The sequence below is a fragment of the Neolamprologus multifasciatus genome, chromosome 10 (assembly GCF_963576455.1).
Source record: "Neolamprologus multifasciatus chromosome 10, fNeoMul1.2, whole genome shotgun sequence".
Lineage (NCBI taxonomy): Eukaryota > Metazoa > Chordata > Actinopteri > Cichliformes > Cichlidae > Neolamprologus > Neolamprologus multifasciatus.
Genome location: NC_140448.1, coordinates 13,675,270 through 13,744,708, shown reverse-complemented (window position 1 = coordinate 13,744,708; position 69,439 = coordinate 13,675,270). Strand labels below are relative to the sequence as shown.

The following is a 69,439-nucleotide window of genomic DNA, read 5'->3' as shown; positions in this document are numbered from 1 at the left end:
ATTTTGTCTCATTTAAAACATATAAAAATGTCAAATAGAACAATCTAACAGCAGAAATAAAAATGTTTACATGCTGCTTGAAAACATTGTTCTGTGAATGATATCTACTGTAGTGATGGGTCGGTCGCGAACGAAATGGCTCTTAGAGCCGGGTCTTTGACGTGAACGACGCGAGCCGGCTCCTTATCGCGAGCCGTGGGCTTTTTTTTTTCTTTCTCTCACACTTTTTTTCCGCTTCACTCAGCATGTGAGCCTTGTGCTTTAAGCTGGGAAGAGGGGGGAAGGGCAGTAGTTACACTCAGTAGCACAGGAACAGAGCAGGAGGGAGAGACAGAGAAAGAGAGCCAGGGACAACAACGTCACATTAGAAAGATATAGTAATCATCCACAACTATTTTCAGTTGCAGATGATAAAGGATTCAGAAAATTTATTCATGCAAGCCCATATGACAGAGAATATGCATGTTCTTTTTGCTTTCATATTTTATATGAAATTTATTTAATTGTGTTGTGGTTTGCAGTGTTTTGTGTTGTTTCACTTTAAATTTGTAAAAGGAAAAATTTGAAAATTTAAATAGTTAAAAGTTGAAATGTGAATAGTTGATTTTTGTATTATATGATTTATTTATTACATTTTATGTGGAGTGAATAAATAAAAGTATATTTACGGTGGCCCCTACAGACAAAGCACATACGAACTTCAAATCACGTACAAACTCTGAAGCACGTACAAACTCCAAAGCACGTACAAACTCCAAAACACGTAAAAACTCAGAAGCACAGAAGTGTGTGGTAATAACGTGTAAATGAACATTTTTTTTAATTATTTGACTATATATGAATGCTTGTGTATAAATACATAAACAATACACATATGCTTTCATGCTTTCAATTGTGTAATTTAAGTGATCTAGGTAGCTCTGTTTTGGAAGTTCAGTTCATGCTAGAAATGTGTTTTGGAGTTTGTACGTGTTTTGTCTCTAGGGGCCACCGCATATATTTATATATAAACATATATAAATAAAACCACTTTTTTTTTGTACATTAGTAATTCCTTTTGTGCATAATTTTATATTATTGTTAATAATAAATTAATTAAAGCAACAAAACAACCTGAAGAGCCGGTTCGGAACCGAAAGAGCCGGTTCTCTAAAAAGAGCCGGAAATCCCATCACTAATCTACTGTATCTCTGCTGTTGATGCCTTTTGAAAGCATTCCTAATAGCATCTATCAAGTAATATGCCTTGCTCAATGGTCCATGGAAGTATTAACAGTTTTGGTAACTGACTTTGTAAATTAAAATTCTACAGCCTTACACTAGTAAACGCTTGTGCTACACGCGTAAGACAGGTGTAGTCAGCTCAGTAGCCAGTCGAAAGTTTTCTCTTTGGCATCCACAGATGCAACAGTTCATAACTAAATGGTGAAAACAGAGGTGAATCCACCTAAGCAGCACTTGTACGATTGCCCCCCCCCCCCCCAAGTTGTCAGCAGAGTGCACGGTCTCTGCGCACAGAAAACCTGCACTGCGCAAAAAAAAAAAAAAAAAGAACCTGGCTGCTCCAGCCAGTGATGCCACTCACATTCATATAAACACTTATCAGCATCATTGATGGATTATGATAGTGTCCTTATGTGCCAACACCGGTGTTTTTTCATTTGTGGATATGGCTGTTTTTCATTGGCCTCAGCCCACTCAGTAAGTTCACTAACAAGACAGGCTACAGATACTGACTACCATTGATAGGAATAATGGTGTTTTGACAAACCTTCCTACTTTGGCAAAACGTCCTACCGTAGGTATTTTATGCATCTTTCTGCTGTCACAGAGTAATTCCAGCACAAATTTAAGTAGGTATGACGGTTTGCCACTTAACGTTGCCCATCAGAGTATGCTTGTAGGTTATATTCTTAAAGCCAGGATGGTTTGCCACTTCATTTTACCCGTTAAAGTATGCTTATAGGTAAGATTCACAAAGGTAGCATGGTTTGGCACTAAATTTCACCTGTCAGAGTATGTTTCTAGCTCTTATTAACAAAGGTAGGATGATTTGCCACTTAATTTTAGCCGTTAAAGTATGCTTCTAGCTCATATTCACAAAGGGAGGATGGTTAGCCACTGATTTTTTATCTGTGAAAGTATGCTTCTAGCTCAGCTTAACAAAGGGATAACTCAGTAGGTAGAGTGGTGGCCCCATGATCGGAAGGTCGGGGGTTCGATTCCCCTGAACAGCTACCCTGAGGTACCCCTGAGCAAGGTATCGTCCCTACACACTGCTCCCCGGGCGATATGGCCTAAAATTCATATCGCGATATAATTTGAAGCATGTGCGGTAGCGATATATATCACGATATATTCTTTTCTTAATGTTATTAAGAAAAGAATATATTCTTTTCTGTGCTTAATTCTGTGCTTAATGACCTCGAACCGATTTGGGCGTGCAGAAATCTGTTAAAAAATGTTTTAGTACAACTTCGGTAAGCCACATTGCTTGATGGATTGTCAGAGCATTACGGCTGCCGTAGTGAGTAGTGATGGGATTTCCGGCTCTTTTTAGAGAACCGGCTCTACAGGTTGTTTTGTTGCTTTAATTAATTTATTATTAACAATAATATAAAATTATGCACAAAAGGAATTACTAATGCAAAAAAGTGGTTTTATTTATATATGTTTATATATAAATATATGTGGTGGTCCCTAGAGACAAAGCATGTACAAATTCCAAAGCACGTACAAACTCCAAAACACATTTCTAGCTTTAACTGAACTTCCAAAACAGAGCTACCTAGATCACTTAAATTACACAATTGAAAGCATATGTGTATTGTTTGTGTATTTATACACAAGCACTCATATATATTCAAATAATTTTTTAAAAACAAAGTTCATTTACCTGTTACTACCACACACCAAATCCAGTCGTTGGTACTTGCTGGCTTGTGTAGCCACTACGTAACAAAAGCTCAACACTGCGCCTAGCGTCCTGGAGCACTTCTGTTGTGTTTTGTACATGTTTTGGAGTTTTTACGTGTTTTGGAGTTTGTACGTGCTTTGTCTCTATGGGCCACCGTAAATATACTTTTATTTATTCACTCCACATAAAATGTAATAAATAAATCATATAATACAAAAACCAACTAGTCAAAGTTCAACTTTTAACTATTTAAATTTTCAGCTTTTTCCTTTTAAACAAATTTAAAGTGAAACAACACAAAACACTGCAAACCACAACACAATTAAATATAAATTACAATATGAAAACAAAAAGAACATGCATATTCTCTGTCATATGGGCCTGCATGAATAAACTTTCTGAATCCCTTATCATCCGCAACTGAAAATAGTTGTGGATGATTACTATAGAGATTGACAGACCACGTGACTTTCGCGCATTGCATGCCAGTAACTCGTGGCAAAACAATCCAAGTACCGCATCAAATGCAAGCATTTGCAGCACCGCAAAACGTTCATTCTCCGGTTCCAATACCTTCTTGCTTTTTCTTTGCCCCCCAAAAAAGTTATGTACAAAACGAAGGAGAACAATGCCGGACCGTACAAAGACAGACTTGATGAAAAGGCAAAGAAAAGATACGAGGAAAAAATCAAAGGAGTGAAAGGGTTAGACCCTTACGAGCACACAGAGTGGACAAAATACGTTAGCGTGCTGCCCAACTTTCACCACGCTCATATTTATAATGATACGGTTCTTGGAGTGAGTGCATACACTCATGAAGTTCAGTAACTTCAGGTCACTGCATCAAGCCCAGGTACAGTTTACTGACGGATGGGTACAGGACCTTGAAATGCACCGTGTAGAACGAAAGACCATCGTACGTATCATAAGTTTACGAGTCTCACAAATCGTCTTCATAAATACACATTCATTAACCGTTTACTAATAGGACCTTTGAGCTCAACGGTAATTAATTAGTAGTGGAAATAATTTCTGGTTCGCATTACAGAAACGTAGCAGTGACAATAATATTGTACGCTGTAATCGTACTGGGCAATTAGTGATAGCATAGCGCCACAATTTCTGTTCAGCGCCAGACTTGCTTGTAACCTATATCACCAATTATGTTAAGAAAAATGACGTATTAACTACTACAAAACACTGACCTTTGTGGAAATGCTTGGAGCAGACTAACCTGTGAGCTGGATGTTCTGGGACGTTATATTTGGTCTTTGAATGGCTGCAATCCAGGCCATCTGTCGCCTCTTTTTACTTCAGAAACATGGCTCGAATAATTTCTCTTCAACAACGTAATCGATAAAAAAAAAAGATCTCTTTACCCGTCGGCTTCATGGCTGTCATGCGACCGGCTATTGCAGTTAATAATACAACCGCTTCTTGACAGTTTTTTGTGTTTCTTTTTATCGCTGTGTAACTGATTTCAATTGAAAGCCTGCGTGCGCTACTACCTCTTGCCACGAGTTCCCAGAATTCTTTGCGGTTTTACCCTTGAATGACGTCACATTTTCAATCTCTATACCTTTCTAATGTGACGTTGTTGTTCCTGGCTTCCTTTCTTTCTCTCTCCCTCCTGCTCTGTTCATGTGCTACTGTCAGTGTAACTACCGCCCCTCCCCCCTCTGCCCAGTGCAAAGCACAAGGCTCGCATGAAGCGGGGAAAAAGTGCGAGAGAGAGGGTGAGACAAAAAAAAACAAAAAACACGGCTTGCGATAAGGAGCCGGCTCACATCATTCACGTCAAAGATCTGGCTCTAAGAGCCATTTCGTTCGCGACCGACACATCACTAGTAGTGAGGAGCTTTGCGGAGTAATCTGGGTCCAAATCGCCGTCCCTTCAGGTCGCAAAGTCAAACGAACACTAAGAGTTAAAAACGGTCTAAATTCTTTCATCTTTAATTAAATCATCAGCATTGCTGCTTTATCGGGTGTAACAATTAAGTTTTGCATCCATGAAAATAGAATTTATTAAAATATAACGGAGTTAGAAGTTAACAGGAAGTTAGCTCGCTAGTTTACACCTAAACATTTCATACCATGTTCTGACTGAGAGATTTTTGAAACTAATTAAAACGTACAGCTCTGCTACCATTTCCAACATAAATGAAGACAGAAAACTAAACAGCAGTGGCGTTTGCAGGGTTACTGAAGTTGGACTACCTGGTATATAATATTGTGCTACGTGATTGCTAGCGACACAGCTATATAAGCATAACATTAGCACAGTGAAGCTGGAGGATGAACGCCAACTTAAATTCCACTCGATAAAAGTTAACATGAGGGATTCTGGTGGTCAGGGACAAATGTAATCGCATAGCAGGATGCTATACACGGGCCAAACTTCAGTCAGGAGAACAACTGAGGTTATTCATCCACAATACGAGGTTAGTTATTAATATACTGCAACAACATGGGAATAGAGCAGCTGCAAGAGAATTCAACATTAATGAATCAATGTTACGGAAGTGGAGGAAGCACAGTTTTTGGCTTTCCCCATATTTCAAAAGTGCTTCATCTATGCTATGACTGTCGCCCGCTATAATTTGCAGATGATAAGGGTTTTAGCCGCTGCGATGCTTTCGACCAAAACAGGCGCAGCTTGATGACATCATCAACATGCGCTATCGCGATAGAGCTATATAGTCAAAATCTCTATTGTTGGCCAAATTTATATAGTTTCTATCGTATATCGCTTATATCGCCTACCCTTAACAGTATGTCAAAATGAAAACATAACTGTAAATTCAGACACGTGAGGCTGTGCAGAAAAGAATGATACCAAACAAGGCAAAATAGTTTTTAAAGGTAAAATGTGGAGGGAAAATCAAAAGTAGTTAAAAAAAGGCCAATTATACCCTGGACCCCAGAGGGTTAAACGTTTTTTTAAAGTAACGCAATAGTTACTTTTCAAGTAATTAATTACTTTTAGAATATTGTAACTCAGTTACTAACTCAGTTACTTTTTTGAAGAAGTAACTAGTAACTATAATTAATTACTTTTTCAAAGTAACTTGCCCAACACTGCTGACTACGGAGTGGAGCAGTTGTCAGTCGCTTCCTCTACACTGATGACATCAAACTATATAGCATACAAACTCAGACATTGCCCGATTAGCAAGGTCTGCATCAGGTGTTGAGAATAGTGAATAGCTGGAACTTCGAGCTAGGTTAGTGGCTCCAACAGATATTAGAAATGACATCCAAGATCTCTATCCAGAAGAGTCAGTCCTAGACAAAGGAACTGTAAAAACACTCAAGCTCCCAGACCTGAGGCTGAAAGGTAAAGACTGCCTGCACTTGGTAATTTTATATATAAATATGTTTCTTTCTTCACCCATATCACTGGAAAAATGCTTACCTGTTGACAGTGTAACCAGCCCACAACACAGCATGTTATTTGGCTTATTTTACCCCGCTGTGCTTAGTTGGGAGCACCATTTTCTCCTGAAACTAAAAAGAAAATTACTAAGCTGCTCAGATATGTGTAGAAGGGCTTTCTAAACACTAAAATGATAAATCTGAGGCCAGATTTATTTAGAAAAAGTTTGTTACTTGGTTCAAAGAATTTTTATAAAAGGATTTTTAGACGGACAGGAAGTGGTAATTGGAAGTTGCATTTACTATGCATTACTTCCTTACTTATATCAGAACAGCTTGTATGGAGAGCTCCCTTATGTGCCTTATTTGGGAGCACTGAATATGATGATTAACGTTTTGAATTTTTCCAGAACATAAACTCTTCGTGATAAAGGAGTTAAGATTAACTGGGCCTCAGGTGAACTCACTTTAGCTTTGCTTTTTTTTCTTTTAAATATTATAGTTTATATATAAACTATAGTATAATTTTATATATAATTCAAGATTCAAAGTGTTTATTGACATGTGTAAGGAAGAAATAGCATTTTCCTGTGCAATGAAATTCTTCCTTTGCTGTCCATACACAAATGCCAAGTTAGGCTAAAGGAACAAGATAAATAAGAATAGAAATAAGACAAGATATTAAGACTAAGATGAAAATAAGGATAAAAATAATGAAAGATAAATAAGTACAAAAATAAGTAAGTGAAGACAAGTGAGGTATGCAGATGTCGCGTGTAGTTGGATGTACAAAGGAGTTTAATGTGCAAAATGAACATAGTGATGTGAAAATTGCAGTTGAGGTTGGTCAGCTGTTCAGGAGTAATGGTAGCTCTTTTGAAAATAAATGTATCGGCCAATTTATTATGTACAAATTGGTCCTGTGTACTCCATATATCCGTCGCGTGGATGCAGTCTTGTCTAATCAGTGGTTGGGAGTGAAATTCTCATCGTCAAGTAGGCAGCAGTTTGGTAATGAAGTGTGTCATGGCCTTTAACAAAGCTTACAGTTACAATGTATGAAGACTGAAAAACAAATACAACTTTGTACAAGAAAAGTTACAAATGCATACCAATAGTACCCAGAGGTTAGAGGAGGTGAAACACAAATTTTCCATCACATTTGTCATTCCCCTTCAAAAAGACCAGGTATTTAAGGAGCGGCTGTGGCAGCAGCTCGTTGCCTGATCATTGTGTCCTCTACAGCATTAACTCATGCACGCATCCCTGCAGTGATTATCAGTGTGCAAGTGTGACACAGAAAGCAAATAAGTTATTTTGTCCTGAGTGAATGCCCTTTGAAACTCACCTATTTCAGACTTGCAGTTTAATACTATAGAATATAGCAAATGTCCAATGGCATAGTGTTAAATAAAATGATTTTCTTTTAAACTTGAAGCTTTGAAAAACTCTCCTTTTTCCATTAGGACAGAAATTAATATGACAAAGACTCTTTTCAAATTTGTTTAGGCGAATAGAAAATATATTTAAAGATGTATATGGAAAACATGTTGATGCAGAAACATTTATTGAAGCTTCTGAGCTATTTGTGTAATCTTCTCCTAAAGATATCAGATAGATTTGGCCTTTAGATTGGGAATTTAACATCTCGTACAAAATTAAAGTTTTTAATTTAAGTTTGGTAGAATTCTATTTCAAAGAAAAACAAGATTCTCTGCTAAGTTAATGACATCACATTCTACATTCTAAGCAGATGACATCACACTCAATTTGCTCTATCAGATCAAAGGAAACAGATCAAAGGAACACATGACATCATCTCAAAAGTCCTTAAATAGGACCACAGCGTGCTCTCAGTATATCTCAGAACTGTGCGACTCTTTAGGAACACACCACGAGCCAACCTTTAGGAAAAAGATTTGAAACGTTCAGTGTATGCCACGAACACAAGTCCAAACCCTTATCGAATAGAAAAAATCTTCATTGTACATTGTAAGAGCAAAGACAAGAAGAATGCAGAGTATGCAGCAAAACCTTGATCCCCAGGAAGGAACCTCATCGGCCGCTGTTCGCCCTAACACAAAAGCGAAGCAGCCAAACCCAAAGCAAAGAGGGAAAAACCAGGCACCAAATGAGGTGACTTCATCTGCCAAACCAAAGGGTAAAAACAAGAATAAAAAGCAAAAAAATGCAAACCCAAACCCCAGAGCCAGAAACCCTGGACCCAATCGAGGGCCTGTGCCACATCAGCCCAATCCCCACTTTAACCCCAATAATGGGCCTGGGCAGCATTGGTACAATCCACACTTTTTATCGAACCGAGGGCCTGTGCCACATCAGCCCAATCCCCACTTTAACCCCAATAATGGGCCTGGGCAGCATTGGTACAAGCCACACTTTTTACCGAACCGAGGGCCTGTGCATCAGCCTGACTTTAGAACCAATGATGGACCATCTCAACCACAGCCTAATCCTCACTTAATGCCAAATGATGGCACACGTCCATATAGTGAGACCGATGAACTGCCTGCACTGAGATTCCACCTGCAGAAGGCTCAGCACATGTGGAAAATCAATCTCCACAAAATGTCAGCTGTAAATGACAGAGCCTCTGCGACTAAAACCCAAAATGATTGGCTTCACCTGCAGCTAAAGTGCTGCAGAGAAAATGCTGAGAAAACCATTCACGAGCTCCAAAATCAACTGGAACAGGCTCGCAGAAGCAGACCCGAGGAGAATCTCACCCCTGATGTGAGTGAGGCTCCTGTTCAAGACAGCAACACAGTTACAGCTGCAGAGCTGAGTGTGGACGCTTCAACACAAACTACAGAAGCTCCGCACCCAGACTCTACAGAGGTGAAAACTGTTCGGGAAGCTGAGTTGGAGGTCCAATGTAAAAAACAGCAGGAAGAGATTGAACAACTCCGCGAGCAGCTCCTCAAAACACAGAAAAACCTAGAAGAGGAAGTTGCAAAGCACAAAGAACAGGAAGAAGAGCCCCCTGTGAGTTTGTCAAACTCAAAGCCAAACTCTGCCTCAGTGAGGCTGTTTGTGAGGCAAATAATTTGGAGGTCCAAAACTTAAAAGAAGAGCTGGAAAAAACCAGAGCTCTCTACCTGGAGATTGTAACTAGGAAAAACCAGGAGAACACAACAATCCGCAAACAACTCAAGCAAACAGAAGATGAAAAGATCATTCTTCAGGAGTCTTTGCGGTCTCTGCAAGAGACAATAAAGAAGGAAGAACCCGAGTCCAACGTTGGCAATCAGGATCATTCTCCAGCCCAAAAAGAGACAATACATCAAAAAGAGACCAGGGTTAACAAAGCAGAAAATTCTCCAGCCCAAGTCGAGACACTCCCGGAGAATAAGCAAGAAACAGAGGAGGCCAGTACTACCAAACCAGAAAATCCAGAGGCCCGAGATGACAACACACCGAGAGAAAAGCCAAAAAAGAAGCACAACTGGTTTCTGAGACTGTTCACTTAAGTGACTTCAACTCTGTCTCCTATAAAATCAAAGTTATATACAACTAAATATTAACAGTTACTTCAAGTCCCTAAACATTAATTTTAAAGCATATTCTCTTTAATATTTAGTTGTGTATACATTTGTCATCGGCTCCACCCCTCCCAACCGGTCGCGGCAGATGGCCGCCCCTCCCTGAGCCTGGTTCTGCCGGAGGTTTCTACCTTTTTAAAGGTAGTTTTTCCTCCCCACTGTCGCCAAGTGCTTGCTCATAGGGGATTGTTGGGTTTTTTCTTTAATTCAGTTCAGTTCAATTCATTTGTATGTAAATACTGTTGAATTGAATTGAACTGAATTAAAGAAGATTTATAGGAGACAAAGTAAGTCACAGAGTGAACCAGGGTATTATAACATCTTACCCATAAAAATAAAAAATTGCATTAACCAAAACATCTGTTGTCTGAACCTGTAATTTTGTCTCATTTAAAACATATAAAAATGTCAAATTAGAACAATCTAACAGCAAAAATAAAAATGTTTACACGCTGCTTGAAAACATTGTTCTGTGAATGATATCTACTGTATCTGTGCTGTTGATGCCTTTTGAAAGCATTCCTAATAGCATCTATCAAGTAATATGCCTTGCTCAATGGTTCATGGAAGTATTAACAGTTTTGGTAACTGGCTTTGTAAATTGAAATTCTACAGCCTTACACTAGTAAACACTTGTGCTACACGCGTAAGACGGGTATAGTCAGCTCAGTATCCAGTGGAAAGTTTTCTCTTTGGCATCCACAGATGCAACAGTTCATAACTAAATGGTGCAAACAGAGGTGAATCCACCTTAGCAGCACTTGTACGATTGCCCCCCGGCTTCAACTCCTGGTAAACTGAAGACCGATTCAACCATCTGTGTGTTGAAAAATATTAATGAGTCCACACCGCGTTTTCTTCTTAGTAAACTTAAACTTCACCTTAATGTTTCTGTCTGTCCTGCTCACATCTCCAATGTTTGTACACGTTGTCATCAGCGTGTCTTCACTCTACATCGGCCACACCGCTTTGCTAGCTAAAACACCGGTGTCGGCACATAAGGACACTGTCATAACCCATCAATGATGCTGATAAGTGTTTATATGAATGTGAGTGGCATCATTGGCTGGAGCAGTCAGTCACTGGTCACTCACTGACTCACACTCCAAAACAGCACAGAATCTATTGTTATGTATTTATTTTAATTCCAGGTTTGATTTTTTCTGTTTTGTTTTGGGGGGGGTTGTGCGCAGTGCAGATTTTGTGTGCGCGGAGACCGTGTCAGCAGTGCGCAACTTAGAGGGAAAAGTGCAGACAGATGCTTTATCCTTAACACTTTTTATTAGCCAGCTGTAATAAAGATCCGGTACATGGTACGTGGCTATAATTGCAGGCAGATAGAAGCAAAGTGATGAATATTGTTTTGGGACATTTAATTAATTAATTCTTAATGTTTGAAAGACCACAGATAATGAATTAAAAGGAAAACTGTTGCAGGTTATGGATGCGAGTGGAAGTGGTCCTCTGTGACATGACCACTGGGACAGAAGACTGGGCAGCTGAGCACTCCTCTGAAGCAGTACACAGTACAGAACTAACTGAACCTCCATCTGCTATATAAATGTGATATTAAAATAATATTAATACAAGGAATACAAACTTCTAATTCTAATGATTTCACAAAGCTTCAAATAGCTCCATGTGCTTCCTGATTACATTGTAGATGGATGACTTTCCTTACACACTTGGAAAAATGAGACATTAAATTTAAGTGAGATGTCTGTTCCCCCTGATGTAACCCAGCTCTGTAATCATTTGTCCAAAAACAACAACAACAACAAAAAAAAACGCATTAGCTTGTGTAAATCTGAACACATCTTCTCCAAGAGTGCAGTGCAGTGTACAACAACAACAATAACAAATCATCAATCTGTCGATCCACTCGACATCTATCAATTAAAAAAAAAAAAAAAATTAAAGTGAGCTTTAAATTTGCAGTTGAACAGATCCCACCAGGCAGTCCTTACCTTTAAAAATAATCCCTCTTCTTCCTCTCCTGTCCTGTGTTTCTTACATCATTCTCCATCTCTGAGTGATGTTATCTCATAGCCTTTTCTCTCCCTCGGTAAAACTACAAATGTACACTTAGCTAGCTGGCACACTGTGTGACTGTAACTGCACAGAAGCAGTCTGTTTGCTGATATTTGTTAGACTGTTAAGAAGGTTACATGTGTATTACTGTTAAAGTATACAATCAAGAGAGAGTTTCACTTGTTTGTTTTTGGAACTTTGTTTAAAGTTGTAACTTTCACTGGTGTGATATCTCACCACTAGATATCAGTAGAGTACAGACTGCAGTCAGCTGAGTTCTGTTGTCTTACCCCCTCTAAAGTGCATAATCCTAGCAATGGTGGCTGCAGGAGGACGAAAAACTGTGACTGGTTGATCCATATGGAGTGCAGGCTGTCAGTCTGCTCTTTACCTGAGCTCTGAATAGAGCTTTGTGAGTTACTGAAGGCCATTTCTGTCGAATGACAGTGATACTGAGCTGAGTTGCTGAGTTTGGCCTGAACTTCTTTTGTTGGTAAGTGCTGCTGTTTTTGTCACTGTAAGCCTCTGTTACCTGGTGTTAGTAAAACTTTCATTGTTGGACGCTTAGAGAATAAATCCTCAAACGATGTGCGGGTATCACACTGTTTACCAGAGGTAAAGTGTAATTTTCTTAGGAGACTCAGTGATAATATTAGCTGGCAAAATGTTAGCTTATAACCAGCTGGTGTTGTTGTTATTAAGCCAGGTCGTTGTCAGCTGTCTGGAGGGTCACATGTCTAATCTTCTGACAATAAATAACTGCGAAAATGTCTGGAATCGTTAATAAAGAAATTTGGGACAGTTGTTAAATTGTATAACTCTCTCAATGCTCTCTACCTAACCACCTCAAATTGAGCCTTCTGATAATATGATGTAACTGAGATTCATTATGGTCAGCAGAATTTCTTTTTATTGCTGAATGTTGGAGGCACTGCCTTTCAAAGCAGAGACGTCGCCCTGAAAGGATGATCGCTCTGCTGCAAGGCTGACTCAGAGAGCAAGTTTAGAATAACCAGTTAACCTAACACATATGTCTGTGGATGTGGAAGGAAACCAGAGTACTGAGAGAGAACCTACATAAAGAAAAGGGAACAGATGGGCTGTGGATCTTTGTGCCCTTTACCACCATGCCAAGTACCAAATAATCATATAGCCCACTGTAGAGTAGCCAAATGTGGTAAAAGATATTAATTATTGTCATTTATTAGTATTAGTAATGTTGAAAGACACATGTATATTTAACAGGCTGTATCACCTTCCCTTTTTTAAGTCTCTAAATGGATTAGCTCCCTCGTAGCTCTCTGATCTTTTAACTAAAAACACTGCAAATAGAACTTTTCAGTCAGCTGATACATTGCTTCTGATTGTTCCTAAAAGCAAACTAAAGCGTTTGCCTGAAACTTTGGAACAGTCTGCCTCTTCAAATTAGGACGTCTCCACCACTTGACATTTTTAAATCCCGTCTGAAAGCACATTTCTACTCCCTAGCTTTTAATTGTGACTGAGTTTTTGTTTTGTTCTCTTTAGGTGTGTTTGTTTTACTTTTTGCTTTGTATAGCACTTTGGTCAACCTGTGTTGTTTTTAAATGTGCTTATAAAAAAACTGATTGATTGATTGATTGATTGTTTGAATACTATAAAGTGTGTGAATGGGGGGGGGGGGAATACATTTCGGTTGTGTTGTTATGGGTGTTCTTCAGTTTATTTCATACAAAGGATGAATAATGAAGAAAAATATTCTCGATGTTTGCATTTTTATTGTTAAAAACATCTCAAGATGGCGCTCAGGCACATTTCCATAACAGATGGTGTAAGATCTTCATGCAGTACCGGTGAGACGATCGGTGGGACAGAAGGTTAGGCAAGTGGACACTCCTCTGTAGAAGGAAAAATGGAAAGTGTAAGGTGATCAGCTTGGAATCACTCTGTATTCCAAGCTGTTTTTATATAGAACTTTACCACTAATGTAAAAGTACCGCTTTTAGGAAGAAGGACAGTATTTTCAGGAAGGATGCCGGTCTGCAAGCAGAACTGCCTGAACTTCTCCTGCACCTCATCGCTGAGGTCCAACCTACGTCCTGTGAAACCACGTGATGTAAATCTGCTGCAGTGGGTGTAACTTTGCTAAACGGTTTACTGAACACAGCTAAATGCAACTTTACCAAATAGTCTGTTAATGACAAAGGTTTCATTCCCTCTGGTGTTAAAGGAATAGGTCAGGGCGTACTCATCATACTTCACATCAACCATACGCATGTCACTCACCCCCCAGTCTGACAAAAAGGAAAAAAGCAGAAGAGAATATGTGAAAAAACAATACTGGATGATGATGATGGAAAATGATTTGTTTCCTCTCTTTGTGGGCGTACTCACACAGACTCTCGAATGTGAATTTTCCAGGCACCTCGGTCTTGTTGGCTAAATTCTCCATTTTCTGACATGTATCATTACTGTCACAAAGACATCACATTAATCTCCAGTGTAAATATTTTAATGCTATTCAAATGATATTTGCTTTGTCTGTCCTCTCGCACTCACATAAGACTGGAGAACGACAACTCAAGACCTCCATCTTCAGTTGGTTTAATGATGGCCGTGCCGGTCTTCATATTGGCTTTGCGACTGACAAACCACTGGCCATTAGAGCAAATTCCAGTGCGGTACCACTTACCTGCTATCTGTGGACACACAAATGGAAAGCATTGAGAATTAGACAGAAGCACAAGCTGTTTATTGTAACACAGAATATGTATTATCACACAAAATCCAGTGTGAAACATAACCACATAACATAAATGGTGAAGTCATTATAAAAGTAAATTGTGCAAAGGTTAGCCTCCCGTGTAGACTGCTAAACTGTCTTGGGGGGGTCCCTGCTTATCCCTGTTAGATAACCTCCAGTACCCCCTTTCCATGGCCCTAAGATAGAGACATGGTTATAAAAATAGATGGATGGTAAAATAAAAATGATTATCAATGATTCTTACCGCCTGTAAATCAAAGTCTGCCTGAGGTAGGATTTCAGAAGAAGAAACCATGAAGGAGCACAGTACCACTCCCAGAAGGGTGCGAAGTGAAGCCATAGCTGCTGATAAGTGGAGAAATGATGATGGAGGAGATCGCAAATGAAGATCTGGAAGTTGCTGTCTGGTGACTCTTTATATAGAAGAGTGAGATTATCTCCCCAACAACAGCTGCACTTATACAAACCCCAGGTTCTGTGACGGCTTTGAACATGTGACATTTTATGCAAACACTTGGTCAGTTTCATAACCACAAAGTTTATTCCTGCAGGGGCAGAATTGTATCCACTGTGTGAGAGGTGAATGTCAGAAAGTTACCAAGAAAAACAGTAAAAAACACACAAACTAAACAAAAAACCTTGAATAACAGGATATCTAAGTTCATATCATAGCAATCACAAACTAAGGAGCTGCAAAGTAGTAAAGTTATAGTTACATGATTCATTTATAAACTACGTTTCTACTTTTAACAACGCAGTAGTTGCCTTCCAGTACTCTCTGTGGCGGAGATCACAAAATCAAATGCACCTATCAGCATGTGTGACAGTCGCAGAGACAAAACACACGCCCTGACAGAGATAGTAACCTGAGATGCTTTCTTCGAAAATGTTGTTTGTCTTTTAAGGCTTTAATGTCTCATTTTACCCTCATTTGTCTAAAAACTACTGTGCATTGTGTACCATCCCCAGAGTAAAAAGAAGAGCTTTGTTCACACACAGTTCAAACATTTTTTTTCCAAAGCTGACTGATTAGGAATCCCAAAGTTGGCTTTCCTCATAAGTAATACACGGTCTCAGTCAGACATGACATGATCACTCCTACAGGAAGCAAAGTAAATGTACTACCATTTCATTTCACCTGTGACATGATGAAAAACAGCAGAATAGCTAACGCTAACAAATGGGTGTTGAAATGAGAATGTTTCATTTTCTGCTGTTTCATGGGTCAAAAAGGGCATTGAACCGAACTGAACCTCATTGGCCGAATGTGCTGCCAGTGTGAACAAAAAAACTTGAACTTTCAAATAAAGTCTTGCTAAGCTAAGTCGCTAAGCTAACTCTGTAAATAAAAGACAGAGTTAGCTTAGCGACTTAGCGTGACTGAAATTGTTAGCTTAGGTACGAGCAGTTCATTTTTCTAAGGAGCACTGGACTGTTGCTGCACTAGTAGGCAAAACACACATAAACAATATATTCATATAAACAGCTACTGTTATTAAGAGTAAATTTTAATTAGTGGTCCTTTGGCAAGTTAATTGTCCCCGCTTAGCAAATAGAAATCTTAAGGTCGAGACTGTCAAATGTTTCAATATTATAGTACACTGAGCACTGTGTTACTTTGTGTGAACTGCTGCTACTATTGTAGTGCAGTATCTGCTGTGTGGTTAATCATATAACCTTTTGTACACAGCAGACAGAGTCTACATCCACTTGGTCCATCTGCTAAATAGCTTTAAAAATTGGTTAGGGAAGTGGCTTTGATTATACTAATACACTGTACTGTGCCACTGTCACAGGACAGAGATCCACCAGGGAACATCTGTCAGGATGAAGAGATTCTCTAAATATAAACCAAATACTTGTAGGAAACTTTGGGAAGAGGCATTTTTCCTCATGTTGTCTAAAGTTAAGTTAGCTCGGATACTTCTTACATACTTGCTCTGCAGAAAGCCAAAGAGTTTGGACCTCTGAAAACATTTCCAGTACAGCTGGATTTGTTTGTAACTTTGGTCACCTTTGTATCATCCCTCAGATTCTTTGTCTACTGCACAGCTTTGAGACCATGACACCACTAGTGCTGAGGAGATGTACTAGTAACGTGTTTTGCTGTTAATGATTTCTCCTGCCTGCATTCCGTGCCAGTTATAATAGAGCTTTAATCCTGGAAAACAAATATATGAAGTGATGGTCAACAGTTCATCTAATCTACTTCAGACTTGGTAGGTATTTTTGTTTGGATTCAAATAAACACTGTGTGCTGTGACAAAGCGGTCAAAGAATTTATTCTTCTTCCTGCTCCTTTTCATGCATGGAAACAGTGTTACTTTAATTGAAAGGAAGGTTGTGTATGGGAAATGAATTACTGCTGTACCGTGTGTGAAACAAAAAATAAAATAAATAAATAAATAAAGTCTGTCATCCCTGTTGTTTTGTCTAAATGAGAGATGAACAGTATATCTGCTGCTGCTGTTTTAAAATTAAGGGCTGAACTCCTTGTTTTCTCGACTTACTTACGTACTTTTGCCTGTAGAAAGGGAAACTTGCATGTTTGTAGATACAAATTCAGAACACTGGTGCATTGTTTTGGTCATCTTCTGTGATTATGTATATTTTATACTATTATTTTTTGTATATAAATCTTTGCAAAGTGTGTAGATACAAAGACTTGATAAAAAAGAAGGTTTTAGCTGTGCTGTTAACGATGTACTTCAAGGTATTTGTTTAAAAATTGAGTAAATCAAAAGATTTTGGCCATTTCATACTTTTTATTTCTGTGGTTATAACAGCAGGTGGATAAATGCAAAGTGATGAATATAATTTTGTGATATTATGAGCCCTCTTAATAACGAAAGAGCAGAGATAGTAAAGTAAAAAGCAAACTGTCTCAGGTCATCGATGTGAGATTTTCAGAACAGTGAAAGCTCCTCGGTGAGATGATCACCTGGACACAAGATTAGGCAGCTGGGCACTCCTCTATAGAGAGGAAAATGTAAAGAAAATGGAAAAGTGATCAGTGCATAACATCACTGTTGATTGCAGTTATTTTAAATAAAACATCTTAGAGGTAAAAGTACCGTTTTTGGGAAGGATGACAATATTTTCAGGCTGGATGCTGGTTTGCAGGGAGAACTGAATGAACTTCTCCTGCACCTCAGCGCTGAGGTCCACACCACGCCCTGTGAAAACAGATGATGTAAATCTGCTGCAGTGGGTATAGCTTTACCGACCAGCAGAACAGGTTAAAATGGGCTGAGCAGAGTGTAGAATCAGAGCTAAATGCCATATTACCATATAGTTTGTTAACAACATAGCTTTCTTTCCCCTTTGTTTTGATGGAATGAATCAGGGCATACTCGTCATACTTCACGTCGACCATGCGCAAGTCACTGAGATACCCCCAGCCTGACAAAGGGAATGCAGCAGAAAAGGGGTCATGAAATTATGAAAGCAGAAAAGGCAAACATACTAGATCGTTAAATTGTGCTTTTCTCTGTGTGTGGGTGCACTCACGCCGACTTGTGTATGTGAACTTTCCCGGTATCTCAGTTTTTTTGGCCAGATTGTTCATTCTCCAACACGAGCCATTAGGGCTGCAAAGAGATCACTAAAACATTAATTCTTTCACATGTTGTCTTTCATATATATTTATATACAGATATATAGATATATATTCCTATTTATTTAAATGTCCATTGTCCTCATGCCCTCACACTTACCTAAGACTGGAATATGACATCTCCAGATCCCCGTCAGCAGTTGGGGTAATCATGGCCGTGCCCATCTTCATGCTGGCTCTGTGACTGACAAACCACTGGGCATCAGTGGCAATTCCAATCAGGTACCACTTACCTGCCATCTGTGGGCACACAACAGGAAAGCATCAGGAGTTGAAAACTTTACTGAAGCATTTTTGAAACACTTTCTGTGACCACCTTTACAATAAAGTGTGTTTTAATAACTCGCGTAAGCTTTGGAAGACAGAGAAAACACTTCATGTGTGCCTTCTTCTTTTTCTTTGTTTTTGAAAACAGCTACATTGCTTTTGTTTATGAAAGCAGTGAACAAAAGATTTATCACAGCATAAAACACAAGTGAAAAGCCAAAACCATATAAGCAAGTTGAATATGCATTGCTGCTGGACTTACAAACGATATAGGGAATTAAATAAATACAACGATCATAGAAATAAATATTGTAAAATTAAACACACTAATGTAGCCATTTGTCTTACCGCCTGTACAATGAAGTCTGCCTGAGGTTGGACTTCAGAAGAAACCATCAGAGAGGAGAGCACAGCTCCCAGCAGAGTGAGAAGTAAATGCATGGCTGCTGATGATGAGTGAAGAAATGATGATGTGGGAGAGTGTGGATGAAGATCTGGAAGTGTGCTGTTGAGGTTCTGCCTGACTCCCTTTATATAGCCGAGGTAGATTACCTCTTCCCTCGAGGCCAGCACACACACACACACCTACACAATGCAGGTTCAAACACATGAACCTGCATGCATGGTTTCGCAACCAAAAAGTTTAGCCACGCAAAGGCATAATTCAGTGAACCATATGAGAGGTATATAGCAAACAGCAGGCAGGAGAAACACACAAAAACAAATCAAAAATTTGAATAACAAATCAGCTGGGATGTCAATTTCCATGTTTGGAAAGCAAATAAAGTAGTAATTAAATTTCAGCTTGAGTGGAGACAAAAAAAAATCTGTTTTGAAACAAAATACACTGTATCCACAGTGGTAAACAAGGCTGCGGCTAAACTCCAGCGCTTTCCGCGACTGAGACCACAGAATCAAATGTAGCTGTCAGCAGATGTGACAGTAACGCGCACAGACAAAACACATGGCTCGCAAACTGGATTCCTAATCACGCTTCCCTGTGTAGTAACCTGAAATGATTCCCTGGATAAGCTAACAATAATAAGTAAATACGTTTGTGGAATCTTTTTTCCACTGCTGTTGAGTGATGAAGAATCTCAAAGTTCACTCTGTTCTTGTTCACTACAAAAGGTAATCAATGGTTCTTGAAATAACAACCTTTTATGTGACAAGAATGAAAGTGTCACACCATCCATCCACCATCTATCTGGGTCCAGAGTGAACTTGCTTGTTTGATCACTACCCACAGATTGTGGCCTTCTGGTAATTTGGTTAAAACATAAGGGTTACCTTCTTGTGACCTAATTACTGTTGCATTTAAGCCAGATGCCAGTCAGTGACCCCCCTGGTAACCTCTGACTGCTAGGGAAACACTAGCCCAGCAAGTTAGCGTGCTCGCTGCTGGATGAAATCATTCCCAAAGATTACAAAGGATTACAAATCACTTTGTGAATGCTTTGGTGGTGAGAAGGCTGAGCAGTTTCCCATACTTCACATGGAAGATGCAGGAGGTGGTAAATGTAACTCCTGTTGCCTGCATTGTAGGCAGTGGGTGATGTTGCCTACTTTGAGTGAAAGTGTCTGACATTGTTTTCTCTCCCTGGGAAATGCTCACAATAAAGACGTTGTCCTAATTTAGTCGTCTTAAGTAAGCGTTAGTTTGTGTTTGTTTGCTGACATTTTTTAAAATTGTATTTTAAATTATCCTGTTTTTAAAATGCCAGATTTTGATGGACATCTGCTCCGCCCCCCTTTAACACTTTGTACAGTGCTATAAATGATGCATAAATTATGTTGTCCCCCTTTTTCATCTCTTTATGTGCACTTGGCACTAGTGATGGACACACCAACACAATCTTCTTTTATGTGTTTTTGTTCCCTCATTTTAGGCTGAATAGGTTTAATATTGGTAAGTCTTCCAGTGATATAATGACTTTCCTCAAAAGTCTTAAACATGCTGTGAACCGACTGAAAGGAGCAAACACATTTCATTCCTCTGTGTTTCTGGGTGCAGACATGTTTCCTGTGGCCCAAATCTCAAGGCAGTGCTGACTGAGGATGAAGTGTGATACCAACTCAACCCATAGTGGTAGCTGTGGGAGGACTGCCATTAAGGAAGCAACCACAACAGTCCCCAGCCCACCAACTCATCTCTTTTGTGAAGGGACACAGATATTTTTTCTTTGTGATTAGATTCCCCCCCCCCCCCCCCCCCCCCCGCCCCATGTTTGAATTCTATTTGTTTTAAGGAAACTGTATTTTTAAACTTACTTTAACCCCTTGCTGAGACTGGTTGCTTAAACCTAGAATTAAGACATTGATACACATCACAAACTGACCGAGCAACAGACTTAATATTAACGTTATTGGGTGTTTTTGTTAATGTTAAGCACAGAGTGGCCTGAGGGTGGCAGCAGAGGAAAAGCTGTTCATGGTAACTGACTGAAAGTGCTGGCACTGAAGTTATAGGGATGAAATATGCCTTCAAATGGAAGAAATGTATCGGTATAAGAATATTTATTGATGTGCTCCACCCAAAATGTGGATTATGAGAAATAATGCTAATTAGTGAACAGTGTGAAATGAAAATTGAGACTAGAGATTACAGTAGAATAGATGGGGTTTCATTTTCAATTCACACTATATGACTGAGAACAGTGATTTAACTGTTTGACATTCCAGAATTTTACATAAATTATTATTATTATTATTATTATTATTATTATTATTATTATTATTATTATTATTATTATTATTATTATTATTATTATTATTATCTATAACAGAATAATTAGAGAAAGAATGTGTGTGTTTAGATTTGTAGATCAGTGTTGAAGGCACCGTGAGACAGTCATGACCAAAAAACATTCGTTAAAAAACACACACAATAATGCAGCACACTGCAGAGAAGAAAGGCACAAAACGCACATTTTATTGTGTCCAAGGTGATGGACTTTGTTCTTGCTCTAACCATCACATGCAACATATTTTAGACATTATTTTAACATCTTACACTGAGCTAAGCTCGCCTCTTTGTTCTGTATTCTTTAGGCCTCTTCTCACAGATGCAGATCCTTCTATATCTCGTTTTTCTTGCCTTCTTCTTATTATTATTTTTATATATATTTGTTTCTTTTTAAATTTCCAACTTGACCAGTACAGTGGTGTCAGTATTTACTGAGTGCATGTCTGCAGAACGGGTCAAAAGTGACCATTTGCTTTTCTTTGGCTTTCCCTCTGATGCCATCTTAAGGCCAAACCACGTTGCTACTGGATATTAAATTAGTAAAGGACAGCTATCTAGTCTTGAATCCAGCAGTTTTGTTTCTGGTTTATCTTCTTTGATTTGAACTCCAGAATCACTCAATGGTTTTTTTGTATCATTTTGAAGTTTATTAGACTTTTTTGACTTGCATGCAGTGAGATAATTTTTTTTATAAAGACAACATATTTCCTTCTTACTTTCTGCAGGTGTATAAAAAGGCAGGCTTTAATGTCTGCAGTCTTTGATTAAATTTTATAAAAGGCACAAAATCCACAGACTGTCTTGCATGTGTCCAGGTCAAAAGCTTCAACAGAAAATGGTGCTAAAAATCCAAACCCCAAACACATGTATGCATCTTTAAACAGTCATTAAAAACATGTTCATATTAGTACCGCAGTCCTGGAATGTATTGAAAAAGAAATATGAAATCGAATTCTTCATGCATGCAGCACGAACAGTCTATTACCACGATGTCACCGAGTGCATTAAGTACAACTAGACCAAGTCAGTAAGGCTGGACCGAGGAGAAGCTGAAGCATCTGTCATGGTGAGGAACTCAACCCAGTTCTGATAGAAGCCACGAGAATACTCTCCTGTGTCAACAACGAGTCCCCACAGGCGGCTCTGGCCCGTTTTGTTCCTCAGAGCCAGCTGAGCCTCTCGCTCCGTCACGTTAAAGCTGATATTGAGAACTTGTGCCACCAAGAGGTAAAGCAGTCCACCTGCGACAATGCTGCTGTACCACGCACAGGTAAAGCAAAGTGCTGTGCTGTAAAAGTAAAGAGAACAAATCATTACTGCAACATAATCCACCTTTTCTTCTCATACTGGCAGGACAAATTCAAGAAAAACACACCAAAAACAATAATCAAACATGTCATTGACAAATTAAAATAATTATTTAATGATTAAAGTGATTCAATTTCAAGGCTGCAGCAGAAAAAAAAACATATAGAGGGCTGTACCTAGACTGAGTGTAGACGCCAGGGCAGTAGAAGAGCGCTGTCATTAGATACTGATGAGGACAGAGGCTGCAAAGCACCAAACTGATCCCGTACAGAGAGGTCAACACAAACACAGAGAGGGTCAGCAGGAAACTGCGGTGGTTTGCCTGTCCTACACAGCTGTTTATCCTACAACATCTCAACAGGGACACACAACACCAGAGAGACCAGGTTACATGTGTATCTCACTATCACGCTGTATATAAAATGACAGAACTGCTACGTTTATGGATTTTAATTAGTTTAGAAGTGACTGAGTGACCTTATTTATCTTGTTGCATTATTCTATCATTATAAGCCCATTCGTTTTTCCTCTTGGCAGAGCGCTCTGCAAGAGGACTTTCAGTGTGACAGAAAAAAAAATCTAATTTGCAGATGTCCCCAAAACAAAATAATAATATTAATAAGAAAATCTAAATCCATCTGCATGAGTTTTGGAGTATGTTTATCAAAATCTGTCAAAAGGAACTGATTATGGAAAACTTGATGACATGTGATGCGTTTATGGCCTGATGAGGCCCATCATGTGTTTACTAAATTATGATCTAATGGTAAAATTAAACTCTATTTTTTTCTAGTGTGGGGAAATGTAAAAGAGAGTTCAGTTTTCATCTGCTGATCAGCTGTGAATGTGACGTCCCCCTGGTCCAAGCTTCTGTTCAGGTTTGTTCCCCTAATCTAATTACAACACAAGAGTTGTGGACCCACAAATTCAACAGCTCATTTTAATTGCGTTGTTTATTTCAGCAGAATGGCCACCATGACCACCAATTATGCTGCCAGACAACCTAAAAATGAAACTAATAGTTTAAGACATAAAGACGTGGATGTCCTGTAATTTCCTGTAATTTTCTCTTGTTTTACATCTTCAATACCTTCAAAACCAGTCATGACAGATGTCTGTGCCCCCGGGCCCGATTTGCCAGGGGTTTCCTCCTCTTAGAGGGGAGTTTTTCTTTCCCACCATTGCATAGTGCTTACTCAGCAGGGACCATTTGATTATGAGGGTTTTTCGAGAGAATCTCTACCTTACAGTATAAAACACCTTGAGGCAACTGAATAAACCTAAACTGAACTGAATATTAAACACACAATGCTTTGCTTACAAAGGAAATATATAAATATGATGTGAAGTCAGACCCACCAGATACAATGGTGGTCCAAACGCTGGACACATGAGCCACAGGTTCGACAATGACCAGCCCGCGGTGGTCGCATTATTTTGCACAAAGGACACCTGCTCCACTTTGCTCCGAGGCCCTCCTTTGGGGTTTGCAGCTCTGCTGGTGTCCCTGAGGGAGAGGCTGCTGATTGGATAGATCCATTATTTACTTGTGTCGACTCCTTTTTATCCTCCTGACTGTGACTGTGAGAGTCGTGAAGGGCAGCAGTCACAAATCCTGGGCCTTTCTTGGTGTGAATAAGAGAGACTATAGTGAAGATCATCCCAGAGGTCACGGTGCACACCTGCAGCTGGCTGACGTCCCCACGCGGTAAAATCTCTGTGATGAAGAGGTAATACATGTAGGCCAGAGAGTACAATGCGAGGGTGAGGAAGAAGAGGGTGCGTCTCTTCTTTCGGTGCGTTGCATAGTAGTACCACAGCACCAGGCCAGGCAGAGCTGTCAGGACGGTTATACCCAGCAGGTAGTGCAACGCTGCAACCTTCAGCAGGAGAGGCAGCATCAGCAGGGCTGGGATCAGGGAAATTTCCATATTTTCAGCCATGGCACCAAATACAGGAGACTGAAATGTACTTTTAGATGGTACTTTCAGCCACCTACAGAGAACAGTGGTCATAGAGTTATAATTAGACAAATGTTTATTCATGTGTCTAATCATTTCCCTTTTCACTGATGGAATTCATTTTCAAGTTCTAGAGCTGCATGCAAGGTAAAATGATTTCATAGTTGGCTTTTTCAGGTTTGAGACATACACGATAGTTTGCTTTGACCCTAGAATAATAGGAAAGATAAGATATGACTTTTGCATTCTCAGGTAATCTCAGAGAAAACCTTTAAAGCCGCTCTAACCGATAAGAGGGACCTGCCAAATAAAAAAGGGATAAAAAAAAGAAAGAAAGAATGATATGTGCCCTCCTTAAAGTTAATTGTTTGTGGCAAATTATTAAGAATTTACATAATTCAAAAATCTAAATAAAAAAAATAACAGCATCCTGCTACAAGACTTAACATGATAATTCAGGTATCACAATAAATATATGGTAAATTTGCATCTTTGCTTTTCTCTTTGAAAGTTTGATTCATTTTATTAGAAGTCAGTAGACTCCCTACCAGCACAGCTAAGGCTCAGCTCGATCTTATTTATCTGTGCAAAACAAAGAAGAAGAAAAAGAAAGAAAGAAACTTCATCTGTTTCTTGGCCGCGAGACATTGCCAGTAAACCAGTGTGGGTGCGTGGACTATTTCCAGTCTTAAAGCTAAGCTTGTTATCCAGCTGTTGGCATTCGTTTCATGTTTCATTGACAGACATGAGAATGGTATCACCTTCTCTCGCTTTCTTTAGAAAGCCAATAAACTAATAGCATAAAATCTCACACTATTTTCTGTTTCCTTTGTATCTGGTTTGTGTCCAACCTTTCTTAGTGACCACAAACAACAGCTACTTGTGTAGCTTTCTAACAACAGTACTACACATACAGCACACACTCCTTGATTATTAGTTTATTCACCCATTTCTTCACACCTTCATACCTGTTAAAGGCTTCATCCAGATCCTCGCAGTCACAGCAACATCCGTACTGGTAGAGATCGCATTCACAGCAACAAATAGGATCATCTGGCTCCGGCGGCTTTAACTTCTGCCATTGCATAATGGCCTGCTAAAGATGGAGATTTAACAAAAAAAAAAGGTCATTGCATGCCACAGATGACACAGTTACAGTGTGCTGTGTTTGCATGATACATGACTTAAAAAACACAAGCAGGTAATCCTGTCATGATCAATAAAAACTATCCAAACAAAGACCCTTTATTGATTCCTTGTTTCCTTATGTGGCCTTGAAAGACCTCACAATTAACTTGCCGTGCACACAGAAAAGCAAACATGCTCACACACAGCTCTCACCCTAGCTTACTGGGCTCTAAGTAGGTTGCTTTTGAGAATTAGCAACAGTGCTGACAAATTTAGGTTTCCGTTTTCAAGATTATATTTTTAATACAAGAAATTACAAAAAGTTTTAAACACCTATTACCAAAAAAAATGCATAAACAAGTGCAAAAGATAAGTAAAAACAAAAAATATAATCAGAATCAGTTTTATTGACCAAGTACTCTGGCTATTTCTTTATTCTCAATATACCAGAAAAGACACCTGGCAATGTAGAACAACACATATAGCATATTTGTGTTCATACTTGTTGATGTTATTAATACTATAACAGCACATTTATATTTAGATTATATATTAGAGTAACAAATACAGTATTAAACGGATTATAGCAATGCGTACATGACCTGTACTTGTAACTCTAAAAGATCCCTGTTTAAAAAAACATAATTTCCATAATCAGAGTATTCTCAGTCTTATTATGTCCCCAAGAGCTTCTAATGTAATTTGTTGAAACAAGGCCACGGTGTCCGCAGGGACAAACTATCTGGGCCAGCAAACCGAAGACTTAAACTCTCTGAGATGTCTTTGAGTTATTGTCTGTGTGAGTTATTACATTAGTCTGATTTGTATCCGTGGTTATAGCCTTATTATGTGGCATCTGACACATAGCTACACAGGAATTTCCAGAAAAAAATAATTTTAAGGACAAAAATAGTTATTGCAATCTGAGGTTGTCTGCTAAAGATCATTATTATTCAGAAATAACTTAATTAGCACTATCTAACACTTCTAGGTGTTAACTGTTAATAAGGGACACTCACAAAGAAAAGATTTATTGTGTTGACTTACCTTTTGTCTCCAATGCAAAAACACAAAAACAGCAAGCTACGTTGGCTCAAAAAAATCCACAGTTTCTACACGAGAGCTACGCCATCCTCAGCAAACAATGAGGAGAGAAATCCTTAAGAAGATGACCCCTTGTCACCAGGCTCCTTCTGCAAGTGACTGAAGGGGAAAAAATGAAAAGCGCAGCCTAGTTTCTCATCAGTCATTTGTGATGAAAAAGGAAATTGGCATGTCCCTGCCCCGATGGTGCTGTGGCGACACCGAATCAGTGCAGTGAGATGGTTTTCATTTCTTGCATTCCCATGGTGGAAGCGTCCCAAAAGAAGGCAACTTGAAGTCCTGACAAGTAGCTTGATATTGTGTTGCATCTGCCAGCTCACATTTCCAAAGACTTTCTTTCTCACATGTCATTAAATAGTTCACAAGTCGTTCTCGGGGATACTCAGCCTGCTTCTGCCTTACAGCTTCCATCAGCTATCATTTTAGATTTTAATACTGGCGTGCTTGGCAAATATAGGCCCTCCCTCATTTGGTTGAGGGAGCCAGAGAGAGCCAGGAGTTTTTCATACCTCTGCCCACAGCTGAGAGGCTGTGTTGAGGTATTCAAAAGCTGCAACAGCAGCCCTGATAATCCACGCTGAGCCGAACGAGGGTGCGTATGAGAAACATGACAGGCACTCAAAGATGAGAGACTGAGTGATGATCCATGGGGCAGCCCCACCCTCTGGCATCATATTTCCTCCCACAAGCAACCTGACCTTGAGGCTCACCCACCGAAAACTCTCGAAGAGTGCATTTGTGCGCAATCAAAGGCGCACGGGAGGCCTCTGTGTTTAGGCTCATAAAGCCCTGCGCTGTACACATTGCACTCTTCGTGCGAAGACACTGGATACCGACACTAACGGTGTGCTCAGTGACCCATGCAGGGAAGTTCTCTTTTCTCACCTGGAGCCAAGGTCCTTATTCACATCAGTTACAACACATGTTCATGCTTATGAACACTTTAGCAGACAGTTTATCCAACTTGAGCTTGATCTGGGTCACTCTGCAGCATAAACCAAGTTTAAAATGAAATGTTGTTGCAGCTCAGTGAAAGGGGAAACACTGGAACCTGAAAGACAGATGTTAGGACCCATAAGATATCTTATCAGAGACAAAATAGCCAGTATGACCTTTACTAAGAACAGTTTAAATAATGAAATAATGGTTATCCTGTTTTCAATGTGGCAAAACAAAAAGTTAGACATGCCTTGAAAGTCCATGCCACTTTCGCCTGCACATAAGCAAATCCATTTACAGTTTTGTTAATGTCCTCTTTACACACACTGCCCCATGAATCATTACTAATTCAAGAATAAGAGAAAGAGGGACAGGTGCATTATGAGCTATAGGCTGGTGTCTGCACTGGATGGACAGAATCAATGCAGAGAAAAGCTGCTGCTCTTTCTCCAGCGGGTTACGCTTCCATTAGTCCTAATGGAGCCCGGAACCTGAGATAGCGACTCTAATCTATTTTAGAGGGTTTAATGCTAGAGAAATACACTGAACCAACAGTGAATGCTGAAGATTGTGCATCAGCAAACTGCTAAGATGCTGATAATGCAGTATGACAAATAAATGTAATAATCAGTCCATCTCCTTGTCGTATATTTTGTATATTTGTGCTCTAATGTACTAAAGCATCACATATCGAGTTAAGATGCTTTCAAGGAGAATAACATGAATTATCTTTATTTGTCAACTGACAAAGAGAAAAGAAGAACCAGTTTTTCGTTTTTCTTTGCAGGTAGTTTGCTGCAAACATCATAGAAAACCACTGATGCTTATAGTCAATTCTCTATCCTTTTTAGCGGATAACAGCGATCCCGGCCAATTCTTCTTTGGTAAATCTCTCAAGTTCCTCTAGATTTGATAATCTCCTGTCATGGTCTTCAGTTTACCACAGATTTTCAACAGGATTCAAGTCAGGGCTTTGTGCAGGCCAGTCAGTAATGCTCATTTTGGTCTTTCGAAGGTAGTTCCTCACCAGGAGCGACATATGTTTTGGGTTGTTGTTGTATAGGAAGACTAAGTGACTCAGTTTTGTGGCATCTGGAACTGGCATATCCTCCATTTCCAGATGCACTGAAGCATTCCCACAGCATAATACTCCCACCACTGCTTTTCACTGTGGGGATGGCCTTCTTTGTGTTGTATGCTTCTCCCGCCTTTCTAAAAATATAAGCAGCATCTCTGTGGCCAAAGAGCTCTAGTGTCTTCTCATCTGACCAAAGAACTTGCTTCCAGTATAGATAGTCTTTCTCCAGGTTGTTCTTAGCAAACTTCAGTCTGGCTTGAAGGTGTCTCATGTGCAAAAGTTTAGTTTTTCTTGGTCTGTAGTCTTGAAATCCATTCCTGCACACAGCTCTGGTGATTGTCTTCTTTAAGACTACAATTTTCAACTTGGCTCAGTCATTCACATGTTTTTTAAGGTTGTTCTGGGGTCTTTAGACACGTCTCTCACTAGTTTTCTTTCCAGAGTCACACTTGTTCAATACTGTGTGGCTCTCTTTGAATTCCTTGATGATGCTTCTAATTCCAGTTCTTGACACTTGATAACTTTACATATACAACTCCTCGTTGTGAGCATCAACAATTCTTTTTCTCAAGTCTAAACCGATTTCTTTGGTTACTGTTACGATTACGTTTTCTTCAGTGACAGCTCAAACCCTCGCTGAAGTTTTTATACTTTGTGTAAACTGGAAGACAACCCGTTTAAAACTCAGCACATCATTACACAACACTGGTTTGTGCTGTGGTGACAAAATGTTCAGCTATAATACTGACCCCAATTAATGCTTTTTAAAGAAAACTAGTATGTTTGCAAATGCTATGTTGAAAATTAATTTGCTTTATTTAAAAAAAAAAAAAAAACACTGGAGAAAATGTTGACAAAACTTTAAATTTCATACAAGGGCTAATAATTCGCTGCTAATCTGTTCATATGTCTAAATCTATCTGCGCGCCATCTACAGTAACGAGTCCTTTATTGAATTGAGGTGTGCTTATAAGGTTGCACCAATGACCGATTCTTACATCAATTATCAAAATTTGTGTATGAAAGTTTGAAAGATTTCAAACTGCTGGTTTATGTTTTGAAAGAAATATGAGAAATAAAATCTTACTGAAACCATCTACTTTATCTATTTCCCATTTATTTAGGGAGACAATAATGTACCATAGACAAAACAGCAAGACTTCTTTTACAGCACAAACCAACAAACTCATTCATTCACATTTTACACATAATATCAAGTATATATTCCACAGCATCACAATCACACTTTAGAGGTAAGACGTGGAAGAACTCCTCACATCCCCTGAATACACTGCCTCTGTCCCTTTATCCACGTTCATGTTCCCATTTGATTAAATATCTGCATTGATCACTGTTACATCTGGGGGAAAGAGACATCAACTCTTTTTTCGCAGCTACTAGTGGAGTGCGAGTGCAGCACTTGATTGAAGTAATATTCTGAGACAGCCTAAGGGGATTTCAGTACTGTTTTTTTTATGAGTAAACTTGTCGAAAATCAGCAAAATGAAATACAATTTGTGTAGGTCATGGAATGTTTAAGGGGCATAAACATCAAGGAGAAAAAAAAAAGACTATGTGACTGTGGCAGACATTCAGAACATGGGCCAATCAGTCTTTACTATGTTGCACTGCACTGGGGTCTGGATATCTGAGAGACAGGCTGAAAGGTCGGAAACTCATTCCTCCAAGGTTCGGAAAGCATTCTGCATGTCCTCCAACAGTTGGGCGTAGTCTCCTTTGATCTTTGCTTCACCATCCTTGACAGGATCCTGAATGATACATGAAAGGCACAAAATCTTTTAAGGGGGTAGATGATCAATATGGCAAAGAAAAAACAAAACAAAACCAAACATCTCCTGCCACATGAGAAACAAATGTGTACCTTGAACTTCATGGAGCTGATCTTGTACAGGATCTCCCCCATGTTTTCCCTGATGATGGCCCAGGTGATTTTGTTGTCACTCTGAGCTGTGGACTCCACCGCATGTCGGGCCAGGTCGTAAAACGCTATCATGTTTGAGAGGATGCCAACAGTTTTGTAGAAGGGGCAAAACCTAAAAGAATATTTACACACATGTTGTTTAATACCTTTTCCTGTTTTCATGGGAATTACAGTAATATCATAAAATACAACATCCAAAATGCACAATTACAAGAGTCAACAGATTCTTTTAAGACTTTCAATGTAATCTGTCTAAATGTAAGTGCTTTGTATTCACCTGTCATAGGGAGTATAACCATTCTGCTGCAGATAGTCGTCCTTAATGAGCTTGGCAACTTCTAAAGTAATTTTATCAGTCTCAGCGAGTGAAGCCTGGGAACAAAACCAGATGAGTTCTTGTTATATAGTTTTTTAGTCATTGGCACATATTTTTTTTAGCATTCTACAGCGCTGACAGAAGAACCTTTTTTTTTTTAAAATTTACATATAATGCATCCACTAACTTGGCTTAGAAAAAATATATAAGAAAAGAGATTAAGCATTAGATTGCATTTGTTACACTGGGCCTTTTGTACCAACACATGTTCCTTCAGTCTCATGTACAAACTTCACTCTCTTCAATCTCCCACCTTCATCTGGTAAAACTGATCAACAGATCTAAACCTATTTAGAGTCCATAGTAACAGAGCTCGTAGAACTTCCAAAGCATTCAAACTGAATAAAAATTGTGATGATTAACATGAATTCATTGGTCATTAAAATGGACATAAAACACTACATGCATTAACGCTAATTTACACCTTTGAACACTACTTAAAAAACTGTCACAGATTAAACACTATCCGTGAAGCTGGATTTTAAAAAATGAGTGTTTGCAGTAGAGCATTTGTGGCGCCATCATGTGGCAGTACAGAATATTACTTCACTAAGTCAATTTGTTGGTTGCTGCCAATAGACTTACATTAGTCTATCAGTTTTTGTGGAAAACATGGAAACTAAAATGAAAAGCAGGGTCACTTTTGCACCGCCCTGGCAGTATTCAACAGAGGAGACATGCTCTGCCAGCTGATTATGTCACTCAGTCTGTAAACACAACACAACAATGGATAAACCAGTGCATTACCAAAAGGTGGATTCTCCCATTTGAGTGCATGTAGCTTAAAAAAAGAAAGTGATCGCAGCAGCCAGGGGCAACAGAAAAGTGACGCCCTTAAACTGTTTTAGTTTTAGTCTCTGAGTTTTATCCAGTATGTGACTAGTTAGCAAACACAAAATAATCAACTTTGTGACGTCATATTCTGTATCTCACAAGAAAACGCTATAATTATGTTAAAAATTTCAACTTTAAACATTTATTTTTTAAATTCAGCTTCAGAGGCAGAGTTTAATTTGTGACAATGTCTTTTAGAGTAGGGCTCAATACTGTAACCTAACATGCTTGTGTTTGGACAGTAGGAAAGAGATGGTGTGTCCAGAGAGACTCTGAGCATACAAACTCCACACATAAAGGAGCACAGACTGCACAGTGACGCAGTGGTTAGCACTGTTGCTTTATGGTAATGAAATTCTGGGTTCGATCCATCGAGCCGCTGGGGACAGTTTTAGACCATTTAATATAAACTGACTCACTTTGCCAACAAGCTGCACAATCTCAGCCAGGTCCTCTTCTTCCTGTAGAATCTCTTTTGCTTTTGTGCGAAGAGGAACAAACTCTGGGAAATGTTTGTCATAATATTCATCCAGAGCTCGTGTGTACTTGCTGTAGCTGATGAGCCAGTTTACAGACGGGAAGTGTTTTCTCTGAGCCAGCTTCTTGTCCAGCCCCCAGAACACCTACAAACAACAACAAAAACACAGGACAGTGTAAAAGAGAGACACTTTCACTTTAAGGTGAATTGGTCAAATGTTTGCATTAAGTTTCTACATTTTACTTACCTGAACGATTCCCAGTGTGGCTGAAGTGACAGGATCGGAGAAGTCTCCACCAGGAGGCGACACACTAAGGAGTTCACAGTATTAAAGGTAAAGTTTACTAATAAAATAATCACCTGCTGGATTATATTTAAAGGTTTCACATGAAAAACTTTACATTTTCTAACTAATTTTCCCACCGAAGCAATCTCAATATAACGACGTGCAGCAGTCAATGACCATCTACAGAATGTGCACAAACAAACAAAAAGCACAAACTTGCTTATATAAATGTGAACTCACGCTCCTACGATGCTGACGCTGCCTTCTCTCTCTGGATTTCCCAGGCACTTCACACGTCCAGCACGCTCATAGAAGGAAGCCAGTCTGGCGCCCAGGTAAGCCGGATACCCGCTGTCTGCAGCCAGCAACACAAAGGTAAATGCTTCACACGAGTTTACCTACTGTGTGACAGGGTCTTAACAAAATCTGAATGAACTGTACTATGAAGTGAGTTCAACATACCCAGCGTATCCTTCTGTTATCTGGACTCACTTACACTAGCACTGGTGCTAAGGATAAGCAGTCAGACAAAGCTAATTATCATCTTGCTAAGTTAACCCAGTGTTTCCTCTGCACGTTCACAGGAAAAGGGTGGTGTTGGCAACCAATCACAATCTTCTTCTTACTATAACAATCGCATTGTATGTATGTATGTATATATGCACCCCATCTCTTTCTTAATAGGTGGGCCAATCTGACGGAAACACGAACATTGCCACACACAATGCGATTATTAACATCTATATGTTTTTAAAACGATTTATTCATTGCAATTCTTCTCATTTTCATATATACCATTTTAATTTCAACATCCCAATATTATGCGATATTATGTTCTTACGTTTGCCTTTCTTTCAGCTGCAGCTCCAGTGTTGTTTAACATCTGAGAGTAAAGATTAAATAACTCAAACATGGGCTTAGACTACACACGAATTTGATTGAAGGTCTGCAAGTACAGTGTAGGCGTCCTGTTTTAGGATTGTATATTAAAACTTCTAGAACAATAAAACAATAGTACAATTGCAGCCCTACATAAAAGGGAAAAAATGTTTTGTCTAAGATAGGGATGCACCGATGCCGATACTGTAAAATGTGTGTGTACTCATACTCGTAAAAGTTAACCGATACCATGAACCGATACTAACTTATTTCATTAATCAGAGGGTGGCTTGTCATTTCTGTTGTAGTTTTTTAGATTGGTCACTAGGGGGACATCCCGCGCTAAACAGGCACAGGGTTAGACGAGTGAGACTGGCGGCTCCAGATAAAAAAGAGAAACTGGAGGCTGCTGTATAGGCTAAACAAAATGTCAGCAGTGTGGACCGGAACAGCCAACTTTAACTCAGGTTTTGGAAAAGCGATGAAAAATGTCAAGAGAAAATCCACGGGCAGTTAAAATAACAGAGGCTCTGACTCATTTTATTTCTCTGGATGACCAGCCAATGCCGGTCGTGGAAAGCATAGGATTGAACCGTCTTCTCAGCATACTCGAGCCGCGATATGAAATTGGACACTCTGCAATAATTTAAAAGTTTATTTTATTCTCAAACCTAATTTGTATTTATTTTATTCCAAACAGAAGTGTTTATTTATTATTCTGAAAGCTCGAGACAGTGCCCAATAGTTCAGTGATATTTTGTTAAATTACAATGTGGATACTCTGCAATAATTTAACAGAAGTGCTTATTTTTCACTTGAAATTTTTTTTGTGGTCATTTTTATTACGATTTTATTTTTTATCGGCAGAGAATAAAATAAAACCTGTCTTCCAATTCATTGCATTTGTGTGTGTGTGTGTGTGTGTGTGTGTGTGTGGTAGAAGTATCGATTTTTGTACTCAGTATCGGCAAGTACTCAGATCCAAGTATCGGTATCGTATCGGTTTGAAAAAATTGGTATCGTTGCATCCCTAGTCTAAGAATATATATTTATTACCAACGCTCATCAGGGAAACTGGTAAACATTAGACACTATTGAAAGACTTTAAACCCTGCTATCTCCACACAGATGTCCAAATGATCCTTCAGGAATAGTGACACTATTTTCTGGAGAACTGAATGGTCAGTAGGAGGTGACTTTTGTACCTGCTGATCTCTAATCTAGAACCAGAGCAGGTTAAATTCACAACATAAGTTACCTTGGCAGTATACCCTGGTAAGAAATAAACCACCTTCATAGTACAGAAACCCCAGAGCTAACCCTGAAGCTACCTAATGAAGTCCTGATTAATAGTACATCCTCACTAGTTAAATGAAAAAGAAAGTGCTTTAGAACATAAATCAAAATGGAATTAGTAAAGTAAACCGAATATATTACAAAAAAAAGCCCTGAAATAAACGTTACTGAACTACAGTAGCAGGTGACTTTTGTACCTGCTGATCTCTAATCTAGATCAGCAGGTACAAAACAAACAAACATGTTTTGAGATTTTGACTGTGACCACTGAACTCACCAGCAGGCATTTCAGCCAGTCTTCCAGAGATTTCTCTCAGAGCTTCGGCCCATCGAGACGTCGAATCAGCCATCATGCTCACATTGTAGCCCATATCTCTGAAGTATTCAGACAGTGTGATCCCTGCACAGGCAAAAGTTTGACATTTGATGACACTTTCAAAATACTGTGCAGGCAGAGGGAAAAAACAACAACAAAATACACACTAGCTCACTACTAGCTACTTTCATAAAGTTCTGAATAGGATTTTAGAGTGTTTTAAGTTTTTCAATTACTCTGAATTTTTTTTTTAAGTATGTAGTAAAAGTTAAGGTTAACAATGACTCAGTTCTCTATAACGTAGGCAGCTTATACCTGTGTAAATGGAAGCCTCTCTAGCAGCCACGGGCATGTTGGAGGTGTTAGCAACCAGCGCTGTTCTCTTCATGATGCTCTCAACTTTGCCGTCAACTTCCATAGTGAGCTAGTGGCAAGAGCAGTGTGAACAACAGCCTTAGTTAAGCGAGTCAAAAGTGATGCTGTAGTGCGTTTGTTACAGTAGACAGAAAAAAACTTAAATAACAAATTGAAAGCTTCGTAGTCTTCAAACCTCAGGAAAATCTCGCAGCACTTCAGACATTTCGTTTCCACGCTCTCCACAGCCGACATAGATGATGACATCACTGTTGGAGTACTTGGACAATGACTGCGAGATCACAGTCTTTCCACATCCAAAGGCTCCTGGTATAGCAGTAGTGCCACCCTGCACACAGCTGTAAAGCACAACAGCCACATGGTCTCACTATGTAATAAATAACTAAACAATCCACCAGTGAAAAACCCACTTTTCATAATATGTGATATGCAGTACTTGCAGTACCACCACCCACTGTAAGGCTTATGGGCTGCCCTAAATTAACACTATTGATAATGACTATAATCCTTTTTTTTATGGTTAAGTAATGGTTAATCCACCAGTATGTGCACGATTTTTAAACAAAATTATATTTTTAATGCTGAAAATAGTTTCAAATTTACTGATTTATAAAAAAGTTTGTTTTAAACATGTTTTTGAAAGATTGCAAAAATATTAGTGTTTTCTTGTTTTTATGACAGGCGGTTTAATAAATCTGTTAAGCGGCGTATATTAAATAAAGATGTCATAATGCACAGCAAATGAATACTCACGGGAAAAGTGCATCCAGAACTCTCTGGCCGGTCAGCAGTGGATGATTAGCTGGTAGTTTTTCTGTGACGGGGCGGACTTGTCGTACTGGCCACACTTGCACCATGCTGAGTTTCTCTTTAATGCCTTCAAACTCAAGCTCCAGAACCACATCCTGAATGCAAGAAAACCCCCAAAATCAGTTTTGTTTTTATCCAAAATAAAAAGCACTTTGTTTCAAATGCAACACTCACTGAAATGTCGTAGTTTCCAGGTGGAGCCAGGTAGGTTATGGTGCCTCTGCTACGAGGTGGAAGCATTAGCTTGTGTTTGATTAAGGAGTTTTCAAATACCATACCATAGATATCTCCACCAGTTACGTGACTGCCGACCTGGCGAGGGGATCACATTTTTGGTCAGCACACTTAAGAAGAAAAGACTTTGAAGGACTCATCACTGCAACAATGCGCCTTCCTTACCCGAAGGTTCTGCCCGGGCGTAAATTCCCATTTGTTGTCTCTGTTGAGAGCACCAATGTTTACTCCTCTTGGGATGTAAATACTGTTAGTGAGGTCATTGATGTCTTTTAGTGGGCGCTGGATACCGTCAAAGATGGAGCCCATGATACCCGGTCCCAGCTCTACTGACAGGGGCTTTCCAGTTCGCAGGACAGGGTCCCCGACAGACACGCCAGCTGTATGATCAAGTTAGGGTCACCAAACAAACCACCAAATGTCTGAAACATGTGATATCTGCCAAGCAGCCTTTCTTAATGCAATTCAGTCTGATTTGTTTTGTTTTTTTTACTTTTGATGTTTGACAAAAGAGGAACGAAACACGGCAGCAGAAAGGATACATGTCTCCTCGTAGACCTGGATAGTTGCCATGTCCCCTTCTAAACGGATAATTTCTCCCACCAGCTCACTGTGACCGACTCGAACCAGCTCATACATGGCTGCTCCTGCCATGGCGGTAGCTGTCACCACTGATGGCAATAGCAAGAAAGAAAATTACAGATACTGAAACGATTAAGAAACAATCAAAAGTTTAACTTGTTTATATTTTCAACTGGGACAATTTCAAAGAGATTATTAAGACAAAAATGACAAATGTTATAGCTTGAACATATGTGACAGACCAAAGATATCCTTAAGCAGAAGTCATGCAGTTCAGGATAACTATATACTCTACAGCTATGCAAGAGAGGCATTCTTTAGTGAGATTAGACATGTTTTATACCCAGTTTATACCCTGTTACCCCTGCTTGGTAATAACAGGAAATGTCATGATTTTGTCATCATGTGATCAACTTCCTTAATTTGTCAGCTACTTAGCTAAACATTGCAACCATACTATGTTTAACTACATTCAACCTGATAGATTCTAGCCATTTAAAAGGCAAGGAGAATAAACCAGACCTGGTCCAGAAACACCGTGTACATATCCAAACTGGCTTTCTCGGTCCTCATCCTGGATCTTGGGAAGTTTTGAGGTATCCATCTTGATAGTTTATATCTTACTAAATTCCTTGAGGGGCACACAGAGGACAAAATATGCTTTCAAGTCATTTTATAACACTCACACACAGTTTAAGACATCGTGCAATACTTAATCATTAGCCAGTGTAGAGTTATTGTATTATTATTATTTTTCCAGACTTACTTTAGATGCTAGTGTGACAGGGAGAATTATGCGAGCACTGTGACTTGGTGGTTTCTCTCATGAATGAATGACCACATCTAACAGTGTTAGGTCGTGAGCTAACTCTGCTAAAGCTTCATTTTCCTTCCATCAGATACTAAAGATGAGGTAAAATGAGTCAGCGCTGCCATTGCTGGCCAGATGGTAGCTTGTTTGTTCCTCCATACGGAAGGCTGAGAGTAAAGCTGATTTGAGCGTGTGCACGTATAAGTCAGGTGACTAGTTAGCACACACTAGCTATCTTCATCATCATCGTTCACAGTTTAAGCTAAACAAAGAATTTTACACTCGAAATTTGCCCCATAACTGAAAGGCAAGCTGGTGGGAATGTAAAACCCTACAAAGCCTGTATAAATACTATACCTTATTACAATGGTCAGCTGGTCCAGGTTTGTGTCTACTGTAGAAGACTGAGGAGGAGCTTCGTTGTGCTAATCACCTGCCAACCAGCACACTGTCACGGGACGAAAACATCTCCATTGCGGCTCAACTCGCTTCCTGTCTTGCAACGCTGGCAGTTATTACAGAGCCAACATGGCGTCTAACAGTTAACAGTTTCTCAAGTTCCGTTGAGCTACACTTTGGCATCGGGTGACCTCTGCTGGGTGTGAATGAATTTACAGGCCTCGTTGTTTCATTGTTTTCTTTATTTTATTAAATAGTTATATTCCATAATTAATTTAGCATTTTTAATATTATATTATATTTTTTATTGAAACTATGATATAGCCTATAAAATTAAAGCTGAAAATTGGTTGTAGAATTAAAAACGGTTTTGGTTTCTGTAACTTAAGTGGCTGTAAAGTTGATTTGGTTGCAGTTTTGAGAGCACAAACTTTTGAATCACCTCATTATCCTTCCAGGTACTTACTTACTTTCACAGTAATTTTTTTTTCATTCCTTATTTAAATATCGCCTAATTATTGTTCAAAAACTGGTAATTAAATGAAGAAAAAAAATTTGAGTGCAAGGCAGTGTTACCAGTTTTGGTGCGTTCAAATTCAAATTTCAAATTCAAATTTTATTTGTCACATACACAGTCATACACAGTACGATATGCAGTGAAATGCTTAGACAACTGCTCGTGACCTAAAGAGAAAAAAAAGAAGAAGAAAAGGCTATGAATAAGATAGGAAATAAATATGAAAAATTAAAAAGGGTAAATTTAACTAGGAATGAATAAAATAAAATAAAATAAAATATAAAAATTAAAGTTAAAAATGAAATAACTGTACAACACAAATTAGAATGAAGGGTAAATTTAACTGGGAAAGAATAAGATAAAATATATAAATTATACGTTCATATGAAGTCCTTTAATGATTTGCACATTTGCACATTGACTGTTTTGATTATCATTTTTTTATGTACTTAAATTTACATATCACTTTAGTTCTCAGTTGATCAGTGAATTTAGGCATCTTGTGTCTCTTTGTGATCATTTACTTGTAATTTTGATTTTGTTGTGTATTATATTACTCCTTTTTGTCTGATAGAGGTCATTTTCCATCATTTTGTAGTCATTGTGTGACCATATTTTCGTGTCTCTGCTCAAATTCTATGATATTCTGTCTGATTTTGCCTGTTTTTAATCTCTTTGTAGCCACTCTATAACTCTTTTTGGCTACTTTGTATGTCTGCAGGGTTGTTTAGGTCATTTTTGTCTTTACGGTCATTCAAAGTCATTATGTGTATTCATCATATGTCTCTACAACATATTTTTGACCCACTGGCCCGTCCCCATTAAGGTTGTGCAAAAATCTATAAATCATTTTCAAGTGGGTTTTGACCTCTAGTATCTAGTGGAGTTTAAGTTAAAAAGTAAAAAGTAAAAAAGAAAAAAGACAAGGACTTAATGATAGCTTGATTCTTTTGCTAATTTGGAAAGTTTATTGATATATCAGTATTTGTAAAGACACATCACAACAAATAGAATTAATGTCAGACATGATACCTTCATACACACAATCAGAACTGAGAAATTGTTACAACTTGAGGTAGCTATTACAAAACTAATGGAATTAAGTGTGACATTAGGAAGATTAAATTAAAACAAAAACCCTTGAATCTTTCAATATTATGGTATGATTCCGTGCTTGTTTATATCACAGCACATAACTTGTCTTAGTAGAGAAAGCACAGGCTTGCTCTACTTGTGTGTTTGAGTGTTTGAGCTGGCTAGTTAGGTAGTGTGCCAATGAGCCAGCATGCCTAATACAAAGACCTCGAAACTGAAGAAGCTATGTGGAGGTCAGCCAATGGTAACATGTATTATTTATACCTATGCTTTTCTTACACTGAAATGCTCTCCGCTGGGATGCTGCTGGACAAAGATAGGAGGTCATCACGTAAGGACATTTTGCTAGAACAAGCAGTATACAGAGACAATCTTAAGAAACTAATGGGTCACATTTCCAACTGTGTGATTTATCACACACTGACTCTGTTTTGAAATGAGGATATTTACCTGTTACAAAACAAACTGGTGCAAACTGTGTAGATGTGCTAGATTAGTGGTTCAGTTGCTCATGAAATATTTATTATGAAAGTAGAAATAAAAGCCACAAGGTAGAGGTATTTTGGCAGTAGTGGCTTGGTAAAAAGACTCCACTAGATGGAGCTAGATGGAGTGTTTCACAGTTTTCTTTCATCTGTGCTGAAGATCCAGCGGAGAAAATACCAATTCAGTGTTTTGTCAGTCCGACCACTCATTCTCATCGAGCTCAGAGTCCTCCTCAGAGTCGCTGTACTCAACTGCAATGCGTCGGGAAAGGATGGTGGCTACGTCGTTCCCCACCGGCTCCCGCTTGCTCTGCTGCTCCTGCTGCTCTTGGACTTTCTTCAACTGGATGCCTAATGAGGGCACACACATGTAGAGAGAGGACAGAATATTATATGTCTGTATTGCACAGAGTGTTAGCTGCTCACATCTGTGCTCATCTGACCCGCTGGAAGCAATGCCAACTGCGTCTAAGCACGCTGACTCACCCATGCGGATGGCAGACAGCAGGTCACTTCTTGCGTCTCTCACAGGTTTGGTCTCACGTCTGCAGCCTTCACTGTGTCCCGCTAGGTGTGAGGGTGCAGATGGCGGAGGGAGAGGAGGAGGTGGGGGACCTGGGGGTGGAGGGACCGTGTGATTCCCCGGAGGAGGTATTGGTGGGAGTGGGCAGCCCGGGCCCGCGTGCCCAACGCCATTATGTGGCGCTGGAGGATGTGCACCCAGTGGAAAACCAAAGGCTGTCTGGGCTGATGGGATTGGAGGACCGGGGGCAGGAGGTGGTGGGATAGACCTGTGTGACAGTAAAAGAAAGAGGATTAAGTTGCAGATGCTCAAAAAGAGTATATTATATTTCAATTTCTCTCACATACTTGTAATCTGCAGGGAGACGAATTGAACCGTTCATTCGGTCTGCAGCACGAGGCTCTGCTGCGGCATAGGTTACTCTCTTGTAGTTGACATCAATGCTTTGGTATTCATGCTCCACAGGTGGTGAGGGATGCGTGTTCCCAGGAACGTAATCGTGAGACTTGGCAGAGTTACAAGCAGCATGGGCAGGCACTGGAGGGATGGGGTAATCTAAGAGGTCAGGCCTGGATAAATGGTAAAAGAGAGTTTGTCATGCAGATGCAGATCCAGATGGTAGATTTGTTGTTACAATATCAAAGCCGACGCTTTACACAACAAAGATATTACAATTTGGGTCACAAGGTCCTATTTGTGAAAACGAATCCACCCCTCCTTTTGGGCACACACACACACACACACACACACACACCCATCTGCTAAGTTTTATTTTAAAAGTATCAGAAATCTACAATAATTTTACAAATTTCTCCATAAAAATACAACTAGAATAAAATAAGATCTACATCATTAGTCCCAAAGTTGGGAAGTTCTTTAATTCCCTCTGTAGCGTTGTATCATACAGAAAAATGCATTGAAAACCTATCCAAAACACAATCTTGGTAGCTTCTCTAACCTCCCATCTGGCGAAAGGGAGCCCTCACAGGATGCTCCTCGCCTGAGACTCTGTGGATGTCTGTGATCTGGACGGAGCTCTTTATCAAACGCCATCATGTTCCACTCCTGCCTGCGGTTTCGTGCCTTTCTGACCTTCTTCACCTCACGCTGAATGGTGCTGCTGTCCACACATCGCTTCTGTTCCTGCAGAAACAACAGGAATACAGAGTTTGAGTAAGCAGTCAGTAAGTAAATACGTAAATGCGTAAACAAGATGGGTAAAATGCACTCTGACCCTATGCCTCCGCCTTTCTTTCCTCTTCTCCTCTGTGTCCTGAAGCATTTTCTCTTTCCACAGGTCAAAAAAGTATGACGGGTCAGAGTAGTATTTCATTGCATCAGTAGAATCCTCTCTGTATTTAAAAACCAATTTCCAACATTAACTGAAGACAGATATCTAACTTTAGAACAGTAAAAAAAGAAAGAAAAACAGTGCAGCACCTGTAAGCAGTGAGGTTGCTGAGAGGAGGAGGTCTGTCACTGCTGTTGTACATGTCGGCTACAGCACTAGGAAGGCTGCTCTTGGATAAAACCTGCTGGTCCTGGACACTCGAGCTTCTGAAGCCCTTCCTCGTGTTTATGTCTTGAAGGGAAACTTTAAAAAAGAAAAATTAAGGAGGAAAGTTTGATATAAAGCGTGTAGGAATAACCATAGCAACAAACAGAAGAAGATTCACTGATACCCAATGAACTAACCCTCCTCCACACTGGAGTCTAGTTGGGTGACTTTGATGGCCAAGCGGTCAATTCGATCCTGAAGAGAGTTTGCGCGCACGTAAAAGGTGTTGGCTTCATTAAAAAGCTCCCCGAAAACATTTTCTGCATGCTTACCTGCAGCCAGAGCAAGAAAGCGGGAGAGAATAGAGGAAAAGCAATAAATGGAAAGGTGTGTCAAATCTCAATAACATTTAAAAGATAATGGCACCTTAAAGGCAGAGTGTTGATATCAACTATCTAAATTAAACTGCTCAAAATGTTTGTTTCCATTCCACAGTCAGGGGCACATTTCAAACAGCTCTAGTCTGCTTAATGTAAAAGCTATAATTAGACTGCCTGTGTTTGTGTCTCCACGCCCAGTTACTTTCCATCTTATCGTGCTGTTGTACAAATCTGTACGCTAAGCTCTAAGCTTCGGTAAGTTTACTAATCGCACACACACACACACACACACACACACACACACACACACACACACACACACACACACACACACGGATGTACAAACTATCAAAGGATATGTTCTAGGATACAGACATTGCAACAGCATGTTTAACATTAACCACTGTACTTCTGCACAAACCTGTGTACAGAGTGAAATGCATTTTAACAACGACTGCAACAAATCACACACTGACAAATGTGATACCCTTAAAATATGTTCTTTGTTTGTTTCTCCCCTCATTCAAAGCCAGCAATTAAGTGACACTCTTATCTGATAATCCCTTTTAAAGGATTAAGAAAACATAAGCACTCCCATGACATAGAGGGTATATGTCAATAAGTCAAATTATTATCCCCAGAAAACTCAATGCGCATTGTGTTGTGTTACAGGACTGATATACACTATGTAGCCAACGGATTAGGTCACACCTCTTAATCTTTGAATTTGGGTATTTTCAGTCCCACTGCCACCGATGTATAAATTCAAGCATTAAGCAGTCTTCAAAAGTGTCAATCCTCCTAAAGAATTTGAGTGTGGTGCTACAACAGGATGTTACTGTTACAAAAAGTCAGTTTTTGAAATGCCTTCTTTCCTAAATACTCCACGATCATTTGTAAGTGGCATGTAAATTTACAGAGCAGGGAGAAAGTGCAGAGCTCCAAAGCTCCTCTAGCATTAACATCAGCACAAAAACTGCGCTGGGAGCTTCATGGCCTGAGTTTCAATGGCTGAGCAGCTCCTCTAGAAGTAAGGTGTAGGAGGCCAAGTACTTTGGTCCATATTATGTATTAGTTGTGACAAATTGATCTGTTAAATGCATAATAAATCAAGCTAAAAATCACTGTGTGCAAATTAGTTTCCCACCCCATCACTTCTAACGATCTTTCACAACGTGAAGTAATTATGCCCTGAATATTTAAATAGTTTAGGTTTTTTATTGTATAATTTTCCTTATGATTTAAATTTCGATTTGCTTAATAGTGGCAACACCTTGGTTGCATGTAATGAGCACAGGTTAAAGACACATTGATATTTTATTCTGAATCTGATCAACTGTAAGCTTACTCAGACTGCTGAGCTGTCGAATTATAGCGGACAGCGTGTTGTTGGTTACACATTCCAGCTCGTTGCCAACCCCATCAGGCACGGCACTGTGGCACAGGTGCCGAGGCTCAATGTTCCTCTTCACCAGAGGCATGACCCTTCTCACATCTCCCCAGCTGCTTGGAGTCAGAGGACAGATCTGACAGCTCACTGCTTACTGCAACCTGTGGACTAGAACAATCAACATATTAATGCACAAAGTCGACACAGTCACTAATGTTCTCAAATTAAGTTAATAATTTCACTTTAAATGTGTCTTTATTTTTAAAAAGCAACCCTGTAATGCATAATGCACAATGCATTAGTATGCTTGTTAGCTTTCCATGCTTTTACAATTTAAAAAGTGTGTGGGGAATGTGTAATAGAGAGACAAATTAAAAATGACACCTTTGAGGGTTTTTTTTTTTTCAATATTTGCTGCTTTGTACATTGGGCCACTTGCTGTTGAATGTCCCAGTTTATCACTACCTGTCAAAGTGGTACGCCTATTGTATGTAATTGTCCATTTTTGCAAAGAGGTTAACGTACTCGCTGCAACATCTGTTTTATTCAGGAACCTTATTGTGACAAAAGGGGAGCTAACACAGGCACTGTGCGACTGTTTTTTAAGCGAATTTGCATTCCTGTTTACACATCTATATCAGATGAAAACAAGGGATGGCCATGCCAGCACATTGTTAATATTGGTAACAACAAGAACATAAACTACCATATGTAATTTTAACAGCTGTTTTTGCAGCTCTGAAGCTCAAAGAAAATGTTAAATTATGGAGTGGATGCTCATTTAATGCTTGACTGACACTGAGGGAATGATTTTGATGTAGCATCAGAGGTCCATTCTTCAATTCCCAAAAAACTACAGGCTTATTATCAATTAATTTTAGCTCAGCCTCTTGTATTTATTTATGATCAATTAATAACCAATAACTGAATGGACAAAGGACAAAAGGACTGCTTTGTAGCATGTTCATGTTAAAACTTTGTGACCTTGGAAAATACAACTTTTATTTGTCCTCCTTAAACTGCTTTAGCTTTAGCTGGACCATATAACCCAGGCTTCCTATTTAGACAGGTAACATTTAATAAAAGTTCACTGAAACAACAAAGTGATTACTTAAAATACAAAACTGTTCAATTCTATGATAACGTTGTATTTTAAAAAATGTTTTCAATCACAGAATCTGGGGGGTGGGAGTATGATGTTTCAGTTTTTAAAATGATTTTATTAATTACTTGTACAGGGAAAAAAAAGTTTTTTTTTATACTAATACAGAAAACACAACCTGTAACAACAGACCTACATTAGCAGCAGCCGAAAACTTGGTCATGATTGTCCTACCATAGAATAGCTTTAGCGTTGGCTTGCCGGTTGGCTCGTTTTGTTCACGTCAGCACGCAGGGAAGAAGCTGTCAAAGTCGAGTCCAAGCTGTTTCCTCCAAATTAAACAGACTATTTGCTGGCCTGCTGCATTCTGTAGTGTACTTTACGTTGACAGTCATCTCTGCAGGGCGGAGTTCACTCTGAAAACAAATCTCCGGTCCAAATCACAGCTTGAGCCATGAGGGGATTTAGTCAGCAGATTACTCCTGTCATCCAATCACAGTCGCCATGGCATCCAGTATTTTATTTCAGGATGTATTAGTCCTATTTTTAAGGGCCACAAGTCAACCTTCTATGAATCGGATATTCGTGTGCCAACCTCAAGTTTTTGACATCAAATCAAGACCGAATGAAAAGTTTAACTTTAGTGTGACACAGACACAAGTACGCCATTAATCACTTTTTGATAAGCAGTAAAAATTTTTATTGACAGTTTTAACACAGTGATTAATTAGCAGAAAATTTAAATATATACAGTGGTTAAAATTTGCATAGCATTCTCAATTCTAAGGGTTCGTTTTGTGCATTCTTTAACTTTCGCTCCTTATGTTTTTGTGTGTATGGGTGTCTGTTGTGTGTGTGTTATCACTTCACTTCAGATCAACTACTTGGCATAAACAGGAGTGTGTCGGTCCCCTTTTAGGCTATTAACATCACAGTAGGAATGACCTGGATTAAGAGTGAAATGAGACACTCAGAATTTTATTTGAAAGCTACACACACACACACACCAACACACACACACACACACACACACACACACACACACACACACACACACACACACACACACACACACACACACACACACACAGATATACTGTTTTTTTTCTCACAGATGGCATAATCTGTCCTGTGGGAGGGAGTACTGTAACCCACATATCAGGGCTTAAACCTTTTTAAGTAGCACACTGTGAAATTATGATTCAGTTATTACAGGAGCATACCCTATTCTGAGACATTGTCTAATCCAGCTGTCTCAATGCAGTTTGTACAAGTGATAGTTTAAAGTTAACTCCTTATTTTTGCTTTCTTTTTTTGTCCAGATTGAGCAAATTTTTTAAAATATAGAGGAAGAATTGAGATGAAGAAAAGGAAGGAGGCAATGATATATATATATTTATATTGTGATGTACAATTCACAAATGACAACAAATAAATAAAAGTATAAATACATTTTAAAGGTGGTTCTTTGTCATCTTGCGATGTCTTTTCCAGTTGCTGTGGAATAACTGCCTCTCTGGGGCAATGAATTGCTTGCTTGCTGCAGTCCTGATGAGTGACAAAGGTTTGTCACTCATCATTCCCTGGTAACTATCAGACCAGAGCTCTGTCACCTGACCTGAAGCGCTTGCTGTCTAATACATGTGCACGGGGTAGCTCATTATTGAATCTGTAATTTTTCATGTATATTTTTTGTTAAAGTGTTTCATGGTTCGCAGAAAACTTCACCAAGACACATAGAGTTTCATGTTCTTTTTGTCTCTAGAGGGCACTGAAGCATTACTTTTTTCCAGCCTCCTGTAGAGTCTTTTACGGAAGAGTAGTCTGAGGGTAGCACTGCCACTCTTTACATGATAAATATTTCCTTTTAAAATAAAAGGTGCTGACAGCTGGTTCCTCAATATGAGTATCCAGGCTCGTTCACTGTGACATATCCCAACACTTGCTCTGAATGCTTTTTTTTATTTGAGTTTTGGGGCTAATTGAAGTTTGGGGGTTGCAGCTCTCCTTGGTGTTGGTCTAATTCTTTCTGGGTCTGCACCACAAAATAACGATTCTCATGTATTGCCTCATTGTCTCATGCTGTATACATTCTGATTACATTAATGTAATGGTATACTCTTTTTTTTTTTTGCTGTATTTATTAGTCGTAGCCACTCAAATGCACAGTAATATATAATTTTGAGCCACCCATCTCTTTCTTTTTTGGTTTTGATTCCAAGGAGTCAGACTTTTTTTTAATTAAAAAAAGAAATTCTTTAGCAATAGTTCCCCAGGTTTTCTGAAGGTCTTTCAAAGTTTTCTTCTTCTCTTTTTTACTGACACCAGTTGCATTTTTTACAGTCTTTGTATCTGACTAATTAAAGGGGATTTTGGTTTGTTTATTTCTTTCTCTTTATTTGTTATGCCACTTACCAGTGATCTATGAATCATTCAAGCCTAACATGACACCCAGCTCAAGGGATGAACCACTGTTATACCAATTATAACAGACAACTTAACATTTTTATCTTTCTATCTTTCAGGCAATATTCAAAAACACAAGTGGTCATAACAAATATTGTCATCCAAGCTTGTTAGACTCATACAAACTCAGTTTGAAAACCATTTATGTTACCCCACGTTTCAATTGCTGTGGCTCAAGACTTTTGCACATTACTGTAAATAATTATTATTTACAGTATTATTTATTTTTTAATCATCTTTTGCACATGGAACTAACATTTGCATCTAAACATCAGAAAATTTAAAACATTTCTTGCAGTTTTTTTACACAGTTCCTCTAAACACTGTCCACTTCCTCAGTCTTAAACAATAGTCACGAAGAAGAAGAAAAACAAGGCAACAGTAACCAGGACAGTCGTCTGTTACTTTTAATCTTAAACATTAAAGTTTGAGGCTCCAGTGTTCCTATCCATGTGATAAAGAGAAAGAGTATGTTCAGAGGGTGCAGTCATTGAGTTTTTATGTATTTGGTAATTTATTTTATTTCTGAATTCACCATGTTTTAAATTAAAGCATGCATAAAAAGTGTTATCATTAAGTTAGCATAAAGGCTAATTTCTACGGTGTCGATAAGCTAGCAGTTCTACTTACACAAAGGGTTAAGTAAGCTAAGCTAACGCTAGTTCCAGTTTAAGATTTTGGTGTAATTACAAAATGATAAGAATGACAACATCACCTTGCAGTAGGGCAGTCAGTGTTTTTCTTTTGTTATGAATTAGTGTGTTGTTATATGGTTGCTGTTTGTAGTTTGAAGAAACTGCGGCTAAACCTGACTTTAAACGTCTGTTTGTAAGAACAACAGCGAATCTAGCATCAAGCTAAGAGATGTCTTCGCCACTACAGCCAGGTAAGCACCCAAATCATATGTAAAAATTAATTTCTAGTTTTTCACAAAGTTTTGGTGATATTTGTAGTGTCATTTCATCAGATGAAATATATACTTGTTTAGAAATCTGGACCTTATTTGTTAAAAAAAAAGTGTTGTGAAATTGTAAATGTAAACATAGCACTTAACTCCAATGTTGTGAAAAAATATTTGCCCACTCTTTAATTTATTTTCCTGTGTCATATGTGTCACACTTAAATGTTTCAGAACATCAAATTAATTTGAATACTGGACAAAGATAACCCACATAAATATAAAATTCAGTTTTTACATGATGAATTAATTTATTTTGGAAAAAAATACTATCTAAACCTGTCTAAAAAAATAATTGCCGCCCAAACATAATAACTGATTGTACCAGCTTTGGCAGCAAGAACTGCAGTCACATGTTAGGAATAACTGTCAACGAGTCTTTGACATCACTGTGTATGAATTTATGGTCCATTCTTCTTTACTAAATTGCTTTTATTCTCACATAATAAAGTGTTTTCAAGCTTAAGCAGCCCGTTTAAGGTCATGCCAGAGCATCTTGATCAGATTTGACTAGTACAATTAAAAATCTTAATTTGTACTTCATGAGCTTGAGCTTCAGGGCACAAACTGATGGCCAGAAATTCTCCTTGAGGATTTTCTGGTAGAGAGCAGTATTCATGGTTCCATCAATTACTCGTCCAGGTCCTGAAGCGGCAAAGCAGCCCCAGACCATCACACTCAACCAGCACCATGTTTGGCTGTTGGTATGATGTTTTTGTTTTTATCCCAGGTGTAACAAGAATTAGACCTTCCAAAACCTTTTAATTTGTCTCATCAGTCAACAGAATATTTTCACAAAATTCTTGGGGAATGCTTTTTGGTAAATTTGAGATGAGCCTTTGAGTTCCTTTTGATCAGCAGCATTTCTTTAACGATGTGAAACATGCAAGTGTGAAAAATACACACACACATACACAAAAACTGTTTCAAAGCACTGTATTGAAAACTATTTTTAGGGTTTGTTTTGACTGTCTTCAGTGCAGGACAGACAAAGCATGTCCACAAATGAGGTGATAGGTCTGCTGTTGAAAGAGCAGGAGGAAAGCGAGAAGAGGAAAAACACATCTCTCGCTACTCAAGACCTCACAGGCATGACAACGTCTGAGGTTAATCAAGGTGGGTGAAGAAAGAGCAGAATGCAGTGCTTTAAAGGTTACATTTGGTTTGAAGAATTGCTCTCTAGTTTTGACACGACTTATTCTCTTTGCTTAGACATTTCTAAGAGAGACAGCAGTGAGAACTGGATCCTCATGTCAGAGAAGAATGCGCAGCTAAAGGTAATGTAATTAAAGGGTCTAAGGCATAGTTTTTGCAAAATCAGCAGTTGCATTAAACAAAAGAAAAGAAAACATTAGAGGTCCATCATAAGCCCATCAAAAATAGATAGAGATACAGACACTATTATTTTCTCTTACATTAGTTCTTATAATTGTACAACTATGGTTGCATATTTCAAAAATCATTGAAACGAATTTCTGTTTGAGGGGTGGCTCAAAACCTTTGCACATTGTTCTACTTCTATTAAAATGTTTAGCTTGTTTTTCTAGACCCAAGAAGAATCCCTCAGGACTAATCCTGAGGTCGAGATTCTTTCAAAATTCATGTGAGCAAAAGTACAAATATCCTGCTCTTAAATGAAGCTATAGAGATTTTAATCCGACAAACTTTTAATTTTAATGAAAAGATGTTTGGGATTAGCTTTACTTAGGATTTTGCTACAGCCTGGAGAGACTGGAAGCGGGGGAAATAAAATCTAATTTTGTTTGTTAAAAAAGAAGGACGTATTGGCTCTTAAGCGTTATCTCTTCCTTGATTTATATTTCCTAAAATCTGGAACTATTTTTTCAATTGTATGCACATAAAGTCTATCATATTCCATTATTTCTTTAATAAATGCGTTTTCTGTTAGAAAACAGTCATCAAAGCTTTTCTGTCTTTTAATTATGACAAATTTACAGTATGTTAATCTCATGTTGTTAAATAATCCAGTTGGATGATAAGGTGATCAGTTCAAAGATTAAGACGACCGCAAAGGCCATTACTGGACAGAAGTATGTAGTACAAAGACTTGAAGATTTCAAGGCATTTGAAGATTGCTTTTTGAAAGAATTCCTCACCTCTGTTGAGAAGAAAGTTATGGATGCCCAAAATCTGTAAGCATCAGAAAATTCCCCATATCAAAATGGGATATTTTGATATAAATATTGTTTTGAATAGGGGATGGGTTGATTTAAATATAATTTTCTGTTGTAATAACTGTAAAACTGCTTTTTTAGCAGGTTGAAAAACTCAAGTAGCTCCATACAGGAAATGAGTGATAAGATTGAGAAGGTCACCGATGAAACAGCAATATTAAAAAGGTATGGCTGACAATAGGAATATTATGCATGTCACTTAAATGCGTTACGCATCAGTTTAATGCATAGATCTGTAAAAGAAAGTGACAAATTTGGAATAAGTGGCATGCTAAAGCTTTCTTCTTTATAGTGAAGTTGCCAAGATTGAGAAGGTTCTGAATGAATATAAGAGGTACGGGAGAGTTCTGTTCAAGCTTTCTCCTCCCGAGTGGCAGGAAGCCCAGAAAGCAGCGACTTTAACAACCAAAGGCTTGCCAGACAGACCAGATGGTAGGAAAACAACATTAAATGGATACGGGTCAGACTGGTGTGGGTTTCTCAAATGGGAGACCATCCTTTTATTAAAAAATAAAACGTGTCTGAGTTACTATTGAATGCATTATAACTGCTGGCATAGAAGCTCACATACATCTGATCTGTAAGTATGAACTTTAACACAGGCTTGGAGAAAGATCTGGATTCCACTCCAGATAGAGTGCTGCCTCCCACCAGTGAGTCTACACTGTCCTCAAACCACAGTGATGCAGTGTAAGGAAGCACACACACACTATCACCAGTTGGTTCTTTTCTATCAATTCTCAGATCATTTAATTTGATTAGTTAGTTTGATTAGTTTTAGTTTTGTTGGATAATTTAATCTGTGATGTTATCAGAGCAACAGGGAGCAATGCAACAACAGCAAAGAAGGTGGTAGGAGTTCCAGCAGAATAAAACGTTTTAAAACTATGATCTTAAAATCTATTTCATTTCAGGGTGAAGAATTCCCAGCTGGATGGAAACAACGCAATCTATGAGGTCAGAGTTAGCGAGTCTAAAACCAAAGATCATTAAAGCAACAGCCATTTTCATCAGGAGGCTTTATTTACAGTGCTCACTTACCTTTCCCTGCAGGACAAGCTGGAACTATATAACTTCGATCCCATGGAGGTAGTGGTCCTGCTGTCAGAGCTGACTGACCAGAACCTGTCTCTGATTCACAATATCACCAGGATGGATAAGAAAATGGAACACACTTTCGAGGTCACCGTAAAGAAAATGTGAGAATCGCGGTTTTTCTAACAGTTTTTTCAAAGCCAGGTGTACACAGCATGAATTGCATGAATCTTGCAGATCTCTCGTGACAGTGGTTCAAAGTTGGTTTTTGAACTTACAATTTATGTGACTCCTGCTATGTCTGCTAACCAAGCAAAAGGAAAGCACTAAGGATAGATAGATAGATAGATAGATAGATAGATAGATAGATAGATAGATAGATAGATAGATAGATAGATAAACTCTTCTTTGTGTCAAGGAAAGAGGAAGAAGAGCAGCTAAACATGCATGTAGAAGATATGAAGGAGAGAGTTGACATCGAAAAGAAGAGAGTGGCCATGCTTAAAAAGAGTGTTCATCTTCATGAATCAATAAAGACAGAGGACCAGGTAATGATGCAGAGTGTACTTTATGCTCGACTTTTTTAATATATCATCCTATTTGAAATCAAAGCAGCCTTGGGGAACTTTTTTTTCTCTCATCTTCTACAACTGTCTTACATACAGGATATTATGTTGAATGATTTGGCGATTAAGGTGGCAAAGGTGTATTCCTCATGCATCGATGAACGGCCGACCCAAATCACCCCTTTGGAGATGCTGACTGGTTTTGAGCACCGTATGTCTCTGCTGTTCCAGCAAGTTGAGAGCATCCCAGAGGACGTGCTGAAAACACTGAGGAACATCAAGGACAGTGAGAAGAGGAGCAGGTTTGTCTCACTGAACGCAGATGTTTAGTAAACAGGGCTAACTTGTGAATAGATAGTAAATTTTATCCACCTCCTTAATCTCCAGTTTGTTTTTTTTAACAATCCAGAAAGCTAAAAATGGGTTTTGTTTCTGTTTATATTTTAATTCCTGTCTTTGGTGCATTGATAAAAATCCAGTATACTGTATAACTACCTCTCTTATTACATGTTGTTACACACTCCAGACAGCGAGAGGAAAAACTTAAACTGGAGATGGAGCAACACAGAGAAAGGATGAAGAAGTGCATTCAGAGATCGCTGGGTGACGCCAAGAAAACAGTGAGTCATTTAACATAGATTCATACAACATTAAATACATTCTGTACTTGCATTAAGTCAGTGTGCCACATATATAAGTGGTTGTTGTGTGATGTTAGGGGGAACATCTGTAAAAATGCAGCTCAACACAAACACACAGAATGCTCTTCTTACAATTGAGAAATGTTACCTCTAGCTTTGAGAAATAAAGACACTTAGCCTCTCAATGCTCTACCAACAAATCAATTTTAGTTAGCGTAGAAAAAAAATCTCATAGCAAGTTATTTCCTACTGATGGTTAAGGCTCCACCTTTAAAATCTTATAGTATGGACGAAAGCTCATGCCCAGATGTTTCCCGGTCAAGAAGAAGATTGAAGTTGTTGATGAGGCCATCACCTTCATGGAGGACTTCCGTTCCCAGCTCTTTGCTGTGGACTCAGATTAAAAATAAGTACAAATGCTCCATGTTTTCACAGGGATTGTGTGATAATCACAACTTCAGGTCTAAAAAACAGGGGAGGATGTGTAAAATGTAAATAAAACAGAATGGAATAATTTGCAAGTCTCACAGACCAATATTTTATTTATGGTAAAACATAGAAAACATATTATATTTTAGTATTTCATGAAATTTTGAATTTGATGGCAGCAAAATGTCTCGGAAAAGTTGGGATGATAATGACACGTAAGTGGTAATAAAAAGCAGCTGGAATCCTAAATCAGACAACGGGGCAACACTCCTGCTCTAAAGGTCCAACAACTGGTCTCCTCAGTTTGCAAACGATTGTACTTAGAAGAAGAGGGGATTCTTCTCAGTGGTAAACGGGGCCCTTCCCAACTTTTTTGAGATATGTTACTGCCATCAAATAAAAAAATATGGGTGTATGACATTTCAAAATCCCTGCATTCTGTTTTTATTTACACAGCCTTCCCAATATTTTTGGAATTAGGGTTGTAATAAATCAGCAGTTACAGCTGATGTTCTAATTACAGCAGGGGTCATACTGACTCCTCAATAACCTGAATGTTGCCATCTAAAATCATTATTACTTAATGATCAGCCATTTGTGTCTGAATGTCAGCTCACTTGCAGCTTGGTCATGGCTACAGTTTTTCATATTGTTGTGTAGTTTGAAAACTGTCTTCTCTCTTTCTGACTTTCTTAGCGGTGTAAAATCTGTGAGGTCTTAAATATTTTTCACAATGGCATAATCTCTTAGCCAGCTCAGAAGTATTAACCTCGATAGAGTGCTTACCCTCCCCATTATCATCATCATTGACCCTACTGGTGTCCCCCAATGTAGCCAACCACCAGCTTACCCACTTATTGCACACTGCCCTAAACACTCACACCTCCATCATCCATTACACACAGACTGCCTCTCCTCTGATATTTGTCGCCCTATTATGGCTTTCTAGTCCTACTCTCTGCTGGTCACTGCCAATGCCTTGGCAGTTATTTCTCAGTAAATGAGTAACAGACACACACACAGACACATACAGACACATATACAAGCACACACAGACACAAACACAAACTGTATCAGAAGTATTGATATATAATTTACCACAATTAAATGATTTTTTTTGTAGTAATCCTTAATGTGTGAGTTTTCTTAAAGGAAAGCAAAGTTTCTTTCATATTCTGAATAAGATAAAAACACATTGGTCAGTATGTGCTTTTTCCCATGTAGTTTGTACCTCTCAAACAGATATATTCAGTGCTCTGCACCATGTGAGTTTGGAGAATGAATTTGAAGAGGTAATACATGAAAGGTAATAGACAAGGCACTCACAGGTGAAGAAATAATTTCCTGGTGTGGCATAATATTGGAACATTTAAATGCATCATTTCTTAAGTTGGAAAATGTAGTTTTTAGTCTTTACATAGTACTGTATTAGGTACACCTGGCTAGTACTGGGTTGGACCCCCTTTTGCCTTGTCTGACTGTAAAAGAAATATTTGCAATATTTATGTATTTTTCTTATGCTTTGCAATGACGATGCTGAAGTTTAACAGCACTGCTTCTTTTGTGCTTAAAGAAATCATTACAATTTTCCATACCTTATCATTATAAAGCTATCATTAAATTATCCAACTGTTTTCTTCTTATCCTGTTTACAATGGGCCTTCACAAAACACAAAAACTTCAATTTTCCCATAGCAGAGCACAGCACATCACACCGCAGTGGGAAAAATAATCAGCCAGAGCTTAAAGCTGTATCAAAAGCCTCACAGTTCCTGAACACCCGCCTTCAGAGGGGGTGACTCTTAGAATGCCTCAGCTTGTTTGTCTCATGGTTTAAGTGGTGCACATAGCCATGGAAAGATCATTAAATCACTGTTTTACCACTTGGCTTAATCCCCACAACAAAGGGAGAAGATACAAAAAAAAAAAAAGGAGAAACTGGAGAGAAAAAAAATGGTGGGTGAGATTAAGTAGAAACTTGATGGATCTAAACTGACGGCTCTGTTTCCCAGCGTTGCCAAGGGGAGTTAAGAATCTTGATTCCACATCTCCCAGTCTGAAGAGTGGCTGCTGAACGGACGTTCCCCGTTTACCCCTGCAGTGGCTACACCCTCCCTTGTAGTGTCCGCTGCTGTGGCCATCTGCCGGATTACCCAGCAGGATATATTTTTATAGAGAGCATCCTATTCATATCCTGCCTGCAAAGGTTTACATTAAGGTTGAACTCGGGTGCACTTACAATGGCAGATGAAATAGGCTCTATCCTTCTTACAGCACCCCTCCCCATCTTCTCACTGTTTGGCAGACAGATAGCAGTGGGTTGAAAGGGGGGGCTTCACTGTGGCATGAAAGAGGATCTCATGCGATGCCACTGTCTGCTGCTGATTTTTTTTCAGGCACTGACAATAAAGTGGTGCCCAGCATGAAAAAAAACATTTGTATGTGCCAAGTGCGATTGTTTCTTCTAATAGGCATCAACAGGCCAACTTCGCTGTGTTACCATACAGGTGAACTCATTCCTGGGAAAATGTTTTTCTCTTTCTCAGCCTCGTAGGCGCGATGGCGTCCCCCTTTTTCCTCGGCCTAACGGGATTAGTCGTGCCAGTGCTACCCCGGCTGTCACGGTACTGTCTACTTCCCATCTCTCTTCTGGGCCTCTAATGTGATTAACCCATTCCCTGTGGTCCAAATGGTTCTGGAGGGTGGGTAGAGGGAAGGGGGTGGAGTGGAGTGCCCCCTTGGCATGTTCCACCCCATGGCTAACGCACCATCATTGGTACTTTTGTCAGGCAGGAAGGACTGAGGTCGGAGGTCTGTTAGGGCGTGCAGATGACTACAAGTGTGTAAAGAAAGAACTCATAGACGCTGACACCTACATGTTACAATGTAAGGATGTCGCTGAAATCATTTTAGCGGTCGTTTTATATCAATTTCCTTAAAATCACCATTATGGACCCTCGGGCTTTTAAGGATTTCAAAATCTGGTTCTTGCCTGTTTAAGCCTGATCATATTCCATTCAGGCACCTCAATTAGTAATGAAAATCTGGTCAAGCTGATTTGTATTATGACTTTTGCTTTCAAAGACTGCAGCCCTGAATATTGACTGCTTTTTAAGCGGAGACAATAATAATTGCCTACGCCCATCATCTTGTCAAACGTCAGCGTTGCGGGGCTTCGCCTGTTTAACACATGTCACGCTCATTTTCAACTCATCTGCTGCAAGTCTTCTTCAGGGCATCTGCTGCACGCCGAGGATCACATGCCCTTTGCCACTGCTCAGAGGGAGAAGCCTCAGACCCAAGAGCGACATACAAAACCCAGAGCTGAAATCACCTTTACAGTGGCAAGCACTTGTCACTACACATTATATATCTGTGCGGTGACATACGGCATACTGTAGCCTCTCAGTATAATGAGGAAAATTCATTAACATGTGCGTGTTAACTGTTATGTTAACAAATTAGATTCCTGATGAAAAGGCCAGACTCTAGACAAGTTTGTTGTTTACAGGAAAAATGACACTATTAAAAAACATGAAAACTTTTCTTTTATTATAATCATGTTTATTCAATTTACACCTTACCTCAAAAATGAAAAACTACTTGCTATTAGGTCTTTTGAAATATTTTTGCTACATAGTAGTGTTTTTATATGGAAAGTTTGCAACAAGCTACACAATTATATTATTATGAGAACTTTATTAAAAAGATTTTAATAAGTATCTGTTAATCCTGGTTGAAGTTTGAAGAGTACAGATGATAGAACAAAACTGCCAACCTGGTCCAACGACATCTATCCTCACGCTGCGCGCAGAAGGGTTCACGTGAGTCCACAGCCGTGGTCGGGCGACAGCACGGAGAATTAGGAGTCTTAATTAAGATTTTCTTACACCTCTACATGTGCTGTTCGAAAGCGAGACAACAGGCTTGAACAGGGTGGGGGCACGGTGGATTTTTAAACAGCTGCCTGCACTGAAACAAACCCCAAAGTTGATGTGAGGATCCACACAATGCAAGAATGTGTGTCAGTTTAGCCACTCCTTCAAAGAGCATCCATGAGATGGTGTGTGTGTCGGAGAAAGGTGTCAGTATGTGCACTTATCTACATTAAGTGTATATGTTTACACTTTAGACACTGGTTAAAGAGAAAAGAGACAACAATCTGACATTGTGGTTGAAAGACAATGCCATGCTTGAGGGGGTAGCACCGCTTGTGTGGAGATTTGGTGGGTTTCCAATCCTGATATCCAGCCGAGCACCATGTAATGGAAGGTGACGCTTATTGTATTAGTAAGAGCTAATGAGTGTCTAAAAGCCTGTGTGACTGTGTGCGCCAAGGAATCTCATCGTGTGTGGGGGTGGTAGGAAGAACAATATATCTGCTAAGTAGAGGAGGCCATGAAGTGCAGCATGGAGAAAAAAACAAGTCCACCATCAATGCAGAACTCAGGAGGCACGCGAGGCCTCAGAGTTCTGTGTATTTAGGTTGTAATAACGATATAAAGAGGAGAAAGTGACGAAGAAGTTTTAATTGATGATAAGTTTAGACAGGTAAACTTTAGTTACAGTTGGGTGCATTTGCAGTGAAGCTTGAAGTGAAGTGGTGTCAAGTAGACACGTAAAACACCCACTTCTCTTTCAGACTGAGTGAAAAAAATATTGAGGTATGATGCTGGCATGTTTAGATGATTTAATTTGATTTATTTTTGAATGCGTGTTTAGATTTAAAGACCAAAATATGTTGCAAGGTGACAGTCTTGCATCATATTACATAATGGTTAGGTAACAGTTCCAACTCTATGGCTTTTAGTGGCTATAAAGTTGAGCAAAATACGTGCGACCTGTAAAATGGTGCAGTACCACCTATTTACCACAAGGTGGATACCTAACTAAATGAATTGAGCTTCATTAGGTGGAGTGGTATCCTTATGCTTCAGCCAATTTTTAGGTTTCTTTTTAAACTCTGGTGTTCTGTTGTTTTTTGGAAACATGCATAATTTGAAGTAAGAGTCTTTTTCTTATTTCATCACATCAAAATGATTTTACATAATCCATTACAGTAAGTCTCTTAATTCTTTGTCCACACTTTTTTTTATGTAAACTTCTGATACTGGTAATATAGGTGTACAATGTATGTGCACTAAACAGCTACAGTGTATCGCTTTTGGTTTCAGTACATAGGTCCAAAAGCTGTTTGGTTTTCATATTGGCACAACTTATAGAAAGATTATGGGCATTGAAAGTACCCATATAGGTCCTTTACACATGATTTATTTTCTAATGTTGCATTTACTGGGTTACTGAACCCATAACGCAAAAACCCGAATATGAGCCGTGAGTTTAAACTACACACAAAGGAAAGATGCTGTTTCCCCTGTGGGGGCTTTTTGTTTCACACTGTGTGCCTTTTCATACTTAAAATATATGCTAAATTTTGTCATTCACCATGATTATGTATCATGCATTATTGCTGTGGCATTTCTAAATCCCTTTTTTATGTCCAGTATTATCTGCTGTTTTAGAAAGCTACAATAACACAGCACCAGTACTGTTTAATTTATAAAGCCCAGGTTTGTTAGCTCCTGACTTGATTAGCTATTGTTGAAGTCATGAAGTTGAAGTAGACTCAGTTCATTTCAGTGCCATTTATATAGCGCCACATCACAACAGTAGTAACCTTAAGTGGTTAGCATACAGTACTTGCTCTCACCTACAGCATATTGGTTTGAATTATGTAGTCAAGATAAAAAACACCTCACATTTACACATAAATGCAAATAATTACAGAAGTTACTTATACATGTACTTTCCTTGCAGCCCCCCACCCTGGTTTTTAGTCTTTGCCCAGGCTAATTTTCAGGTTAGCTTAGCAATGCAGCCAGCCAATTGGGAGCTGCATTCCTACTAAATTTGTGCTCAGTTAGAGCTGTGCTTTATTGTCACTGAAACTCCTGCCAGGCATTTAAGCAAACAGCCAACCAACAGTGGTGATTATTTTTATGTTAAAAGTAACCAGCATTCCAGCATTTCATTTAATCATATGATCTGCTGTTTTTCATTCCCTGCTGATTGGGATGGTTTGCACTGCCAGGAAATAACTCTGAGCCAGAGCTTTACTTGCAATACCCATTTCAGTGGTGAAAAAACATATAACACTTTAAAAATATATATGAAAGGCTAATTTTTACATAACATGAACAACTTTTACAGAAAAATTATTCTAAAAGCTATCTCCTTCAGTGTGCTACCTATAGCACTGTTCTTCACCATCACAGACCAGTGTGAATACTGGAATTCTTGTCATTGTTCAGGATTTATGAATGCCCTAATTTGTTGCCAGATCACAAATTTGCCATTGCACATTGCTGCAAATGCTTTCACCGATGGGCGGCTGTGAAAAATAATGTCGTCAAACCAGGAGGCTGTCAAGTGAAGGCACATGGCCCACTGGAGATATACTGACATCAAGGAGCTGAAATGCAAGCGGGCTTTTTCAACCGGCCGGTGGAGTCTAATACTTGGCACACAGGTCAGCTTCAGTGCAGTCATCTGAACGTAACTCAGGTTGACACAATTTGACCTCAGCCGATACCCCCTCTGCCTGCCTTTGTTTTCACATTCTCCCCAGGGAATTGCATTTAATACTATCCCTAGACATTCTATAAAAAATTCAAGTCTTCTAAGCTCTCATTTCTCAACATTTGCTTTTCTATTATTTCCCAGAACTCCTCGTCCTTTCAGAAACGGCCCTTTATAGACCTTCTGACAGAATTGTTTCTCTTGGCTTGCCCTTCAAAGAAACGGCTCCTTTAGTGGATTGAATGAAGAGGCTATTGTTGCTAGCTTAACTCCAATGTTTTTAATACTTAACATTTTAAAACTATATGTTTTTTACTTGTTTAAAAATATCTCCAAATCACTGAGTTGTACTTTTATCTCATGAGTAGAAGTCCAAATGTTGCTAAACCTTCCGTAAGGCATGTTAAACAATTTGGAACCAGTGATTCCGAAGGTTTCGCAGTCAAATGAAGGGGCAAAAGAGCAATATGTTTAAAGAAGCTCAACCCAAAAAGAAGTTGATGTTTCTTCTTTGGCTTTGAGCTTAGCATCAGGCTATGCAGCGACTAAACATTTGGTTTTTTAAAGCAGTGATCACCTGTTCACACAGGTCTGCGCATTTAGTTTTGGGGGAAGTGTTTGGTTTGATGTTGAAACTGACTTCTGATGATTTCTTTTGCACAGTAAAGCTGTAAATGTTAAGATGCCATATGTAGCATCCTTTCATTCAGTTTATTTTCATCTTCAAAATGCTCTTTATTCTTAAGTCTTAAAGCAAAATGTACATTTTCTTTCTTTTCAGTCAGTGAAATAACTTTTATGATGAAAGAACACATTGCCAAACACAATTCCCCTCCCTAGTGGCTTAGTGGTGTTTTCCATGTTGTTGGGAGCACAGTGCAAATATTTGAAAACTCATTTAAATTCTTTTAGGGTGAATCCAAACAAAAATAATAAAAAAAGGACCCATCATTTAGAAGTAGCAGGTGGATGATTGTGCATGGTTGATCGATCAGAAATAAAAAGATCCCAGAAAGAGCATTCAAGAAGGGAAGGACGATGTTCCTCATTTCCTAATTAGCGTTTGGATTCTCCTTCCTTATCCCACGTCATTGCAACAAACCAACAAAAAAGTTTGAGTTAAGCCACAAAACCCTCTGTGTCTTTTCAGAGGAAATGGCTCCCTTGCGGGGCCCGGTGCAGCCGTGTTTATTTTCTAACACTGAATGGGTGTGAGGTGTGAGGTCAACCCACCGTGATGCTGTAAATACTAACAGGGCCTGCTGGTAATGAGCGAGGCCACGGGTGAGCTCTCTATTCAACCCTTTAACCAAAAGAAACTGAACAGGGATGTGTACCTTTGTGTTCTTGAACAAAGGTACACATAAAAAGAGATACATTTAAAACAGACAAAAAAAGAGAAACTAATTGCCATTGATCTCACATTAATCTTGTCTGTAACTTCAGCTGCTGGCATTTTGTTGAATTTAATGCTTTAATATAGACCGGCATAAGTAAATTCCCTCATAGAAATAAATGTTTAAAAGGCCCATAGCTAGCAATGATACACTGATCCTCGTCAAGAGATTTTGTGATGTGAAAAATGTGCTGGTCTATGCTCAAAAAGTTAACAAAGAAAAGAAAATGTGATTTTTGAGTATTAAATATTTTTCTTTTCTTTTTTTAAATATTTTGACCAAATAAAAACCTCTCTAATTTTCTTCTTAGCAGAATTAACCTTACTATGATGGCAACTGGAGATTAAAAGCTAAGGGAAAGGAGAATAACACAGTTGTGCTTTATTTCAATAGTAAAGCACTAACCTGGGGATTTATGGACCTTTGTCTTGAGTTTATTTTTATGTCATTTTCTTGTCTGCCTAAACTACAGTATTTCATAGATAGCTATTGTGGGATATGACTGTGCAGTTTGCCTAGAGTTGGAGCTCCTATGGCAGCCTGTGGAGATCTGCCAAGCTGATGTCAAATGAAGCATGATGATCATTATATACAACTACCTTCATATGATAATGAAGGAGGCTTGATTTTTATCTGGTTTAAATAAACTTGCTTTATATATTTGGCCACGGGCATGGTTCATTACTGGGTTTTTAAAGAAAATTTATCTTAAACTAATCCCCATGTCCCAGCTGAACCTGGCAGAGAGCATACATGTCAGTGCAGACAACCCGAGGACATGCAGCTTGGTCTTTTCAAGACAATTGTAGAACCTAGTACTCTATTAGAAGACTTGTCCCGCATCCTACTTGTCCGACCAGCAGATTTATCTGTCTATATAGTACTATATTTATCTGTATAGTAGATTGGTCAGAACTTGTTGTGACGTTTTCTCCCCTGAAAATCAGTCAGTGAGGAGTTAGTAGGTTAATACTAAAACACGCTGGCTGCACCTTTTTGTCAGATTTCCTCACTGACTAACTGCAGTTGCACTGTTTCCCCATAGGATGTCACTATATATATGGTAATCGTAAAACATCTGTTGGCATAGAGTACTTGTGCCTGGCAACTTATTGTAGTGCTAATGAAACTTGCTTATTTCTCACTACTGTGAAGTTATTCACATATTTCCAGGATGCTATTAATCATTTGACTCAACTCAGAGTAAATGTAAATAGAGTAGCACTAAAGTAAAATAATTAATAAGAAAAGCACCATGGTTCTGCGTTACATAACAGGCCATTTAGCTGTGATGCAGATATTAAACTGAACACACAAAGAAGTTACACCAACAGCAGCAGTCTCACAGCCTATAATAATGTGCATCGCTGTCAAAATAAAGAACAAAATAAAAGGGGCAGATATCACTTGTTGCACTTATTATTGCTAAATAATTCTACATATCTGGAGTTTCTGAGATTTAATCTCCAGTGTACTGAGCCTTGTTATAGTTTTCGCTGATGGAAGTGAGTGTCAAACTAGGTCAGCAATTTGGCAGTGATGGTCCGTAAAAGGTACTATCTCAACAGTAACAACATATGAAGTGTTGTGCTGCATGTCAGGTCTAAGTAAAAAACACTCTGTTAATGGAATGCACAAAACCATGGAGTCCCAGAGGATGATTTTTATTGTTTTTATCTTATGTGAATAAAACAGATTGTTTATTATGTTCCTGCATGGGACATAATACATTCACTGTAGTAATGAGGACTGTATTGCACATGAACTATGTCGCAGTATGGTGGCAGTGTGGATTGTACAAATGTTAAGGAGCCAAAATGTGGACAGCGGAACGTTTAACAAAAAGTAATACAGATCCAACAAAACAAAATTCATAAAGTTAATCAAAATATTATTCAAGAAATCAGGGAACAGCAGGAAGCAAAACCAACACAAGACATGAAAACTTTAAATTAAAATTGGAAAAAACCAAAGGAGACTAATAGCAGAAGGAAACACAGAGGGATGAGGTATACACAGAATGAGATAGAGGGAGCACGGTGACAACAGCTACAAGTACTAAACACAAATTCAGACACCAGAAAACACCCAAAAGGCTGAACTCATCCCAAGCATAAACATAAAGTAAACAGAAACCAGAGAGATGATTATATAACAAGGAAACAAAGTCACAATAGAATAACAAAAAAAACCCCTAACTGAATTCCCAAAACTTCAAACAGAAGAACGGAAAGCCTAAACAGAAAGTCAAACTTGAATATGTGAACTAAGAATTCAAAACAGGAAACAGGGATCAAAGCAGGAAACTGTGTCAGTCTGCTCAGCGCAAGATTCCTGCTGGTAACAATCTAAACTTGTATGTATCATGCAAGAGCAGCTAGAATTTCATTGTTTAACAATGAGAGGTATAACTAAAACTGTCTTTGCTGTGCTCTTTTTATTTGGGGTGCAAGATAAATACATTATGAGCAAAAGATAACTTTTGAGCTAAAGATTAAGGGGAAAAAAAGCCTACATCTGCACGTGTTCCTCACGTACTACCCCTGACTGCTGCTGCTGTTGTTTATCCTCCCAAGAAGGAGTTAGGAGGTCATATCTAACAGATAAAGGACTAATTTCATGTTTTTATGCAGGGTGCAGTTAAATGACATGTCCTCCACGTGTCAGCGGACATAAACAAGATTTTTGCATTGAATTGCACCAGCATGTTAGAGTTGAGTTTGGGGACTTTTAATATTTGTGCTAAAACCTCAGGTTGTCTATTTCTTTGTTAAAGAGATATTTGATTAAAAAAAAGACAACTTTCTCCTCTGATATTGTTTTAGCAGACACTGTAACCTTTAAATACCTATAGCTGTTTTTAATCCAAATAAAATCAAGGCTAATGCTTCATTACTGGGTATTTTTACATAATGATCCTCATGCTGCTGCTGTTAATTTTTTTATTAACGCAATTACCGGGCTCTTAGTGGACTGGGTCAGAGAGGTCTAATTACCCTGCGTCATGCTGGTAAATAGTTGGAGGTGTCTCTGAGCAGGTGGCCCTGGAGGTAAGAGGGAGACATGGGGCATACCGAGGCGGGCAATTACTGGATGAATTTCACTTTAATAAATGTTGAGCTACATTTGGAAATTCAGATAACAGAGCTTTCTGCCTAATGGGTGCTGCACTGAGGCCACTTGAGCAAGAAAATGATCTGAAAGAGGGTTTAATTAACACAAGCTACATGATCCAGGGAGCGCATGACAGAATGTTAAAGTGAGGGGGAGAGCACGCAGTACAGGGATAGTATGAAAATTAGTGAGGGGGAGAGTGAGGTGGGGAGGAGTGGTCGGTATGCCAACTTTTATTTCACAGGTTTAAAGGCTGAAATGTGCTCCTGGTTTCTCACATTACTACAGGAATGAGAGTGAGTCACAAAATAACACATGTATACACTAATATAAAAGACACGAGTGCAGAGCCTTTGGGCAAACACCTCGAAATATAGCTCGGTTTGATCGCCTCATGCAACATATTCATGCTACGTAGAATATTTGACATTATAAGGAAATCAGATCAAGTTACCATCACTGGATAAAGATTTTTCAAAACTTGATAATGATGATATTAAGTCAGACTTTTTGTTCATGTTGGAAATAGTAATATTTGCTATCAGGGAAATGAACATCAAAGAGTATGCACGTTTGTTGATGTTGGCTGTAGCTCAGGTGGTAGAGAAGGTCACCTACTAACTGAAAGGTTGATGGTTCAATCCTAGTCTGCTCCAGTCTGCATGCCAAGTATCCTTGGGCAAGATACTAACCTGCTCTCCAGTGCATCCATCGGAATATGAATGTGTGTGGATGTTAGTTAGAAAGCACTTAGGCTACGTTCACACTGCAGGTCTTAATGCTCAATTCCGATTTTTTGATCAAATCCGATTTTTTTGTCTGCTCGTTCACACTACAAATAAAATGCGACAGCAAACGCGCTCTAGTGTGAACACTCAAAGCGGCCCGCATGCGCAAAAGAAGATGTCACACACAACGCGCTCTGTTTAGACCCAGAGCAAACAATATTGTTTGACTAATGGCCCTTAAATTTTTGCTTTAAGTTATTTTGTTATTTACATAATAATGTAGATAACCTAATAATGATCCTTATTGCTGTTTTAGAGAGGAGCGGTGCTTCAAAGGATAGTTGCAGATTTCTGTCAGAATCTGCAGATTATACAGTATAAATAAAATGTTAACGTTTCTCCAACGTTGTCTTCCCAACAGTTTCACCGGATGGCCAGGAAGCGTTCGCGATGTCTTATCGGGCGCTTTTCCAGCGCTGATAATTGGCGTCTGTCTTGTGTCAGTGACGTAAAAGATGGATTTAATGCGACATGACCATTCACGCAGCAGTCGCTTTCTGAAACATCGGATATGTATCGTATTCAGTACCACATACGAAAGTGACTCAGATCGGATTTGAAAATATCAGATTTGTGCCGTTCACACTGTCATACCATGATTGGATATGGGTCACATAGAGTCAAAAAAATCGGATTTGATGCGCTTTCGCCTGCAGTGTGAACGTAGCCTTAGAAACAATAGAGAAAAATGCTGGTGTGAATGGGTGAATGCACAAGTTGTGTAAAGCGCTTTGAGTGGTAAAGATAGAGTAGAAAACCGCTATATAAGATAGAGTCTATTTACCATTGTATTTGCTCACTATGGTAAATGTTTACACTATATGCGGTATAGTGTAAGCAACCACAATTGTAACATAGTGAAATTTTTATCCCTCCTAGATCTTGAATAATGAACGATAAGTAGTATTATTACAAGTTTGAACCATTTAAGAACCACAGCAACTGACTGCAGCAACATCAGCACAAAAACTGAGCTTCATGGTATGGGTTTCCATGGCCAACTAGCTCCTTTAGGTCTAATGCGTAGGTGGCCCAATACTTTAGTCTGTATACTTTATTTTAAAATGGCAAAATTGACGTCAGCATATGTGCAAAAAGATGAGGCTTTAGACAGCTCTAAACACTCTGTTTCAGACAGTGTTCTGTACTCTTGGCTCTCTATGATGTAGACGAGAGCAGGTGTCTCTAACATGCTAATCTTAGGCCCACAGCTCTGGCTATGAGCAGAGATGCCTCGCTACCCACCCACCAACTTATACACACCTTCTGTTTACAAGGGGCAACCAGTCAGAAGCCACTCAGAAGAAAGCTAAGAATTGTGGAACTTGAAATGATCGTAATAATTAATAATATTTATTACAGACTGAAGATAACCAAGACTGAAGATACTGAAGATACTGGAGGGGATGCATTCTTTCTAAAGATGCCATCTCTTTGAAAGTTAGTTTTGGTAGGTTAATTAGGGATTCGAAGTTGGCCCTAGGTGTGAATGTGAGTGTGAATGGTTGTCCATCTCGCTGTGTTAGCCCTGAGACAGACAACAGGGTAGACAACTTTTTTGCCCTGTCGCAGGGAAAAAAAGTTGTCTACCCCACTTTTTTGTCTAACCCCCTTTTCGCCCTATGGAGGTTGGGATAGGCTCCGGTCCCCAGACGACCCTATATTTTATAAGCTGAAGAATTTGGATGGATGGCTGTGTTGATAGTGTTACACATGTTACAGATTGCTTAAATATTCCATAGGTGTTCAAATATAATTCAGCAAACCATTAAGTGACCCGCTTATACTCACTCATTTAATGAAGTTTTTCTTCAAGGCTGTCGCTCTTCTGTAGTTTATTTTCCTGCTATGTTGAACACATACAGTGACCGAGGAATCCATTGCAAACTTTCTTGACTTTTTACCTCTACCTGAAATGACTGCAAATAGCAAAAGTATTGCTGCAACCTGATTGTGCAGCATCAAAATGAATCTCCTAGTTTCCAGCTTTTTGATGATGCACAACACTTCTAAGTGGTACCTACTGTTGACCCTGGAGTTACTATACAACAGCCCTGCTACCTCAACCCCCTCCCCCCCCAACTCAGCAATGTTATACAATGAGTGCTCTCAGCTATTTATAGTTGGTGGTTACTTAGAGGAAATGTTCTTTAAAGGGAAATCGGGAAGAATGCATATCTACATGACATAGCTTAGCATGCGGTGACATAATCATATGTTTGAAAAGTTTTTGTACATGTAATTCAGTGTTGCACCTGCATTACGTGTTACAGAGAGGACTGTATTTTGGCCTGTAGCTCATGTCACTTTTGATGTTTTTAGTGTTTGTTGCACTAAAGCCTCACCGTATAGGTCTGTGCTGTGTGTATAGAAAGAGGACGCAGGGTTTTGTTTTTGTTTAAACAGTGTATATGTGTGGTTTTGTGCATGTAAGGTACTCATGGTTTTACACACCGCGGTCTCCCTCCACTCTCCACAGGAGCTAAAAGCCCCGAAACAGAACGGTAATTGCCCAATTAGGGCCCTCGCTCTGTGGGCTGCAGAGCACTATGCGCCTCCACATGCTCACAGAGTCAGATAATTGAGCTGAAAGCAAATGAACGGATGGCAGACAAACAAGCTACTAGAAAATAATTACTTGGAGTGTTTCTTTTCAGTACCTGTACAGCGAATTTCATTATTGTCAATAGCCTCTAAAGCTGCTCGAAACTGTGGTATTTGTCATTTTCATAGAGACTTGATAATGACATTAATTTGTCTTAATGGGTTGGTTCTATTGTTAAAAATAGTAAAATGAGCAGAAATTGTCTTTCCTCAGCAGGTAGAGAGGACTTCACCACACTCCTGTCAGGCATGAGGAGATAATTTGGTGTGCTTGTCAAATTTCCAATAATTTGTTATATGGAACATGAGTAATGCTAATACCATTAATGTCCATTTTCCTCTAAATTCATTACTGCCCTTTTTCCCTTTTATGTTTTTAATGCCTCTGCCATTTTTCTGTGCTTCAAGAGGTTATACCAGGACTGATTAAAAACATGCACATTTATACTTTCGCCTCATACACACACGTGCATACAGACATAAACACGTCATTTGAAATCTGTAAGATATGCCTCACATCAGCACTCCTCCTAAACAAGTAAAGTGTCTCTTAAGCCTGAAATATCATTTCTGTTTGCTAGAGTGATGTTAGACCACAAACAAAAACAATAACAGTATCAGCTGTAAATTATGAAATGGTAAATAATCTAAATTGGCCACTTGTTTTCATTTAACATTGCTACGACTGCTACTAGAAGATGAATTTTAAAGCGCTATTTATTGTAATTTGCACATTTTAATTTTGTTTAATATTGTACTCTATTTTTCTACATACCTGTATCATCCGTATTTCACAGACATCATGTGAAAATACTTTTTAAATTTAGCTTTGAAAGACTAAAGTATAATTTTTCACATACATTTTTTAAAAAGATTTCATGTATGTGTAGAAATGATACAAAAATGTAAAATTAATTATTATAAATTGAAATTTTAATAAATAAAAAATGAATTTCCATTTTTTTTAGTATATGCAAACTAAAAGATTACATTCTCCTTAAATACAAAAGAGCAGTGCATGAATTAATTATCCACAAAATAATGACTGTACTTTGAAATAAAAACCTAGTCTTTCTAGTAATAATTTTCATCCAAACCAGTCAATTATTTTTTCATTTTTATTTATATGATTTTTTAAAATTAGAATTAAAAAAGTCATTTTACAGTAAAGTCGATTTGTTTAAAAAGTGTGCTTAAACTGATGCAAGTCATTACTGGAACGTCATCAGAGAGTACTATAAAGCAAATGTAAGAACTTAACATTTTTTTATTTGAATGTATGTATCC

General features: G+C 38.8%; 6 protein-coding genes across 14 annotated transcripts; 1 reads left to right on the top strand and 5 right to left on the bottom strand.

Annotated features, from left to right (window-relative positions):
* Positions 1 to 13,619: 13,619 nt before the first annotated feature.
* Positions 13,620 to 15,067, bottom strand: LOC146509789 (lipocalin-like). The gene is made up of 6 exons (XM_085175253.1): positions 14,870 to 15,067; positions 14,421 to 14,560; positions 14,256 to 14,332; positions 14,045 to 14,155; positions 13,859 to 13,960; positions 13,620 to 13,759 (listed from the first exon to the last, which is right to left on the bottom strand). Exons 1-6 carry the CDS (start codon positions 14,963 to 14,965, stop codon positions 13,740 to 13,742), a joined length of 546 nt encoding a protein of 181 aa, XP_085031379.1. The 5' UTR covers positions 14,966 to 15,067; the 3' UTR covers positions 13,620 to 13,739.
* A 2,303-nt stretch (positions 15,068 to 17,370) lies between these two features.
* LOC146509788 (lipocalin-like) lies at positions 17,371 to 19,056 on the bottom strand. Of its 2 annotated transcripts, XM_085175252.1 has the most exons (6): positions 18,857 to 19,050; positions 18,342 to 18,481; positions 18,136 to 18,215; positions 17,914 to 18,027; positions 17,700 to 17,801; positions 17,371 to 17,598 (listed from the first exon to the last, which is right to left on the bottom strand). In XM_085175252.1, the coding sequence occupies exons 1-6, from the start codon at positions 18,947 to 18,949 to the stop codon at positions 17,579 to 17,581; spliced, it is 549 nt and encodes a 182-aa protein (XP_085031378.1). In that variant the 5' UTR covers positions 18,950 to 19,050; the 3' UTR covers positions 17,371 to 17,578. The 2 variants fall into 2 exon arrangements, with proteins under 2 accessions (XP_085031378.1, XP_085031377.1); XM_085175251.1 differs by lacking the exon at positions 17,371 to 17,598 and having other exon boundaries at positions 17,665 to 17,801; positions 18,857 to 19,056.
* Positions 19,057 to 21,319: 2,263 nt separating this feature from the next.
* LOC146509787 (palmitoyltransferase ZDHHC23-A-like) lies at positions 21,320 to 28,447 on the bottom strand. The gene is made up of 5 exons (XM_085174974.1): positions 26,699 to 28,447; positions 25,492 to 25,619; positions 23,922 to 24,557; positions 22,739 to 22,906; positions 21,320 to 22,542 (listed from the first exon to the last, which is right to left on the bottom strand). The coding sequence occupies exons 2-5, from the start codon at positions 25,608 to 25,610 to the stop codon at positions 22,269 to 22,271; spliced, it is 1,197 nt and encodes a 398-aa protein (XP_085031100.1). The 5' UTR covers positions 25,611 to 25,619; positions 26,699 to 28,447; the 3' UTR covers positions 21,320 to 22,268.
* A 1,149-nt stretch (positions 28,448 to 29,596) lies between these two features.
* On the bottom strand, positions 29,597 to 38,506 carry LOC146509786 (V-type proton ATPase catalytic subunit A-like). Of its 2 annotated transcripts, none has more exons than XM_085174964.1 (15): positions 38,349 to 38,506; positions 37,703 to 37,811; positions 37,141 to 37,269; positions 36,764 to 36,978; positions 36,539 to 36,676; positions 36,308 to 36,459; positions 35,730 to 35,892; positions 35,495 to 35,603; positions 35,141 to 35,263; positions 32,929 to 33,043; positions 32,650 to 32,713; positions 32,344 to 32,547; positions 30,992 to 31,086; positions 30,655 to 30,826; positions 29,597 to 30,541 (listed from the first exon to the last, which is right to left on the bottom strand). In XM_085174964.1, the coding sequence occupies exons 2-15, from the start codon at positions 37,782 to 37,784 to the stop codon at positions 30,449 to 30,451; spliced, it is 1,854 nt and encodes a 617-aa protein (XP_085031090.1). In that variant the 5' UTR covers positions 37,785 to 37,811; positions 38,349 to 38,506; the 3' UTR covers positions 29,597 to 30,448. The 2 variants fall into 2 exon arrangements, with proteins under 2 accessions (XP_085031090.1, XP_085031091.1); XM_085174965.1 differs by lacking the exon at positions 38,349 to 38,506 and adding an exon at positions 37,947 to 38,323.
* Positions 38,507 to 39,852: 1,346 nt separating this feature from the next.
* Positions 39,853 to 45,812, bottom strand: wasf3a (WASP family member 3a). Of its 2 annotated transcripts, none has more exons than XM_085174973.1 (9): positions 45,615 to 45,812; positions 44,237 to 44,439; positions 42,706 to 42,840; positions 42,451 to 42,604; positions 42,245 to 42,362; positions 41,969 to 42,153; positions 41,358 to 41,579; positions 40,974 to 41,278; positions 39,853 to 40,838 (listed from the first exon to the last, which is right to left on the bottom strand). In XM_085174973.1, the coding sequence occupies exons 2-9, from the start codon at positions 44,367 to 44,369 to the stop codon at positions 40,681 to 40,683; spliced, it is 1,410 nt and encodes a 469-aa protein (XP_085031099.1). In that variant the 5' UTR covers positions 44,370 to 44,439; positions 45,615 to 45,812; the 3' UTR covers positions 39,853 to 40,680. The 2 variants fall into 2 exon arrangements, with proteins under 2 accessions (XP_085031099.1, XP_085031098.1); XM_085174972.1 differs by having other exon boundaries at positions 44,237 to 44,446; positions 45,615 to 45,811.
* A 2,382-nt stretch (positions 45,813 to 48,194) lies between these two features.
* LOC146509784 (coiled-coil domain-containing protein 38-like) lies at positions 48,195 to 68,964 on the top strand. Of its 6 annotated transcripts, none has more exons than XM_085174967.1 (14): positions 48,195 to 48,314; positions 48,680 to 48,732; positions 49,783 to 49,920; positions 50,017 to 50,081; positions 50,794 to 50,957; positions 51,081 to 51,164; positions 51,292 to 51,431; positions 51,602 to 51,689; positions 51,914 to 51,956; positions 52,053 to 52,198; positions 52,453 to 52,582; positions 52,700 to 52,902; positions 53,127 to 53,220; positions 53,526 to 68,963. In XM_085174967.1, exons 2-14 carry the CDS (start codon positions 48,711 to 48,713, stop codon positions 53,643 to 53,645), a joined length of 1,437 nt encoding a protein of 478 aa, XP_085031093.1. In that variant the 5' UTR covers positions 48,195 to 48,314; positions 48,680 to 48,710; the 3' UTR covers positions 53,646 to 68,963. The 6 variants fall into 6 exon arrangements, with proteins under 6 accessions (XP_085031093.1, XP_085031092.1, XP_085031095.1 ...); XM_085174966.1 differs by having other exon boundaries at positions 48,197 to 48,314; positions 48,633 to 48,732; XM_085174969.1 differs by having other exon boundaries at positions 48,209 to 48,314; positions 48,640 to 48,732.
* Positions 68,965 to 69,439: the final 475 nt, after the last annotated feature.

Excerpts from the sequence above, each read along its gene's own strand:
- LOC146509787 (XM_085174974.1), bottom strand. The coding sequence starts at position 25,610 with ATGCAATGGCAGAAGTTAAAGCCGCCGGAGCCAGATGATCCTATTTGT. Across the intron at positions 22,907-23,921 it reads TTGGACCACCATTGTATCTG|GATAAACAGCTGTGTAGGAC; the intron begins GTGGGTCTGACT and ends GAGATGTTGTAG. Across the intron at positions 22,543-22,738 it reads GGCGTCTACACTCAGTCTAG|CACAGCACTTTGCTTTACCT; the intron begins GTACAGCCCTCT and ends TTACTTTTACAG.
- LOC146509784 (XM_085174971.1), top strand. The coding sequence starts at position 48,711 with ATGTCTTCGCCACTACAGCCAG. Across the intron at positions 51,957-52,052 it reads GAAACAACGCAATCTATGAG|GACAAGCTGGAACTATATAA; the intron begins GTCAGAGTTAGC and ends CTTTCCCTGCAG. Across the intron at positions 53,221-53,525 it reads TGGGTGACGCCAAGAAAACA|TATGGACGAAAGCTCATGCC; the intron begins GTGAGTCATTTA and ends AAAATCTTATAG.
- LOC146509788 (XM_085175251.1), bottom strand. The coding sequence starts at position 18,949 with ATGCATTTACTTCTCACTCTGCTGGGAGCTGTGCTCTCCTCTCTGATG. Across the intron at positions 18,482-18,856 it reads CAGACTTCATTGTACAGGCG|ATGGCAGGTAAGTGGTACCT; the intron begins GTAAGACAAATG and ends GTGTGCCCACAG. Across the intron at positions 17,802-17,913 it reads TGTTGTTAACAAACTATATG|GGCGTGGTGTGGACCTCAGC; the intron begins GTAATATGGCAT and ends CTGTTTTCACAG.
- wasf3a (XM_085174973.1), bottom strand. The coding sequence starts at position 44,369 with ATGCCTCTGGTGAAGAGGAACATTGAGCCTCGGCACCTGTGCCACAGT. Across the intron at positions 42,154-42,244 it reads AAGAAAGGCGGAGGCATAGG|GAACAGAAGCGATGTGTGGA; the intron begins GTCAGAGTGCAT and ends TTGTTTCTGCAG. Across the intron at positions 41,279-41,357 it reads CGTCTCCCTGCAGATTACAA|GTCTATCCCACCACCTCCTG; the intron begins GTATGTGAGAGA and ends ACTGTCACACAG.
- LOC146509789 (XM_085175253.1), bottom strand. The coding sequence starts at position 14,965 with ATGGCTTCACTTCGCACCCTTCTGGGAGTGGTACTGTGCTCCTTCATG. Across the intron at positions 14,561-14,869 it reads CAGACTTTGATTTACAGGCG|ATAGCAGGTAAGTGGTACCG; the intron begins GTAAGAATCATT and ends GTGTGTCCACAG. Across the intron at positions 14,156-14,255 it reads ATTCACATTCGAGAGTCTGT|ACTGGGGGGTGAGTGACATG; the intron begins GTGAGTACGCCC and ends CCTTTTTGTCAG.
- LOC146509786 (XM_085174964.1), bottom strand. The coding sequence starts at position 37,784 with ATGGATACCTCAAAACTTCCCAAGATCCAGGATGAGGACCGAGAAAGC. Across the intron at positions 37,270-37,702 it reads ACACGGTGTTTCTGGACCAG|TGGTGACAGCTACCGCCATG; the intron begins GTCTGGTTTATT and ends TATTGCCATCAG. Across the intron at positions 32,548-32,649 it reads CCACACTGGGAATCGTTCAG|GTGTTCTGGGGGCTGGACAA; the intron begins GTAAGTAAAATG and ends TGTTGTTTGTAG.